This window comes from Schistocerca americana, chromosome 1 (genome assembly GCF_021461395.2).
Source record: "Schistocerca americana isolate TAMUIC-IGC-003095 chromosome 1, iqSchAmer2.1, whole genome shotgun sequence".
Lineage (NCBI taxonomy): Eukaryota > Metazoa > Arthropoda > Insecta > Orthoptera > Acrididae > Schistocerca > Schistocerca americana.
The window spans coordinates 999,600,560-999,672,648 of NC_060119.1; positions in this window are offsets into that span (position 1 = coordinate 999,600,560).

Genomic DNA, 72,089 nt, shown 5'->3' on the forward strand with positions numbered 1-72,089 from the left:
TCTACTGTCACCACCGTAAACATGTTAGTTGTATAGTAAGTGGATCACAGGATGCTGGGCTGTGATGTTGTCCGTGCGTCTGGGTAAGACTACGCATTAACACGGTCCATCAGGTGATAGATGGTGGACGAAACGCGAGTGAGGGTAGCTATTTGAAGAGCAGAGGGAAAAAAGTGCCATGGCTCGTGCCGTGGGAAAAAAACCTCTGCGACAGTGGGATGGATAGTAAGAGCAGTAGTGGCTTACTAGCTGCGATAGCTCATGCAAGGTTGGATTTGTTAGTATAGGTATCATGCATCATTACCGTGACAAGCGATGGCGATGTGTCCCAGTTGCTGCAGCTGCTACATTCCTGGAACAATCAAGATCGTTATACAGTAGTGGGAGATCGGCCATAGATCATCTCACTGTGTGGGGGATGTGTGGAGCTTGTTTGCATGCAGTATACGGTACGGCTTCCCTGTGTGGTGCCAGTTATTCGACAGTGTATTTCAGCTGGATATCCAGTAATGGCGTTTGATTAACAGGGGTTCGCCTGTGCCGTTATGTTTGCGTATGCTTGGCCATAGATGTTATGTCCTTACAAGTATGTCTTTGGTCTTTTATGTTTCTATCTACGGTTGTGGTCGTAGTTCCCCAGATTCAGAATAAACGGGTTCTGCGAATGTCTGGAGTTTCTGTATAGTCTTGTGGTGAGTTTGTGGATTACCTCCGTGAGAGTGTCAAGTCGCTATTCCCGGTGAAGGTCCACGATGCTTGTGTATCGTGGAGCATTGCTTATGATTTTGAGTACTTTGTTTTGTATGAGCTGCAGACGGCGCAGGCGTGTAGGCGCAGCGTATCCCCAGACAGGAGCTGCGTACGTCATCAGGGGTCGGATAAGTGTCATGTACATGGACCTCGACACCCTTCCGTTCAGTGTGCTACGCCTGTTGAGCATAGGATAGAGCTGTTTGAGCCTCGCGCTAGCTCGGTTGGTCATGTGTTGTATGTGGTCCCCCAGAGTAATTTCCGGTGCAGCCATACACCGAGGTATTTGACTTCCTCGCGGAAACGTATTGGGCGTGCATGTAGAGTTATTGGTCTGCAGTAGCGGTGTTTGCGCAGTTGCTTCGGTCTTCTAGTGAACAGAACGGCTTCGCACTTGTCGACATTTACTCTAACACACCATTTCTCCAACCAAGGCTCGGCCACTCTGAGTGCAGTCTGTAGGCGTGACGTAATGTTTGATGGTTTCCAATCTTGCGCAAGGATGGCTGTGTCATCCGCGTAGATTGCCATCATTGTGTTGTGTGTGGTTGGGAGATCGTTTATGTAGAGGTTAAACAGTAGGGGCCCTAGGATGCTTCCCTGGGGTACTCCCGCGTGTATACCATGTCGTGTTGATTGTTTTCCCTGCGCGTCAGTGTTGAAACTCCTGCCTGTGAGGTATGAGTGTATTAGACGCAGCAGCCCGTCGGGGAATCCCGCGTCGCTGAGTTTGCGGATGAGGCCGTTGTGCCATAGACGGTCGAAAGCCTTTTCGATGTCCAGGAACACCGCCCCTGTAGCTTTGTTTATGTTGAAGCCATGTGTTATATGCTCAACGACCCGTAGGAGTTGTTGTGTTGTGGAGTGGTGATTGCTGAAGCCGAATTGCTCCGGTCTCAGGATGTCATTTGTTATGCAGTGCCTAGTGATGCATTTGAGAATCACCTTCTCAACAATCTTACTGAGCGAGCTCAGAAGGCTGATGGGACGGTAATTTTGTGGGAGGCTGTGGTCTTTCCCCGGATTCCTGAACATCAGGACCTTGGCCGTCTTCCAAAAGGCGGGGAAGTGTTGATGTTTTAGTATGGCCTTCGTTATGTGTGTTAGGTGCTCAGTTGCTTTATCCGTGAACTCCTGGAGGACACGGTTTTGAATGCCATCATGACCAGGGGCTTTCCTAGCAGCGGAATGCATTATAGTCCAGGAGACTTCGGCTGTGCTAGCATGTCGAATGTCGTCGCGCGATGGTTGGGCTAGAATGCGTGTAACCTCTTGGTCAGTAGCAAGTGTGAACACTGGATCTGATGGTACCAGGTTCGGTGTGAATGACGCTGCGAGTGTTCGAGCCATTAGTTCTGCTTTCTCTTCTGCTGAGTATGCAGGTCCGTCAGGCCCTTGAAGCGTTGGGCTGTATATTTTCTCCCTGGTGAAGTGTCGGGCTAGTTGCCACACGCCAGGTCGTGTGGTGTCCAGCCCTTCGAGTTTTTGATTCCACTGTTGTGTTCTATGTGTTTGTATTTTATCGTGTATGATGCGCTGTAGTCTGTTAATGTGCCGCTTGAAGTACGGACGCCTGGTGCGCAGCCATTGTCTCCTGAGGCGATTCCTCATTGAGATTAGGCCCAGGATTTCCTGGGGCAGGGCCGCACTGCGTTGTTGTGAGGTGCGATCAGGTATGGTGCCTGCCATTGCGTCCCGGACGGCGTTAGTGAGGGTTTCTACTGCCTCGTCAATTTGTCCTGTTTCGTTGATTTCGTGTACAGGTGGGATGTGGCTATCAAGCGTTTGCTTGAACAATGTCCAATTCGCACGCCCGTAGTCCAACATCTTGCATTGTTCCGTGTGCTGCAGTGTTTCCTCAATGTATAGTATTACAGGTAGGTGGTTTGAGGGCAGATCGTTTTCAAAGGCAACGTTGAGTGTCGCTGTAATGCCCTTGATGAGGGCCATGTCTATCACGTCTGGCCTGTGTCCCCTCTGATAGGGAATGTGCGTCGGTTCAGTCGACGCTAGTATAATGTAGTTTCTGCCTAGCGAATGTTCCTACAGTTTTTTGCCGTTGGGATTTCGTATGCGTGAATTCCATTCTGGGTGTTTTGCGTTCAGATCTCCAGCGACTATTACTCGCGGTGAAATGTTGAGTAATGTGCTGATATCGCGTGTTGAGATGCCTACAGGGCTGTTGTATACCGATATCAGTGTGGTGTAGGCTCCGTTGCTCGCCGCCATGTTATTAAGAGACAGGGCAGGACCTTCGATGAACGCATCGGTCAATTAGACGTGCGTACGCAGTTAAGCTTTTCACAGATCTCAAAAGAGATAGATCAAAAGCCTGAAAGCCGGTTAAAAGAACACGATCGCCAGCTGCGACAGCAAATAGATGCCCAGTTGTCTGCTATGCAGAACAACATTTCAAGTATGCAACAAACATACCATGACTTACCACAGAATGTAAAGCAAGTAACCCAGCATGTGGACAAATTACAACGAACACACACTTCTTTGGAAGTAGAAATACGCAACATAAGTACACGTATAGAAAACCTTACGGTTGATAATCAAAACGTAATAGAACAAAAATGCAAAGAATAAGAGGAACGCGTTGTGACCACATTCAACACATGGCTAAATGACAAAGACAAACAAATTAGTACTGTTATACAGAAGGAATTACCTGTGATGTTACAACGAGCAGGAACACAACTGATACACGAAAACAACACAAAGATTCATGAACTCCAGACTGAACTACAAAACGTGCAGAAAGTGCTTAATGAAATACGTATGCAAACATCTCATAACAGTTCACCGGAGTGGGTTAGTATCACAGAAACACACCCTGATCATTATGAAACGCCTTTAACTGAAAGTAGGGGGGAGAAGGGCAATAATTTCAATCCAACCCGTGGAGTAACATCCGTTTATCAGGACCATACACAATCATTGGTGACTCAGGATGCTTTAGTGAAGAATTCACAGTTTCAGAAGGTTACCGATGATAAGAACGGACCCCATCCAATTGTGTTTATCTAAGGGATCCGCGTAATAATGCCAAAAAGTTGGAACGAAAGAGAGAAAATTGTCTTTACCAATACCCATATTCAAGGTGAGCCAGCATTGTTCGCGACACAGAAACCTGAACAATGCAGCTCCTTCGATGAATTTGAACAAGCTTTTCTAAACAAGTATTGGTCGCGTGGGGTATAAGATCGATTAAGAAAAGCAGTTTATAGTCTTGAGCCATTTAATAGAAAAGGCAGTTCTTTGCGGAAATATTTCGAAAAGTATCTGGACAAAGTTAAACATTTATCCACACCAATTCCTGAGTGTGATGTTTTAAAGATATTAAAGGAGAAGTTACCGCGTGAGCTACAGGAGAAACTGTTTCACATTCCTGAAGACAACGTGGAACATTTTCTATCTGTACTGCTCTCTTTGTTTAGCTGAGCAGTACGTTCTCACAAAGCGATTAAACTCGCGGAACACGCGTCTGTGAGATTACCTTGGGGATGGAACTTAGAAATGAAAATTGGTTTTATATTATGTTTCTCTAAGAATTTCTTCCAGGTAACACTCGTAAAATTTGAGGCATTGTCAGAGAGTAATGTTTCTGGAGTTCCGAAATGAGGTATGTAATCATTTTCCAATCGGTTTACTATCGTTCTCGTGGCTGTTGTTTTTGTAGCAAATAGCTTTACAAACTTAGTAAAGTTATCTAGCACTGCTACGAGGTATTTGACCCCTCCTCTGGCAGTGGGCTGAGGTCCAGCGATGTCTACATCTACATCTACATCTACATCTACATCCATACTCCGCAAGCCACCTGACGGTGTGTGACGGAGGGTACCTTGAGTACCTCTATCGGTTCTCCCTTCTATTCCAGTCTCGTATTGTTCGTGGAAAGAAGGATTGTCGGTATGCCTCTGTGTGGGCTCTAATCTCTCCGATTTTATCCTCATGGTCTCGTCGCGAGATATACGTAGGAGGGAGCAATATACTGCTTGACTCTTCGGTGAAGGTATGTTCTCGAAACTTTGACAAAAGCCCGTACCGAGCTACTGAGCGTCTCTCCTGCAGACTCTTCCACTGGAGTTTATCTATCATCTCCGTAACGCTTTCGCGATTACTAAATGATCCTGTAACGAAGCGCGCTGCTCTCCGTTGGATCTTCTCTATATCTTCTATTAACCCTATCTGGTACGGATCCCACACTGCTGAGCAGTATTCAAGCAGTGGGCGAACAAGCGTACTGTAACCTACTTCCTTTGTTTTCGGATTGCATTTCCTTAGGATTCTTCCAATGAATCTCAGTCTGACATCTGCTTTACCGACGATCAACATTATAAACGTGTCAATACTTAATAGTTCCCGCGAAGCAGTTGGAAAAATTGACTGCATTAATGTCTGCGATGATAAAGCACACGGCTTTACGCGCTGGCAAATGTCACATGCTCGCGTCATCCGTAGGATCTTTCTATACATGTTATTAAAATGTCAATACATTCTTAGTTTCGCCAGGCTCTTCCTTGAACCGAAATGACCCCAAACATTATGTGTATATATTATTAACTTTTGCTCACATTGCTGCGGAATACATACTAGCCACTTTCGTGAATCCTCATGTCTTCTAACGAATAACTCATCCTGATGTAACCTGTAATATTTATGCAATTTTGAAGTAGGATCCGTCCTCAGTTGATCCTTGATCTCGTGCCAAATATTATCTACGAGGTGTGGCTAGAAAAAAACCGGACTAGTACTGGTGAAACAATAAAACGAATGCAATAAGGCTGAAAGTCGCGTGGCCTGTCACGTGAGTCTCGCTTCGCCTACTGCTCGAGTTTCATCTGCCTCCTGCACTCAGTCTGCCCGTGGCGTCTGTTTTCAGTAGTTGACGTTTTGTCTGTGCGTCGGAAAATGTTGAGTGTACAGAAAGAACAGCGTGTTAACACCAAATTTTGTTTCAAACTAGGAAAATCTGCAAGTGAAACGTTTGTAATGTTACAACAAGTGTACGGCGATGATTGTTTATCGCGAACACAAGTGTTTGAGTGGTTTAAACGATTTAAAGATGGCCGTTAAGACACCAGTGATGACACTCGCACTGGCAGACCATTGTCAGCAAAAACAGAGGCATACATTGAAAAAATCGGTAAACTTGTTCGACAAGATCGCCGTTTAACAATCAGAGCAGCGTCTGAGTTAACAGGAGTTGACAAGGAAAGAGTTAGGCAGATTCTTCATGAAAGTTTCAACATGAGCAAAGTGTGTTCAAAAATGGTTCCAAAGTGTCTCACAATTGAACAGAAGGAACGCCGAAGAATAATTTGTTCTGACATCCTGGGAAACATTGAAAGTGATCCCACCTTCTTACAAAATCGATGCATTGGAAAACTCCTGGTTCTCCACGACAAAAAAAAGCACGAATGTCAAAATTTAAATTCAAGGCAATGATGATTGTTTTTTTTTTGACATCAAAGGGATTGTGCACATTAATTGGGTACCAGAGGGACAAACAGTGAATCAGCATTACTACATTAGCGTCCTGGCTACCCTACGTGAGCGAGTACGGAGAAAACGGAACGATTTGTGGAGAAAAAAGTCATGGATCCTTCACCAAGACAATGCCCCAGCTCACAGTGCGTTGTCAGTGAAGACGTTTTTGGCAAAACACAACATTCCCATCTTAGATCATCCACCCTACTCACCTGATTTGGCCCAATGTGACTTTTTTCTTTCCCTACAGTCAAGTCAGCTTTGAAAGGAACTAGATTTGAGACTGTTGAAGCAGTAAAAGAAAAAGCGACGGAAGTAATGTATGGACTTACCGAAAATGATCTGCAGCATTGCTATGAACAGTGGAAAATTCGTATGGAGCGGTGTAGAGACCGAGGAGGAGAGTACATTGAAGGAGATAACATGAAATTGTAAATAATTGTAAATAAATGTTTTTTCCAGCATCAGTCCGGTTTTTTTCTAGCCGCACCTCGTATATCCTGTTTTTGTGCCATATTTTTACACATGTCTAGAAAATATTTACGATTAACATTGTCCGCCATTAGTAACACTTTAAATTCCGATGCCTGCTCTGTGAGTTCACTAAATTGAGGTAAACATTGGGGTAGTCTAGACAAATCATCTGCCACAATATTATTACTTCCTTTGATGTAAATAATCTGGAAATCATACTCCTGCAACGCTAATGTCCATCTTGCCAAACGTGCATGGAGAAGTTTACAGATCAGCAGGAAACTCAAAGCCTGATGATCACAGTATACCCGAACGTGTCTACCATAAACATAATAATGAAATTTTCGATACGCCCATACCACTGCCAATGCTTCAAGCTCTGTAGTGGAATAGGCGCGTTCGCATTCCGAAAATACACCACTTGCCAAAGATATTATTATTATTTACTCGTGTCCGTCTACTGTTTCTGTTTGAAATAAACACGCACCTAACCCAGTACATGAAGCATCTGAGGTTATGCAAAAATCCTTACTCAGATCTGGACGGTGCAAGATTTCAGCATTTAACAAGCAATACTTGATCGTGTCGAAATCATGTGCACACTGGTCAGTCCACACCCACAGCGCATTCTTTTTCAGAAGCCCCAATAGGTGTTCGCTGTTAAGCCATTGATTAGGCACGAACTTTCGGAAAAGGATACAAGACCCATATATGCCTTTAATTGTCTTTCACACTCCGGTGAACTGTTATGAGTTGTTTGCATACGTGTTTCATTAAGCACTTTCTGCACGTTTTGTAATTCAGTCTGGAGTTCATGAATCTTTGTGTTGTTTTCATGTATCAGTTGTGTTCCTGTTCGTTGTAGCATCACAGGTAGTTCCTTCTGTATAATAGTACTAATTTGTTTGTCATTGTCATTTAGCCATGTGTTGAATGTGGTCACAACGCGTTCTTCTTGTTCTTTGCATTTTTGCTCTATTACGTTTTGATTATCAACCATAAGGTTTTCTATACGTGTACTTATGTTGCGAATTTCTGCTTCCAAAGAAGTGTGTTTTTGTTGTAATTTATCCACATGCTGGGTTACTTGCTTTACATTCTGTGGTAAGTCATGGTATGTTTGTTACATATTTGAAATGTTGTTCTGTATAACAGACAACTGGGCATCTATTTGCTGTCGCAGCTATCAATCGTGTTCTTTTAACCGGTTTTCATGCTTTTGATCTATCTCTTTTGAGAACTGTGAAAAGCTTAACTGAGTACGCTCGTCTAATTGACTGATGCGTTCATCCAAGATCTTAATCCGTTCATCTACTCTGCTAATACGTTTATCTAAATTATTATAAATCTCAGTTGCACGCTGTATCTGTGATTGTTCCTGTATTTTAAACATTGTTCCATTTTCAACATTAAGAGAGAAAATGGATCCATTACTGTTTGTGTTGGCTCTACCGGCGTTAAATCGACTGTAACTGGTGTTTCTTGTGGTTCTGCTTCAGTATGCACTTGAACTACCGTCTGTATTCTGATAGAGTGTTCTACAGCAGATGGATCACTGATTTTAACATTAGTGTCCTGTTCTATATCCTCAGTCCGATCTGAAAAAATATTATCAATTTCTACATCACTAGTTATTCCTTCCTCCTCTGAATGTTCTACAGTTACTTCCTGCTGTGTAGCTTTTCTTACACGTCGCAGTTTTCACCATGTTTGCAAATGTATGGGTGGAAGTCTAATCGGGAAAACGTCACACGCAACACATCAATTATTCCGTCACACAAAACATAAAATAATTACTACACTGCACCAGATTGGAATCAGTACTATAAATGTTCACTTTCGTTTGATTAAAATTCAGTTCCAACCTCGTTCAGTTAGCCTCTACTGCAAACACTAGATGCTGTATTTCTCTATCCTTTTCGCAGTTATTTAAATATAATTGAGTCTTATAGCTCCCTAAGAGGACACATTCAGTGAATGTAAATTTTACTTGTTTCGTTTACTTAGTAAAATGCAACACCATGTTGAAGAAGAGGATGTGCCTATTTTACGCAGTGCTTCGTTCTGCAGCTGCTGGGATGGAATGGTACAGTAAAATTATCGTGCTTAGGGTCGTTATAGATTTCTGCTCATCACAGCATGAAAGAAATAGAAAAAGCACACATTAGCACACACATATAAGCTGGTCCTGTCAATAGGTTGCCACTGAATTGCCCCCTCTGTTTATTGATTGGATAGCCACTGAATTGCTATTTATTTATTTGATGGGATAATAATAATTATTAAAAGGTGATAATTTTATTTAAGCCCCGTTTTTTTACTCTTTCGATTGTTGCGAGTCAGCGATAGTGCAATGCTGCTCGCTTTGGAGAATACACATTTTATAAGAATTATTTGGTTCAGGAAACACTTTCGCGACCATGGTTGCGATTTAGACGGTATTCGCGTAATTGTACTAATTAAAAGTTGTCGTTTCCGAAAGACGCAGGTTCGATTAAAGCTGTGTGCACTTTTGCGTGTATAATGAAAATATCCATAACACGTCGCGTAACAAAAAGAAACATGCCAATCACAACCGTGGTCAAAGGAAGAAAATATACGATAACATAAATGTTCTTCGCTGTTGTTCAGGACAGCCTCAGATTAGACCTTGCAATTTTTAGTTATAGGAAATGACAAGACGTTACACTTTGGGAGATATTTGTTTTGAATAACTTGTATTTGCCTTCTCTCTCTCTCCTTTTTACAGCCTTTATACCTTCACATCGATTAAGGAACTTTTCCTTCTCTACCGACCAGTAGGGGAACAAAATTCAGACTCAACAAAATGTCTTACATCGAATTATTACATGCTTAACCCTTAACAATCATATATATAGTTTCGTAGTACAAACAATGCTAATTTATTCCGTGCACTAGAAAGTCATTGATACACTGAGCACAAAAATGAAAATAATAAAATTATAATTACATTTTTAACATCATGAATACTTCTTTAAATCATGAAAATAAGGTTTGACATCGTCGTAGTATTAATTTTCATCGTTGTAGCACTGCATTGCCCCCTTTGGATGTACAGTTACACTTGTTTGACTGGACATCGAAACAGGCTCATTTTCCTTGTCTGTTCTGTTTAAAGTTCACTGTGTTCTTTCACTTGGAAGCATGTGCTTTGTTTACTTTTAAGTCTCAGGGATTTTGAGTTACGCTCCCTCATTCGGGCAAAGGGCCAATAGCAAAATCCCCAGGAAAAAACCATGGCGGAGCGAGCACATGTTCCACACCCCCTTTTTTAATTTTCAACATTTGAATATTCACTTCGTATGTCATTTAATAATGGTACAATGCAAGTCCGAGCGCTAACTTACGGGGCAAAAGTTGTTAAATCTATACGTAAGTCGCGAAAACTTTACATGTTGTAAGTGTATCCTGTACACAGTTTGAAAGGAAAAAAAAGGAACCTAACCTGCTCATCCTAGTGAGCTCAAAATAGTTAACAATCAACAAAATGAAACGTTTATTTTCTAAAGTCACTATATCCTATGTTGTGAGAAATATGCAGTTCTGTTCACTGTTCGTAGTTTCACACGCATAAGTTCCTGAAAGTTTACTAAATCTCAACAAGTTTATATTATGTTCGATTAAGTGTCTTAGGGTGGAATCATCTTGAAGCAATTCTTCCTCTCCTTGCTGCAGCTCGGCGTCCTCTTCTCCGTCGAACTGGAGCTGAAATTTTCTTACAACTAATTGGTATACTGAGAGTCTCTTCCTCCAAGCAGTACTGATGCTTTTTCTTTGATAATGACGACTTCGGATAATTGCTTACTAACACCATATCACCCACGTTAAATTGCTGAGTATTCTGTAGTCTCCGGTTGTGTGATTCTTGCCGTTTCTGTGCATTCTCCCACACGCCACATCGCAGTGTGTCCATGAAATACTTATACACTAGTCAATTAATTAATAATTGTCACTTAGCCTACTCGCACAGCACTTGTGTCTTTGGTGTTTGACTTCACCTCATTACGACACACGTAAAAGGTCATCTACTGTACTTAAGATACATATCTTTTCAAGTCTTTGTGATTGTATAGTCCTTTCTGTCTATTTGAGTTGGGATAGACCAAGAAATAACTTTTTTTATGTGGTGTACCTAAGATCACAAATGGTCCTGAATATAACGGAAACCACTTCATTATTTTTTTCTTTGATAATGACGACTTCGGATAATTGCTTACTAACACCATATCACCCACGTTAAATTGCTGAGTATTCTGTATTCTCCGGTTGTGTGATTCTTGCCGTTTCTGTGCATTCTCGTATAGTGTGGCCAATGCTTGTCTAACTTTGTCCTCCCAGTCTTTCGGTTCGGTATTTAGTTTTGGAAGTGGGTTGGCCCAACTATTATCCTATTTTGTTTTTAATGTGAGATCTGCTGCAGTAAAACCTGTCGATAAATGTGGTATGTAGTTTACAATACTTTCAAACGGCTCTATGTATTCTACCCACTTAGTTTGTTTAGCTGAGCAGTACGTTCTCACATAGCCATTAAACTCGCGGAACACACGTTCTGTGAGATTACTTTGTGGGTGGAACTTCGAAATGAAAATTGGTTTTATTTTATGTTTCTCTAAGAATTTCTTCCAGGTAACACTCGTAAAATTTGAGGCTTTGTCAGAGAGTAATGTTTCTGGCGTTCCGAAATGAGGTATGTGATCATTTTCCAATCGGTTTATTATCGTTCTCGTGGCTGTTGCTTTTGTAGCAAATAGTTTTAGAAACTTAGTAAAGTTATCTAGCACAGCTGCGAGGTATTTGACCCCTCCTCTGGCAGTGGGCAGAGGTCCGGCGGTGTCATACTTAAAAGTTGGCGCGAAACAGTTGGAACAATTGACTGCATTAATGTCTGCGATGATAAAGCACACGGCTTTACGCGCTGGCAAATGTCACATGCTCGCGTCATCCGTAGGATCTTTCTGTACATGTTATTAAAATGTCAATACATTCTTAGTTTCGCCAGGCTCTTCCTTGAACCGAAATGACCCCAACCATTATGTGTATATATTATTGACTTTTGCTCACATTGCTGCGGAATACATACTAGCCAGTTTCGTGAATCCTCATGCCTTCTAAAGAATAGTACATCCTGATGTAACCTGTCATATTTATGCAATTTTTAAGCAGGATCCATCCTCAGTTGATCCTTGATCTCGTGCCAAATATTATCTATATCCTGTTTTTGTGCCATATTTTTACACATGTCTAGAAAATATTTACGGTTAACATTGTCCGCCATTAGTAACACTTTAAATTCTGGTGCTTGCTTTGTGAGTTCACTAAATTGAGGTAAACCTTGGGGTAGTCTAGACAAAGCATCTGCCACAATATTATTACTTCCTTTGATGTAAATAATCTGGAAATCATACTCCTGCAACGCTAATGTCCATCTTGCCGAACGTGCATGGAGAAGTTTACAGGTCAGCAGGAAACTCAAAGCCTGATGATCACAGTATACCCGAACGTGTCTACCATAAACATAATAATGAAATTTGCGATACGCCCATACCACTGCCAATGCTTCAAGCTCTGTAGTGGAATATGCGCGTTCGCATTCCGATAATGCACGACTTGCGAAAGATATTATTTTTATTTACTCGTGTCCGTCTACTGTTTCTGTTTGAAACAAACACGCACCTAACCCAGTACATGAAGCATCTGAGGTTATGCAAAAATCCTTACTGAGATCTGGATGGTGCAAGATTTTCAGCATTTAACAAGCAATGCTTGATCGTGTCGAAATCATGTGCACACTGGTCAGTCCACACCCACAGCGCATTCTTTTTCAGAAGCTCCAATAGATGTTCGCTGTTAAGCCATTGATTAGGCACGAACTTTCGGAAAAAGGATACAAGACCCATATATGCCTTTAATTGTCTTTTGTTGGCCGGATATGGACAATTTCCGATAGCCTCGAGTTTCGTACTATCCGGTAAGATTCCTTAGGTTGATACTATATGTCCTATAAACTTTATCTGCGTCTTTCCAAACTTGGACTTCTTAAGGTTAACCATAACACCTTCAAGTTGAAATTTGTGTAACACCAACTTAATTAGTTTGATATGCTCGTCCCACATTGGTGAAGCAATCAATAAATCGGCCACATAGACAGTAACTTGCTCTAACAAATCCGGGCCTAGGACAGTGTCAAGGGCATTAATAAAGACTCTGGCACTGACATTCAATCCGAATGGCAATACTCTGAATTGATAGCTTCTTCCTCAATAAATAAATGCTGTATAATTCCTAGATCTTCGCGTTAAGACCACCTGCCAGTATGACGCGCGGAGGTCGAGGCTTGACAGATACTTTATCCCATGGAACTTCTGTAATAGTTCTTCTAGATTCTCAGGCCGTGTCCTGACAGGCATAATAATTTGATTAATCCGGCGAGCGTCGAGAACCAACCTTACGCTTCCATCGGATTTCATTACCGATAAAAGTGGGTTACTATATGGTGATAACGAGGTCTCAATAACTCCCCATTCCAGCATTCGTCTAATTTCTTTTGTTACTGCATCCCTTTGCGCGCTGGGTATTGAGTACGTTTGATGACAGGAAATTTCATGGGGGAACACTTGCATGTCGTACACGTAACCTTTAATTAGTCCAGGTTGTTTCAAAAATACTTTACGATAATTAGTAAGTGTGTCTAATAATTGCTTTTGTTGCAGGCTGTCAAGACCAGAGGATTGTTGTACTTTTTCTACTACTTCAGAGAAGTGGATATTCTCCTCGTCCTTCACATCTTCCATTACCGGGAATGTACTGCAATTGAAACTATCTTGAAGCCGCCATAAATGTGCGCGTATCGGTTCTACCTTTAAAATCTGACAATATTTGCCTTGCAATTCTTTGGTCTTTACCAAGTCTAACCTAACTCTCGTGTCATCGAAGCACATGCTGCATTCACCCTTTGCGAGATCGATTGTAGTTTCCGTCTCTCGCAAAATATCTAATCCGAGGAGACAGTTCACGGCTAAATTCTTTACAATAAGGAAGATGCACTCTTTGGCTCCCATTCCAAAATTAATACAAATCCGTGTCTGTTCCCGAACTAGTTGGGCTTTCTGACTAATGGCTCCTGCAACTCGACAATTAGTGACTGGAAAAACCGGAATCTTTCTAGTCTTCTTTAAGTGAAGAAAGAACGATTCATTCAGCACAGATGCTCCAGCATCTAAAATCACCGTAGTTTGAATACCATTAATGTCACAAACTATAGCTGCTTGTACAACTTCCCGTTCAAACAAATTACACTTCTTCCGAAAGTCTTGACACAAATCCTCTCGTATATCGACTCCGTTATTATATCTTAACATCTGAATAATTGAACTACGTTGCTGAGCAACATCAACAGAATTATTCCTACACACTGCATCTTTCGCGTCGTTCGACCCGATCGCTGCTGATTCTATGCGACACACATTCTCATTGTCACTACAGCTGGTTGTCTGAACGCTTGGTTGCTCGTTATTACTAACATCATTCATGCAAGTGCCCCCTAGACACCCTGCGACTGACACACGGGAGCAGAATGTCGTCGCATCTAGTTTGACTGACTGGTACTGGTTGATGGTTGCGGTTCACTTACCTCAATGATCTTGATATTTTGATTCGGTGGTTGCCATGGCTGCGCATTCATATGCTGCTGCATGTTATTTGAGATATTTGTATTGTACGGGGGTTGTACATGATTGTTTTTGAGATATTGCGGGGCCTAGGCTGCTGCCATTGCTGTTGTGCATATTTCTGTGTTGACCAGTTACGTGGTGATTGCATGTTTCGCTGATTATTTGAAAAATTACCGTTATTGTAATTGGCGCTAGCTCTAAAATCTCGTTTCCGTTTCTTTGAACAGTTTCCGTTATTGTTTTGTCCACTATTGTTCTGTGGATGATAATTGTGATTCGGTGCATTACCGTACTGTCCATTTGTGTTCATATTGTGGTTGTGCCATCCTGAATAATTCGGACTATTCCAATGATTTAGATTCCCATATTACGTGTTTTTATTACTATTGTTCTTGTGGTTTCGCCCATTGCCATTACCATTACTATTATTCGACGAATTATTCCCATAATGGTGTCTGTCACAGATAGAAAATGTTCCACGTTGTCTTCAGGAATTTGAAACAATTTCTCCTTTAGATCACGTGGTAACTTCTCCTTTAATATATTTAAAACATCACACTCAGGAATTGTTGTGGATAAATATTTCGCTTTGTCCAGATACTTTTCGAAATATTTCCGCAAAGTACCGCATTTTCTATTAATGACTCAAGATTATAAACTTCTTTTCTTAATCGTTCTTGTACCCCACGCGACCAATACTTGTTTAGAAAAGCTTGCTCAAATTCATCGAAGGAGTTGCATTGTTCAGGTTTCTGTGTCGCTAACCACGCTGGCTCACCTAGAATATGGGTAATGGTGAAGACAATTTTCTCCTTTTCGTTCCAACTTTTTGGCATTATTCCGCGGATCCCTTTGATAAACACAATTGGATGGGGTCCGTTCTTATCACTGGTACACTTCTGAAACTGTGAATTCTTCACTAAAGCATCCTGAGTCACCAATGATTGTGTATGGTCCAGATAAACGGATGTTACTCCACGTGTTGGATTGAAATTATTGCCCGTCTGCCCCCTACTTTCAGTTAAAGGCGTTTCATAACGATCAGGGTGTGTTTCTGTGATACTAACACGCTCCGGTGAACTGTTATGAGTTGTTTGTATACGTGTTTCATTAAGCACTTTCTGCACGTTTTGGAATTCAGTCTGGAGTTCATGAATCTTTGTGTTGTTTTTATGTATCAGTTGTGTTCCTGCTCGTTGGAACATCACAGGTACTTCCTTCTGTATAACAGTACTAATTTGTCTGTCTTGTTGTAACACCACAGGTAGTTCCTTCTGTATAAAAGTACTAATGTGTTTGTCTTTGTTTTTTAGCCATGTGTTGAATGTGTCAAACGCGTTCTTCTTATTCTTTGCATTTTTGTTCTATTACGTTTTCATTATCAACCGTAAGGTTTTCTATACGTGTATTTATGTTGCGTATTTCTACTTCCAAAGAAGTATGTGTTTGTTGTAATTTGTCCACATGCTGGGTTACTTGCTTTACATTCTGTGGTAATTCATGGTATGTTTGTTGCATACTTGAAATGTTGTTCTGTATTGCAGACAACTGGGCATCTATTTGCTGTCGCAGCTGGCGATCGTGTTCTTTTAACCGGTTTTCAAGCTTTTAATCTATCTCTTTTGAGAACTGTGAAAAGCTTAACTGCGTACGCTCGTCTAATTGACTGATGCGTTCATCCAAGGTCCTAATCCGTTCATCTACTCTGCTAATACGTTTATCTAAATTATTATTAATCTCAGTTGCAAGCTGTTTAGCAGTTTCTTGTTCTCGCTGTATCTGTGATTGTTCCTGTATTTTAGGCATTTGTTCCTGTGATTGTTCCTGTATTTTAAACATTTGTTCCATTTGCATCATTAATAGAGAAAATGGATCAATTACTGTTTGTGTTTGCTCTACCGGTGGTAAATCGACTGTAACTGGTTTCGTGTGGTTCTGCTTCAGTATGCACTTGAGCTACCGTCTGTATTCAGCCTGAGTGTTCTACGGCAGATAGATCACTGACTTTAATATTAGTGTCCTGTTCTATATCCTCTGTCTGATCTGAAAAAATATTATGAGTTTCTACATCACTAGTTATTCCTTCCTTCTCTTAATGTTCTACAGTTACTTCCTGCTGTGTAGCTTTTCTTACACGTCGCACTGTTTTCACCATGTTTGCAAGTGTTTGGGTGCAAGTCTAATCGGGAATACGTCACACGCAATACATCAATTATTCCGTCACACAAAACATAAAATAATTACTACACTGCACCAGATTGGAATCAGTACTATAAATGTTCACTTTTGTTTGATTAAAATTCAGTTCCAATCTCGTGCAGTTAACCTCTACTGCAAACACTTGATGCTGTGTTTTACTGATCCTTCTCGCAGTTATGTAAGTATAATTGAGTGTTATAGCTTCCTAAGAGGACACACTCTTAGAATGTAAATTGTTTTTGTTTCGTTTGTTTAGAAATATACAGCACCAGGTTGAAAATGATGTTGTTCCTACCTTACGCAGTGCATCGTTCTGTTGCCATTGGGATGGAATGGTACAGCAAAATTATCGTGCTTAGGGTCGTCGTAGATTTCCGCTCATTACAGCATGAAACAAATAGAAAAAACACACATTAGCACACACATATAAGCTAGTCCTGTCAATAGGTTGCCACTGAATTGCCCCCTCTGTTTATCGATTGGATGGCCACTGAATTGCTATTTATTTATTTAATGGGATAATAATAATTATCAAAAGGTGGCAATTTTATTTAAACCCCGTTTTTTTACTCTTTCGATTGTTGCGAGTCAGCGATAGTGCAATGCTGCTCGCTTTGGAGAATACACATTTTATAGGAATTATTTGGTCTAGGAAACACTTTCGCGACCATGGTTGCGATTTAGACGGTATTCGCGTAATTGTACTGATTAAACGTTATCGTTTCCGAAAGACGCAGGTTCGATTAAAGCTGTGTGCACTTTTGCGTGTATAATGAAAATATTCATAACACGTCGCGTAACAAAAAGAAACATGCCAATCACAACCGTGATCAAACGAAGAAAATATATGATAACATAAATGTTCTTCGCTGTTATTCAGGACAGGCGCAGATTAGACTGCAATTTTTAGTTATAGGAAATGACAAGGCGCTACACCTGAGAGATATTTGTTTTGAATAAATTGTATTTACCTTCTCTCTCTCTCTCCTTTTTACAGCATTTATACCTTCACATCGATTAAGGAACTTTTCCTTTTCTACCGAACAGTAAGAGAACAGAATTCACTCAACAAAATGTCTTACATCGAATTATTACATGCTTAACCCTTAACAATCATGTATAGTTTAGTAGTACAAATAATGCTAATTTATTCCGTGCACTAGAAAATCTTTGATACACTGAGCACAAAAATGAAAATAATAAAATTATAATTACATTTTTAATATCATGAATACTTCTTTAAATCATGAAAATAATTTTCATCGTTGTAGCACTACAACCAGATTTGTAAAAGAGTGACAAAAGGAGCTTGTGACCAACAGGCATGAATAACTGTTTAGAGATATTTAACAACAATCTGATGTCATTTATTGTGAGATAACTTGTGCCAGAATTCTACCCAATTGGATACAAGGGTTTTTCAGGTAAAGAGTTAGAGGGAGCGATTCTGTACACTCTTTGCTGAGTGCTCGAAGAAGGCAGACCTGTCTATGGCTATGTGTGTGATTTAGTTGTATAGGTGCTTGATTCTGGGTAGTGAATGACCACTACCATACCTTAGCTTCTGAAAGCGATTTATATTTTGAGAGGTCTGAATGTGCTCCATAGTGGAACTGTAACGTTTTCCACTTGTATTATGTAGCTGATGGCAGACAAATTATGTGTTACTATCCTTTGTATTGAATTTGTTGCATGCGATAATTTGTAAACTGAACTGTTTTTAGCTGGTGAATATTTGATGAATTCTGATTACGAAATGGACTTAGTTCTCACATGCCTCTTATTACGGTTGGGTTGGTAGCTTTGCTACAATTCTTGTAACACTCTCAATGTAACTTTACTGCATCTGATGCGTGTATTTTTGTCTGTATTTCAACTGAATATCATAGGACCATTTCCCATTTATTTGGTCCTTTCTTGAATAAACATTTCTCAGCAGAATTCTCTGTCATTTACATCAGTTACAGACTTTAGAATGGAATTCGTATTATTAAACTATTCATTCTACTTTTATTTTGTATTTCTATTTTATTAACTCGCAATTCTAGTGAATGCATAGAATATTTGACTGCAGAATCACAGCTACAGGTAATTATTTAAGGTGAATTTGCTGTGGGAATGAAAGTAAACAGGCACACCTTGGCCCTATGACCACATCAAGTTATTCTTTAACCAAGCAGAGCTGTGCATGGCCCAACCATCTAAGATATAAATAACCACAAGTAAAGAAGCAACTGGTTTCCTCATATGGGACGCTGTTTGGAAGATCAACTACACTATCAGTGACTTTTAGACACTATCACACCTAGAAGGGTTCCGTTTTTACCGATTGATTTACGGAGCCCTATGAATAAGCCACAGAAATCACAATTTTAGGCGAAAGTATGATAGCAGCACGCAGAACCTTTATATCGAGTGTCAAAATGTTATTACCATTTGTCACACTATGTCTAAAACATGACTGTGACCTTTCCAATTAAGTACCAAAACGCTATGTCCATGTATAAATTTTCTGTAATATTTATCACATTACATAATGTTGTTCGAATTTTAAATGTAGACTCATCAGAGGCTATGTAAATGGTGGTACAATGACCTACAGTTCGTCAACTGACGTTTTTTATAAATTTTTCAGCAATGCCTCAGCAACTCTTGAAAAACGTAATAGATGTTATTGCCTATCTAATATAGCTTTATATAAATTTTCATGTCAGAAATATCTGTGGTAGCATGTTTATCATCCAAAGTTATGTTGTCTGACAGCTTTGTACAGCTAATCAAACTAAGGAGGGTTTCCTTTGATAAGATCCTAATGAACTGTATTACTATAAGCATATTTTCCTAAGGACAAATGTAACTTATTAGTGAAGAAAATTTGAACAGGAAACACAACACGGCATGACAATCATCATGGAGATTCCACACAGAGAGGAAAGCTCAATAACTTGACATTAGAATTTCTGCAACAAAGTAAAATTATTTGTCAGATAATGTAAACATATTGGGTACAAAACATGCAGATTAGTTATCATAATACCAGAGTATAATTACAGATGTGTCAATAAAAACTAAAATTGAAGCTTAACATCATAATGAAATTTTTCTTATTGTTTGTGAGATTTCATAAGGATTTTGAGTACAAATCACACAAGGTTATAATACTGCAACTTAATAGTTCTACAACAGCGAAAAAAAGAACACACACAGGCACACACACACACACACACACACACACACACACACACACACACACACACACACACACACACACACACAGGGCTCTCATATTGGCACTACATATCTGACTTAAAGGGTAAATGTCACTTGCTAATGAGCTTAGCTAGATCCTTGTACTGTACTTTAAACTAAATTTATCTGTATTATTTATTAAACTACACAAAGGTTCATTCTATATCATTACAAAACAGACATGATACTACTGTTGATCTAAATAAAAGCTTAAAGTGTGCTTGTCTAAGAGATGAATTTGATCATTGTACTGAATTTTAAAGAAGCAAAAAATTATCCATTCTGTGTAACAAGACACACATGGCACTCCTGATCTAACACACAGCTTAAAATACACATGCTGACAAATGACTTGCAGTCTCACATAGTGCAAACTACATGACACATTAATGAAAAAAGCACTAACAGTATCAGTGCATATTGATATAAGTGAAAAATGTTGGACGCTGTGCTCTCAAGCATCCACTTCGACTATTTCCTAAGTCAACCAGACAATACAAAGATTCCCTGTTAGGTATTAACTCTGTCTTGCAGTACAAAATGTTTGTGTCTTTCTGCTAATATTCCTATCTAATGCTATCATACAGTGGAAACTATCCAACATTTCACTTCATTACGTCAACATGTTACAAATAAACTGTAACAAACAGGTGCATGTTACACCAAACTATAACAAATTTCACCATACATGCCTATGTTACAGCAAGATTATAACAAATTACCCCTTATATTATCATGTTACAGGAAAGTTCTAACAAATTACCCCACTACTTCAGAATTGTTATTCAAAATGATTACAAATTGCCATTGTCATATTAAAATTGTAACAAATTACAACATATATCTTCAAGCCACATCAAAATTATATCAAAGTACCCAATAGATCCCCAAGTTACAGATGATATTGTAACAAATTACCATATATGTATGGTTATCCTACAGGGAAAATTGTAACTAACTGCCTGCCAGTTATAGCAAATTTGCAATAAATTGTCCCAGGTCAGCATGTTAGAGAGAAAAATTAGCTTCCACTATTCTGTTTATGGTGAAAACCATTATCTCTAATAGGAATGGATGTCACAGTAATGGTCATTGATATGGTGACTGCCCTTATCTTGGATACTTTTGGGTGAAACGATGATCAGTTGAAATGGTGACTACCCTTATCAAGGTGACAGTAGATACAATCAAACCTGACAGTATGAGTCAGCAATTGAATCTTACTCAGTTTACACTCTGTCACAGATAATAATTGAATTAAATACAACGAATTGTTCCACACATTGTGTGAGACCCTGGGTATGACTAAGCATATGTTCAAATTTTAGAACACACTCTACTCTTATATTATCGAGAGATCAGTTGCAGTTATTCCTCTGAAGTTTAGAACAAATCTTGATATATAGCAGCTTTCGGACTATGCATACATCAACTTCAATTAATCTTTAATTGTATGTTATTGCATGAGTAGTCACTACAAAGTCTGTTCAGACGGTGCTTTCTGCTGCACACTTATTTTATTAAATAGTTCTGTCAGTTTCGTGAAGGTATTCTATTAGCATTGAAGCAGATTCGACAGGGTGAGAATATGTATGCTCATAATGCATGTATCAACGTTTATTTATAAAGTATTACATAGTAGTAAATTATATGTTTGCACTTAAGTATGGTATACAGTTCCACACCCACATGTGGTGTAATAGTTTCATATACTTTACCAAGTACAAACACATATAATTTGTCAATGTGTTTAGCTATATTTCATTTCTGTAGGTTGTGTACCTTAATGTGCCACTTCAATCAACATGGTAAATTGAGCTTTATAAAACTGGACACATATGGCTGCAAGTCTAGTCTTTCACCTATAGACTTTTGTGTAATGTACTTATATTAGATTTATGATCATTCATTTTAGGAAATGATTGGCCTCTATTTCATCGAAATTTTTCACTGTAGGAGCTTCCAACAAAAATTCTATATCAGTCTGCCTCAGCAGATGAGCTTGTGTACTTCTGCTGAACATAAGAGCAGTTTGCATTGAATTATCATATAAACAGATCCTTTCACTTTCTTCTGTGTACATCTAGGATTTTTGGTAATCACAGCTGGACAAGACTCACAATCAAAAGTAATACTTACAGATGTATGTTAGCTGTAATTGGCACTTGAATTACATGAAGTCTCGAGCACCAGTATTTCCTTGACTGAGTCTGGTAACAGCATTTAGTTAGATGATATTTCCTGACTTCACCTGCAATGGAGAGTGATTAATTAGTTACAGGCAGAAAGCACCTTGAAAATGAAAATAATGGTAATTATTTTTAATATGACTCTTTGAAGTAGTGTTATCTGAATATAAAAATAATTTTAACATAATGCTCCAAATGCCATTTGTAACCTCATTGAATAAGCAATATACACATTTTAGCACGTAATCCCCTATTAGACCCTGTCCTTATTTAAAGGACTTAAAGGCGTCTTAGCTAGAAACCTGCAGAATGAAATGAGCCTAGTTTTTGCTCTGCGATTTCTCTTGCTGTGATCTTTGAATTCAGTACGCTAGGGACATCTTTTTTGTTGCTTTGGGCTTCAGCTATTGGCTGCAGTGCTTGTGTCTTGTAGTTAGCTGTTTCCTACAGCAATAACATAACACATGTATCCTTTGTTTTTGAGTGAAGACATGTGGTGATCGAATTCAAAAGTTTAAAGGAAAAAGGTGTTGAGAGGAAAATAGTTTGGATAAATACTATAAATACACAAGAAACTGTTAATCAATTATCTAGTGACGTTTGTGTCAATTTTAGGTTACAAGATACTACTCCTTCTGTGATTTCTGTAATGGACCCTTTTTTTACCCACTACAGGTGGTTATTTTAAATTTACCCTTTGATAGAAAAACGTTATGAGACGGAAAGACCCACTAAAATCACAGCAACCACAAATTTAAAAAGAAGTTAGTGCTTTTTTTACTTTTTTCTTATTTCCTAAGAGATTTTTCTGTACTCGCACAAGTACGATAATTGTAATGTATGAATTAGATGCCGGCCAAGAAGTTGTTGGAATACAGAGAGCTTTGTGACTAGAAACTGTGTTGTTCTTAATTGCTAATGCTAAGAAATAGTTTGCTTAAGAATAATCGGACTTCACTTAAAAGCATCGATTGCAGGTTCGACTTACTATTGTTGTAATGGGAAGACATTAGAGCACTCACAGCGTTCGATGTTCGAGTCACCAAATTATTTCCAACTGCTTCATTAGTGCAGCGATGCACATTTATGCACTACACATAAAAAAACGAACTAATTCGAGTAGCATTATTACTTTAGAACATAATTCATGATACAGGGATAATAGGACCTTCTACCAGCGAGGTTCAATGGGCAAGAAGTCAGTTACTATAATCTATAATTTTAGCAAGGATGTATCAGAATTCCTTTGACAGACGGAATATGTACAAAGGAGATGTTTCCCACCAGGTTATTTAGTCTTACTTTCATTGTCAGATTGAGTGATATTTAGTCAGGGTAGCTGCCTGAAATGAAGTGGTTTGCTACACTTCACACACTCTATACCCAGGATCCTCACAGTCGACATATGAGAGTAGGAATCACATAGTCATGTTAAACAAATTTTTTGTGGAATGTTCATTGCTAAGATGACTTTATTAAATTACTTTAAATGTTTTTGAAGTCAGTTCAGAAAATTAACAGTGTTCTGAAATGTTTCTGTGTCATTGCATTTTATGCAAAAGACTTGAGAGTTGCAGCTTTGAGGAATTGTTACAGCAGAACTTGTGTGCCTTGAGTTATGGTTAAAGTCTGATTCTAGTTATATGCCTTCCCCCTCCCGCTTCCCCCAAACTGAAGTGTAATCAGCAGGAGAATTGAGAAAAACTGCGACAGGGTCTTCAGACTTATACACCTTACATGATTAAAGACATTACTGGCTATAACAAATAACTTATATCCATTCAAAATTCCTTCCAAAACACAGTACCGATGCTGAGTCTTTTATGTGTCCTTGAAGTAAGTTCATTTAACAGAAGATACTGCTTAATATAAGTGGCATACAGTACATTTATTAAATGTTTCCATGTGCACAATTACTCATACTCATTAGCACCTTTCTTGTTTTACGAATTCACTACATTTGTATAGTCTTTAGATGTTTTCTGTGTTTTTGAGTTCCTTTACCGAGATATATAGCATGGTATAAATGACGTATAACACGCAGCGTCAGTACAATGAGAAAATAATTTCCGTTCATACTTTAAGACAACGGATATCAGAAGTTAGAACATGCTGGAATTGGCTATCGGAAGGTTCTGTGGACAAGGGGAAGCAAGATCGACACTAGGATAGGATGGAGGTAATGGTGGTTGTTTGCACAAGGAGCCATCGCGAAGTACAGGATCCAGACATTGAGGATGATGTTCAGAACAGGAGGTAGGATGCCCAAGCGAAGTTTAGTTGCATCTGGAAGATGTATCAGGTACTCCATTTTAATATGGCTACATGCAGCAGATGTACAGTTGAAACATAAATACGTAATACACAACTTACGTTGGTTATGTTGAAAGGAAGAAATTTGTGAACACATGAGTAATCTATCATGTAAATATAGGTATTACGAATAATGACTGAAACGAAAGAAATGAATCCATGGTCAGCACGTGTGAGGAGAGGGACACGTTCTATGCTTCATCTTTACAGTATTGCTTGGGCTTCCAGTACTGTACGTTTTACATTCTCATTAATCGCTTTGAATCAGCAGATGAGGTCAAAAGTAGTCCTGTACAATTAATGCCCACAACATGCTTAATGCCCACAAAATGCACAGAGAAGGTCTAACCTACAATTTACAGCTCAGATTAGGTCAGTAGTGACTGTGCGTACAGCACTTAATGTCGATAATCAAGATTTGCTCGAATCAGACGGTTGCAAGTCTCGTATAGATTCATCATAAGCACACAAATGCTAAAAACGAAAATTACACTGAGTTCCCTGTATCATAGGCTTCCAACGCTTCTTTCTTACAAAAATTAGCATCAGTGTCACCCCTAAAGGTTGCCTGTATTCTGATGAGACATAATACATGCAAAGGAATTACAGAACTCGTATACAGGGTGGTCAGAGCTGTCTGTAAAGGGTGTAAGGCTGTTACAGCAGACATGAGCGGTGGCAGATGTGCTGAGAAACAATCGTTAATTGTTAAGAAAAAATTTCGATAGGCCGAGGTATTTTCCAGTTGTTTAGCACTGAATCTAGCTAAAATTCAGTAATGCTCATTACCAGTTAAAATGTTTTCGGAAGTGATAAATTTAACCTAGTTGGGCAAGACCAAAAGAGGAAACCAAATAAAGAAACCGAAGGAAGATCGCTTTTTGTGACGTCATCTTTGACTGGCCACTTGAATTTGCGCGCGCGGTGACCTGACTGGCTAACTTCAGTGCTATTTAACTCGGAAACGGCACATCGAAGTTTTTCTTTAACAACTATTTTTCAGCACAACCTTCCTTACAACACCCTTACAGGCTTTCTAGACTGTTTCTAACAAACCGGTACTCATACTTTGGAGAGAAAGATACCCATCATTCACAATGAGAAATAGATATTCACACAACAACACAGTTTTTCCAACTGTTGCCCAAGCTACAAAAATATCGATATCCGTTAGTACCTTACCATTCATATAGTCAGGAAAATATTATTTATTAACTGAAAGCCATCTTAGCCTCTGCGTGTATTGTATTAATATCAAATCAATACGAGAAATTTTATTCAGCTTGCAGGAAAGGTCATTGTATAAGTTCAGTTCAATCAATGCACGAAATTTTATTCAGTGCGCAGGGAAGGTCGTTGTGTAAGTTCAAATAAGATCACATTGTTTATTCGGTGTCTGTGAAGTACGAAGTCGGAGTTTAATCATTCAGAGCGCACATAAATTTAATAATACTACTATACACAGGACTTTGAGCACCATTGAAACAAAGTTAAAATTTCATATTTATGTCATAGTAACAAGTTATATTACTGAAGTAGGAATGGATGCGTCATCTAAGTCTTTCCTCGTGCACCGAGTTCTTTTATGACTTCAGTCACCATAGATGTGTCAGGCTTTTTGTGGTTAAATACTCAATACTATGAAAAGCGATAAATTACCTACACACTAGAATATATCGTTTTATGAACCTTTTATGAACCGCCTTTTTTATAATAATACAGGTATATCAATTTAAAATCAGGTGTCATAATCATAATTCTACTAAAATTTCAAAGGCAGTGGGAATTCTTTACCTAAATGATGACTCTCTATATTGACTATGCGAAATACTATAGCAAGTAGTCTTTAGTGGCATAATTTATGGTCCATTCAAGATACAAACTAATGTTGAAAATGTCTCCTTTGTTTCTGTCTTTACTAGCTGGTACTTAACAATACACTTTAGTCAGGCATTGTGAGTCCCAGCCACAGCAATGCCCAGTAATCAGTCTATCTGAAGTAAACGAATACTGTGGCAAGGGTTTCTCGTTCTGTACACTAAACATTAATGTTATCCACATGCAATAAATACTTAACTACAAATAGTACTGCTGACAGAAACTACTTCCAATTCATGCGCATTCTCTGCGTAAGTATTGCTCTAATATTTTCCTCTAATATCGTGAGTGAACTACTGATATAGAACAAACTTCTCATGTCTTAACAAAAATTAGTGAAACACAAACAAAGTTAATCATTCGTCTAAATATTTTTCTGAATCATGACGACGGTACATTTCCTTTTTTTTTTTTTTTTTTTTTTAATTCTAGGTTGGGCTAACAGGTAGCTTCGCTCATGAGGAATTCAGTTTATTTAATTTCCAGTGCACATTTACACCAGGTTTAGCTACCAATAATAATGGACAACAACAAGGTGACAGGGTCGGTTCTATAATTTTCCATTCCAACAGCTGTCACTTCTCTTTGGCAACCAACTCTCGTTTTGTTCATGTGGTGGAGTAAGAATTTTGGCAGTAATTTTCGTGTTGAATTATTTTAATATGATGTTGATAAGTATGTATAGTACTTGGCCTCTTATGAAAAATAAGCATAAATCTTTCATTTGAGCCCTCTGCTCTAAGCTAAAGTTGGCAGATTCTGAAAATATGTCATTTGCGTGTTCTTCATCACTCTTCACACTTTCACAGTGAATAGGTTGGCTGTTAATTTGTAAAACTTTCCCGTTAAGGAACTTGACTCTTCTTGTGTTCTCTGCTGATACCCAGGTAGCACTTGAGTGAGGGTAAGACTATTTTTGCGTCCCTCTCTGCCTGGAACTCCATGGCAAAGAAGAAATCTACTATTAAGCCATTTGCAATTAGGAAAGGGCAAACTGTAGCTACGTTTCCTGAATTACTTTAACCTGTGTCTGCATTTTGACATGTCGCAACCTGGTAGTAACCAATCCAGTGGAACTGTCAGACTGGCACAGTGGACTAATCCATGCCACCACTCTTAATGTTATTTTTCGTCTTCGTAGCTCTATGTTTTAAATCCACTGTGGACACGAAGTGTTCCTCGTTTGTCTCAGGAACAAGGAGAGAACTCTGTGTTTCAAATCGATTAATTAAAATATTTAGATTTATTTATATACTTTTAGAAAAATTTTATAAGGCTCTAGGTTGAACACTTCTTTGAAAAGTCTTTCCTGTTTGCAATGTGACTCATGCTTCGACAACAACGCTTTCTCGAATTTGTAATAGTTTCGGCAGTATTTGGCCATTTCAGTAAGATGATAAGACTACCGTGATCTATTTTACATCTATGCATTCTGTCATATGGTGTCCGAGTATTATGATGACCATCTGCCCCATTAACAGACGGTGGTGCTGTAGTAAAGCTAGCTGGAACCTATCCCAATTTTATTTTGTTATTTGCTTCCTCAAATGACACTGTTATTTTGCTTCCTAAGTTAGTATTAGTGTTAATGAGTGACATGCCTTATGGTAAATCTGTCGTATTGTAATTTCAAGTACTGGACCAGGCCCAACTGTGCTAAATTACATTAGTCACAATAATTTCCTAATTAATTTGGCATAATTTATGTAACTGGTTTTGCTAAAACTCATTTCAATTAACTAACTGTAACTGTTTCCTATTCTAGTCACACTGTTGACATGTAAACAGGTGTAACTACTATATTACTGATAAAGTTAGGAAAGATTCATGTTTCCCATTTCCAAAACGTGGTATCTAACGCCAGCACTTAAGTAGTTTCTGGGTAATGGATACTTTTATGTATGGTATTGTTTATATTGCTATTTTAACAGTTTCATCATGAAGAAGACTTACTTCAGTCATAACTTTTCATTTAGGATAAATTTCAAACCAAAACCATTTTTTCTCCACTATTCAATTAATTTGAGGTTAAAATTCCAACTGTAAATAATCAGAATTACATAATTAACCATGTGAAAGTTCAGTAGCCATTTTTGAAAAAGCTGTACAAACACTGGACCTGAAGCCATTTTTAAGTAAGTGTGTTCTGAGATTTCGAACTACGAAGCCCCGTCAGCCAAAACAGCAATAATGAAATAGTGCCATGATGTGTTGTTGTGAATAAGAAGATCGACAGTAAATCTGAACAATTAACAAAGATTACTGATTAACTTAAATATAAAAGTGCCATATTCATCAGTTAAGTTGGTTGATTAGGTTATGCTGCACAGTCTAATTAGATGGTGCAGTGTGTGCATGCCTACTAAATGAAACTTAATTACATAATTAAGATATGGGCTGGCTAAAACTAATCCAGTGAAGGGGTCTGACGTTTATGGAAATAAAAGCTGTGAAACGAAATATGTGTCGACCAAATTACTGGATGAAAATCGCGCTTTGCCCACCCATATTTACAGCCAATTTTTCGTCGTAATCGCTACCGTTGATGAACAAAAAGCTGATTTAGAACCTGGTATGTCACATGGTGTGTCCTTTTGGTGAAGATTATTGTATTGGGCACGACAGACAAGAAGTCGATAAAAACTATGAACAATGTGTGTCGATTGAACAGTGAACTGGAGAACAGTTTACAGTATGGTGGTTTTAGCGTAGTGACTGTGGGGTACTTGTGGCACCGGAATTTCGTCAAGGACATTGAACAGATAATTTTACAAGACTGTGGAATTCAATTATTTCGAAATATCAGGTTTGAGGTAGTCGCCGTTAAAAAGAGAGATGCAACAGGCAATCAGATCATGGATTTCATGGGCACAGTGACAGTGTACGGCAGCATCCAATCAGCGAGTGGGTTCTGTGGAAGCAGCTATCAAGTACAGCAACATCCAATAAGAGAACAGGAGGGCACAGCTGGCCAGTGCGAACAACGCGTGTCGACGAGAGAATTACTACTTGCAGACGACGAACCGTGACGACTTTCTGAATAATGTAAAGTTATGAGCGATCAAAAACCTGTGTATAAAAATTGAAAAAAAGGAATGATAAAGAGTCGAAAAAGAAAATCGGCAGCAGCGAGACAATGTTGTTAACGACAAGGTAAGAAAATTCGACGTTTTATTGTAAAACTACAAAATATAAATTGCATCCCATACTCCCACATAAAAAGCTTAGATTTCGCTCTCCCACTAAAAATTGGTAAAAAACAATCAAACATAAAATCACTGATACAAAAAGTCCCTCAAGGGTCGGCATTGTCGTCGACACCGTAATTTATGTTAACGACGTAGCTCTGTTACCTAACGGAGTATTGACTCAACTTACAGACGACATTGCCATACTCGCAAGTAACTGTAGAACGACCGCTGCGATAACAGGGATGCGAAAACAGCTAAACGTTATAGAAGAAAGGGCACGCGAAAACAATGTAAAATTAAACGCCGAAAATCACAAGCAATAATGTTTACGAGGAAGAGGCCAGAGCTAATAAAGAAACAAAGCTTCATAAAATAGCTACATTTTGATAAACTACACGATTCACGGATTATTTAGTAAAAGATTGTTTGTTATGAGTGAGTTATATATGGCGGGAAATTTGTTGCACTTTGCTGTAATATGGGCAATTTGCCACAGTTTTGTTGAAATGTGGATGGAAATTTGTTGCAGTTTTGATGTAACACGGAGCAATTTGTTGCAGTTTGTTGTAAGGTGGAGAGCCGTTTCTCACAGTTTCTCTGTAGTGTGGGCGATATGTTACAGTTTCACTGTCATGTGGAGGAAAAGTTATTCAGGTGAACTTTACAATTTTTTTCGGAAATAATGTGTGTCTTTCAACTTGGCGTTAGTTCAAACGAAACATGTGTAATTTCACAGCTACGTTCCAGTTGGCTTACTAAGTTTAACAGTAAACTGAGAGTGACTGGAGAAGGGTCGGGGACGGGTGAAGGGGTTAGGTGAGGGGGTGTTGCTTGTCATGTAACGTTCATGACCATTGATAACGGTTATGACCTCACTAATAAGAATGATGAAGTCACTGATATGGAAGGTTGGCCTTGTGAAACTATGGACCGCAGTCCAATCATTCCAAACGAGATCAAAGGTCCTCTACACATACCACTGTCCTTGGGACAATGGGTCCCCTGCCGTGAAACATGTTCCACAGTGCACACAAAACGGTGTGCTCCATTACGCTTATGCCTCTTCAAGCATTGTCCTCTGTCGTTAGACTTGACTATCCTTCTTTACAGAACAGGAAAACCGCCCAGCTGCTGTGTGATTACAGTCTGTACAGTATGTGCTTTGTCGAAGTAGCTTATGTTATGGATTTCGCCAGGTGCTGTATCATCTTTAGAATGATTTCCCGTTCGTCTCTTCTCCACTGGTATATATATTTCTCTTATACAGTCTAATATTCCCACAAAGCCAGCAGGGAACTCAGTCTTTCGGTCGTCAGTGGTCATAATGTGTTGGTTGATCGAAGAGAGAGAGAGAGAGAGAGAGAGAGAGAGAGAGAGAGAGAGAGAGAGAGAGAGAAAAGAGAGAGGCAGCTTTATTTGCTTTTTAGATACATACGTTTACATATATTTCCATTTGATTTAGTTTTCTTAAATTTTATGTATTGTGTGCAGCACTTTCGTATCATAAATGAACTAAAAGTTGAAAAACACTGTAAAAGACACCAAACATGTATTAAACTAAAGGCTACACTCCCTATTAGCTGCTTCAAGTTTTGGAAGACATTTCATCGATTACTTGTCAGTAAATCAATAAGACTTCAAAAGTTGTTCATTACATATACTGTACCGACCGGCCGCCGTGTCAGCCTCAGACCATAGGCGTCGCTGGATGCCGATATGGAGGGGCATGTGGTCAGTACATCGCTCTCCCGGCCGTATGTCAGTTTCCGACACCGGAGCCGCTACTTCTCAATCAAGTAGCTCCTCAGTTTGCCACACAAGGCTTGAGTGATCTGACGGCAACCGATGTTACCACTGCGGCAAGGCCGTTGCCGTATCCTGTCTCTCACATCTTCCAAATGCTCGATGACTCCCATTTCCACCGGAATGGTGGAAAAATGCAAACCATGAACATACAACTAACGTTGTCCCACTCTTTTCTCCCAGTTTCCACTACATACTACAGGCACGAATCGCAGCATGTAACGCAAAATCAATGCAGAAAAGAAAATCGACAAAATCCTACTTATCCTCAAACCAAACCTGCTCTTTAATGGTACCATCAATTTCCCAGTCATCCACACCTCTGTGTTTGCCAACAGCTTAAGGTGAGCCGGAGGTGCCTATGCTGTCCATGTTAAAATCACTAAGTTTGAGCAACATTTATGAATAAACTACCAAATAGAAAAATTTGAATTTGTTTTTACATATAGAGTGGTTTAGTATTGCAGTTATGACAGAGGGATTTTGGAGTATCTTTTCTAGTTTCCTTCCATTTTTTTTATTAATGACCAAACTTTTTCTACAAATAATTGCTTTATAATTAAACTGAAATCAAACTACTGAACATATTGCCAAATGGCTGTGTTACAATGTAAGTTTGACCACTAGGAGTGACGTATAAAAATTCCATCTCTCTAGCTTGAGTGGATTTTGAGAAAATGTTCCTTATATTCGAAAAATTCTAATTTACGGGAAACGGCTATCAAAGTTTCTCAATACATTCCTGCACTATAGAATGGATTATCAGGGTCTTCTTCTTCACCCTCCATAAGCTTCCTCTTCTGTCTCCTTTTCTGGCCTGTTGTTCCATCATACTTCATATGCCTTTCTCTTCTTTCTGCTCCCCTTATCCTTTCTCTGTCAATATTTCTTAGTGCTCGTACAGTGTTCACCCCAGCTGTAAATCCTAATACCTTCAGAACTTCACACTTCACACTGTTCCCTTGGTTGTAGGTTGCTATTGCATCGTAAATGCCAAAGTGCAGTGTTTTTATGCTTACAAATAGTCTTTTAGGAATCACTTTCGAAATCAAATTGTTTATGCTCTCATTAGGATTGTGCGTCTTTCCGTGTAGACATTTGTGTAACAATTCTGGCTGTGCTAAGTCATGAAAAATTAGTTTTATTGCATTTATCACAGCTGCTGGCAAACCATGGAAGGAATAATGCCCACACTGCTTTTCGCATGTCACTAACATTACTAGTATTTTGCCTTATAGCATACCCATAGTATCTCTGTAGACGTTCAATCACCTCATCAGTAAGCCTGCCTCTCCCTCCTATTGTCTTTCCATCACTGAGCTTACTTGAACCCAAAGTTTGTTTGAGCCTTCGAAGCCGTGCACCCATACGCTTTTGCACATGCCCAATGCATTCCAACTTTTCAACTACAAATTCATTTCCATATGGTTTCAGTTACTCTATAGTCTTTAAACTTTTGGAGTCACCATCCCCAAGGTAGTATTTGTACATAACGTTGTATCTGAACGTTCAAAAATTCGTTTCACTCCATCCACTTCCACTGCTCCACTTGATCGACTAAAATTTGCCTCATAGGTTCCACTGTGCTCCCCTTTGATTTTATTTTTGCACCTACAATGTTTTGATAATATTGCAACATCTATCACTTTTGCACTATCACCACAAGTAGCAGTTACAACCCCATTCAGGGATTTATGAGCCCTCATTTGCCAGGAACCATCTAATACCACTACCAAATTCCTAGAACCACCGTTCATTTCTACAGATTCATCCACTGCTTCCTTCATGGTTTTCAAAGCCACATCTTCAACAGAGGATCCTACCAGTTCACAGTAGTACCCAAATTTGCTTGGAGGCGATGGCAAGTTCATAACACCACAAAACAGTTTACCAGCAGCAGACCCTTTTCCAATGGATTGAAGACCATACACAAGTCGAACATTCACATCAAACACTCTAGATCGTCCTTTTTCACCAAAGAGACTGGCATGTGAATTGTAGAAAGTCACTTCATACTTGCAACATGCGCAGATTATCTTCATCTCACAAGTTAAACCAAAGTGCTTTGTTATCTCTAGTCCCACTCCTACACTTGAACACATTTTGCACAGAACACTTTCTTTCAGCACAGAAGATAATAATCCAATATTCAGTACTTCGTTAATATCATCACTGTCACTAACATATTCACGAAATCTGTCACTTCCACCAGTCAGCTTCTTGCTAGAAGATGTCACAGGGCTATGGCCAGCCATGTGTTGCTTAGCAGAAGAACGCACTGTTTCAGTAATTGTAGTATCGCAACTTGGTATTAGTGTTAATTTTCTTTTCCCTACGTTCTTTCTCTTCTTATATACACGGTTACTGAAAAGTGGCATCGTAACCAGCACAATACTTTACACAAGAAGTATAATACTACCTACAACAGGCGCAACACTGAACTGATTCGAAACAGTAAACAGCAAAGAGACGATGTTCCGCGCTCTTAGCGCTTCATTTGTCACAGAAAACAATGTAGCCAACCCTTGCTTACTCGCTGTATGCGTAACATAAGGCGCTGTATGCGTAACAGGCCGAGAAAATCCCAAGCAGTTAGCCAGGAAGTCACAGGAGGGTGTCAGATGCATTCAGCGGCCTCCCATTTCCTCTGCAGGTGTGGGGGAAAATGGTAATAACTCCACTTCTAGGGCGAGTAGAACAATAATTCAAAGTTTACATTAAAGAGGAATGTTCCAATCAATTTTCGGTAGCAAAAAAAAAAATCGTAATTTTTTTGATTTGACCACCTCCGGCTCCCCTTAAATTTGCTCCCTCCCTACTCCTCTGTAAATATCTGAAATAACGCCAACTTATTCTAGTGAACCCATGTAGCTTTTTTCCCTCCTCTCATGACCATCTTCATGTACTACACCATCTAAAACAGAAATCACGCCATTTTCTCACCTTCGAAAGTTCTGTAACTGCACATGGATTTTTTTAAATTCCGATAACAGATACTTTCACTGCCAATAAATGTCTCTTTTATGTTGCGTACTTTCCGTCTAATGACCCATTTTCTGTCACTACAAGTAATCTGAGGCATCTGAGGCATCAAGGGATCACCAATTTAGCATGGGAGGGCAGCGTGGAGGGTAAAAATCGTAGAGGGAGACGAAGAGATGAATACACTAAGCAGATTCAGAAGGATGTAGGTTGCAGTAGGTACTGGGAGATGAAGAAGCTTGCACAAGATAGAGTAGCATCGAGAGCTGCATCAAACCAGTCTCAGGACTGAAGACCACAACAACAACAAACAACAAGTAATAAATACTCCCGTATCTTTCATCCGACTATGAATATAACCATAGACATTGTTGTCCAAATTCTCCTTTTTATCCTCGGTACCGTGCCTCAATCGTCATCTCGTCTTCACTTCCTTCTACATCTACATCTACAACAATACTGCAAACCACTGTGAAGTGCGCTGTAGAGTGTATGTCTCAAGGTATCAGTTATTAGGGTTTCTTCCCGTTTCATTCACATATGGAGCACAGGAAGAATGATTCTTTAAATGCTCCTGTGCGTGCTATAATTATCTAATCTTTTCCTCACCATCCGTATGTGAGCGATACATAGGGGATTGTGCGTATTCCTAGAGTGACCACATAAAGCCAGTTCTTGAAACTCTGAAAAAAGTCTTTCTGTGTTATCTTACGTCTATCTTCAAGAGTCTGTCAGTTCAACTTTTTCAGCATCTCTGGGTCACACTCCCAATGGTCACACTAAGTTGTGACCATTCGTGTTGCCCTTCTCTATATATGTTCAATATCCCTTCTTAGCTCTATTTGGTACACATCCACAAACCTGAGAAATATTATAGAATGGTCCACACGAGTGATTTCTAAGCAACCGTCTTTGTGCACTGATTGCATTTTCCCTGTATTCTACCAATAAACCGAAGTCTACCACTTGCTTTACCCTCGACTCGGCTATATATCATCCCAATTCATACCGCTACGTAGTGTTACACGCAGATAGTTGTATGAGTTTGCCGATTCCATCTATGACTCACTGATATTCTAGTAATTGGATACTACGATTTTAAGTTTCTCGAAGGGCACAATTTTACATTTCTGAACATTTAAAGCAACTTGCCAATTTTTGCACCACTTAGAAATCTTACCGAGACCATACTGAATATTTATGTAATTTCTTTGAGAGAGTACTTCGTTACAGATAAATGCATCATTCTCACAAATTTTGAGGTCACTATTAATACAGTTCGGAAGCTCATTAAAGCACAGAATGAACAGCAAGGGACCCAACACACTTCTGTGGGCAAACCCAAAGTTACTTCTACATTTGAAGCTGACTCTCCATCCAAAACAAAATACTATGTCCTTCTTACCAAAAAATCCTCCGCTTCTCACATACTTCGCTTGATACCCCCATGAGATCGAACCGTTGACAATAGGCGTACATGTGATACCGAATCAAAAGCTTTCTGAAAATCAAGAAATAACTTTCCTACCTCACTGCCTCCATCCGAAGCTTTCAGTGTATCATGCGAGAAAAGGTTTCGCATGATCGATTTTTTCTGTATCCATGGTGTCTGACATGGACGAGCTCATTCAGTTCGAGGCACTTCATTATGTATGATATCAGAACGTTTTCTAGGATTCTGCAAGAAATCGATGTTAATGGTACTAGATGGTAGTTTTGTGGATTACTTCTATCGCCATTCTTGTAAATGCTTGTAACATGTATTTTCGTCCAGCTACTGCCACGGCTTTTTATTCGAGGGATCTACGAGGGGCTAACTTATTCGTTAAGACGGTGTTGAATCTGACAGGGATTCCATAGGACTCATCTTTTCAGTGGAACGTGGATTAAATTTCTCCAGCTCTGCTGGGTTTTCCTTCGTGAAGGTAGATTTGAAAACAATCTTAAGCATTTCCGTTTTTACTTTGCTAACCTCAATTTCAGTTCCTGTCTCTTTCGCGACATCGATGCCAGTAACAACCTTACATATGACCGGATTTTCTTTGGGTTTTGTGAAAGATAAATTGAGAAAATTCTGCTCATGTAGTCACTGAAGACTTTAGCATTGCTTTCTTGGCGTCCACGAGCATTTCACTCAACGTCTCTATATGGTCCTATGCTTTGTTTTGCACCTACTGTAAAGTCAGCTGAAGATATTGCTGCCTTACGACTCCGCCCTATACTTCAAAAATATCGACAACGCATCCATCTCCATGCAATATTAACCCTTTCAAGACTCAGGCAGTTATCGTACTATTCCACGCCTCATGTACAAAACGTTCATTTGGCCTGTCCTCCGGATGTCTATGGGGCCTGGAAATCCATTCCACCTAAATTCTAATTTTTTCTCCAAATCTGCGAATACCATGATCTCCGTCTTCCATTCTGCATCGTTTCATCTCCCCTGAGAAGCATCCTTTATCACCTAATCAAAAATCCCGCCCGTATTTAACATCTCAGTGCATTTTACTGATCAGTAAAATCAACTCCAAGAAACACGTTATTTTCCCCATAATTTGAGACACAGAAACATTGCTGTAGCTGTGCTGATGCATCCCAGTATTACACCTGAAACAGTTTCTACCTCTTTCATATTCTTTGGCACCTAAACGTGAACTGAGCATGTCTCCCAATATTTATGTATCCTATTAATTCTAACGCATCCATCCTTATCCCAACCATTTAAAGGCTCTACAATTCCCTTTATTTATCCATATTTATGCATCCATATTTATTTCCTGTCATCTGTCCCAACACTTATTTTCATCTCAAAAGACACATCGTGGTGGACTTCACTGTTAATACTACGACACGATACATTTCTATAGAACGGTAAGACCTTCTTCTCTAAATTGTACTGTCCGAGTGCAGATTGTTCAACTTTCATCTACAGGTATACGGATACTCTGAAAATCACATTCAAGCGCCTGTTATTCCATCTCGAATATCGCGCGGAAAGATTGAGCACCTATATCTTTCCGTACGAGCTCTGATTTCCCTTATTTTTCGTGATGATCGTTCCTCCTTATGTAGGTCGGTGTCAACAATATATTTTCGTATTCGGAGGAGAAAGTTGGTGGTTGGCATTTCGTGAGAAGATTACCTCGCAACGAAAAACGCCTTTCCTTTAATGATGTCCATCCCAAATCCTGTAATATTTCTGTGACACTTTCTCCCATATTTCGACATAATACAAAACGTGCTGCCTTTCTCTGAACTTTTTCGATGTAGACAGTCAATCTTATCTCAAGGATCCCACACCGTACAGCAGTACTCTAAAACAGGACGGACAAGCGTAGTGTAGGCAATCTCCTTAGTAGGTCTGTTACATTTTCTAAGTGTCCTTCCAATAAAACGCAGTCTTTGGTTACCCTTCCCCATAACATTTTCTATGTGTTCCTTCCAATTTACATTGTTCGTAATTGTAATACCTAGGTATTTAGTTGAATTTACAGCTTTTAGATTAGACTGATTTATCGTGCAACCGACGTTTAACGAATTCCTTTTAGCACTCATGTGGATGACCTCACACTTTTCATTATTTGGGATCAACTACCACTTCCCGAACCATTCAGATATCTTTTCTGAATCGTTTTGCAGTTTGTGTTGATCTTCTGATGTCTTTCTTAGCCGATAAAAGACAGCATCACCTGCAAACGACTGAAGACGGCTGCTCAGATTGTCTCCAAAATCGTTTGTATAGATAAGGATCAGGAAGGGCCTATAACACTACCTTGGGGAACTCCAGAAATCACTTTTGTTTTACTCGATGAATTTCCGTCAATTACTACGAACTGTGACATATTGTTTTATCTTAAGATCTTCCACTGTCACTACCATTTGTTTATTTTTATTGATCTTTTTTAATTAGTCACGTAGATTACTTTCATTGCCATCAACTAAAAACACCTCTTCAATAATTCTTATTCTATATGTAAATATTCCACCTTATTACCTATGTTATTTCCTTTCTGTGTAGCCGGCCGCGGTGGCCGAGCGGTTCTAGGCACTTCCGTCCGGAACCGCGTGACTGCACGGTCGCAGGTTCGAATTCTGACTCGGGAACGGAGGTGTGTGATGTCCTTAGGCTAGTTAGGTTTAAGTAGTTCTAAGTCTAGGGGACTGATGACCTCAGATGTAAGTCCCCTAGTGCTCAGAGCCATTTGAACCATTTGAACCTTTCTGTGTATTTTAAACTTATTCACTGAAGAACGGGATATTTTTACTGCCGAATTTTAGGAGAGTCAGGTGAAACAATATAAGGAAAAAATCATCTTAAAAATTGAAGAAACTGGTGACTGAGTCAAAAGATGCATTACTTTTTTGATGACTCACGTGGAGGCGCTGCAAAAATTTCAACCTTAGTTGAAAACACTGGGTACGTGCACAGTATGTCGTTGGGAATCAAACATGTACGAATACCTGACGCAGTTGTATTAAAAGGAGGATTATGCAACATGTTCCTTGCATCACTACTGATGAGGAGATATGTGAAAAATGATTGGCGGATTAGTTAAAAATTGAGCCAGTGGAAAAAAGGAAGAATCCCGAAATGAATTTCCTACAGATGTTTAGCATGATGAAACATATACAATTAATTATCGGCTGAAGTTGTAACTTTGTAAGAGACGTGGTTACATCATTACTCATCAGAGGCGAATCATAATTAAAATCAGTGTATGGAAACTGTGAAAGCACCAAAATGGAAAGGCCTGTTTAGCATCATGGAGTAATTTCAGTAGCTTTATTGTGGGAGTATCCAGCAATATGTAAATAAATTTCTGATCAATGACTAACAAGTTTTTTGCTCCCACAAGCACGGATTAACAAAAAAAAAAAAAAAAAAGAGAGAAAAACTCCTCAGTCGGTGCAGTACATCTTCTCACAGGTTATGCTGGTAATGAAGAAACTGAGACAGTTGATGAAGAATCTTTCGGAACATCCAGGCGATTCACCAGATACGAGACCCTCTGCTTTTCATCTATTTGGCCTTCTAAGGGTATTGATTTTAATTCTTTTTAATCCCAGTGTTTTATTGCAAGCGTAAATCGATCTGTTATCGATTTCTGTAATCACTATTTCCAAATCTCTGTACTAATGTTGCTACTGTAAAGGAGGATAATATGCATCCCAGGCTGATTATTTTGCAGATCTTAACGAAATATTGACTGTTGTATGGAATCTACTAAGCAGAGAGACATTGAAGAAAGTGTATTCATTTTAAAGGCTGCCAAGTTACAACTACGTGCCCTTTTCGTTGACAAATACTGTATTTCACCACCAGGATGTGAATGTTTCGCCATGCCTTTGCATAAAAATGTGAGACATTGGCATGGTATAAACATTAAGATACTGTATAAACATAAAAATACTGTAGTGGCGTACCTGCGTCGTTTCCCTGACGATTATGGCCCACATAAACTTTAAAAACGAAAATAACGTTAACTGCGACATGTCGCAGGTATCTCTTTACTTGTATTAAAATGTTTATTGTTTGTATAGGCTAAGTGTTTGTCAGCTGAAATGAAAGTTATTCTTGTAAATGCCAGCGTTAATAACAGCAAAATCATAATGCATCAATAGCTAGGAAAATATGAAGCAGCAGGTATATACAGAGAAAATTGTGCTATATGCAGTTTTGTTAGTAAAATTTTGTTTATCATTAACGCATAAATTCATCTATTAGTGGGCTACGTACAATGTTGACTGGAATACTCTCTTTCAAATTCTGAGGGTGGCAGGTGTAAAATATAGGGAGCGATAAGCTATTTACAATTTGTACAGAAACCAGATGACAGTTATGAGTCGAGAGACATGAAAGGGAAGCAGTGGTTGGGAAGGGAGTGAGACAGGGTTGTAGCCTCTCCCCAATGTTATTCAATCTCTATATCGAGCAAGCAGTGAAGGAAACAAAGGAAAAATTTGGAGTAGGTATTAAAATCCATGGAGAAGAAATAAAAAGTTTGAGGTTCGCCGATGACATTGTAATTATGTCAGAGACAGCAAAGGACTTGGAAGAGCAGTTGAACAGAATGGATAGTGTCTTGAAAGGAGGATATAAGATGAACATCAACAAAAGCAAAACAAGGATAATGGAATGTAGTCGAATTAAATCGCGTGATGCTGAGGGAATTAGATTAGGAAATGAGAGACTTAAAGTAGTAAATGAGTTTTGCTATTTGGGAAGCAAAATAACTGATGATGGTCAAAGTAGAGAGGATATAAAATGTAGACTGGCAATGGCAAGGAAAGCGTTTCTGAAGAAGAGAAACTTGTTAACATCGAATATAGATTTAAGTGTCAGGAAGTCATTTCTGAAAGTATTTGTATGGAGTGTAGCCATGTATGGAAGTGAAACACGGACAATAAATAGTTTGGACAAGAAGAGAATAAAAGCTTTCGAAACGTGGTGCTACAGAAGAACGCTGAAGATTAGATGGATAGATCACATAACTAATGAGGAGGTACTGAATAGGATTCGGGAGAAGAGAAGTCTGTGGCACAACTTGACTAGAAGAAGGGATCGGTTGGTAGGACATGTTCTGAGGCATCAAGGGATCACCAGTTTAGTATTGGAAGGCAGCGTGGAGGGTAAAAATCGTAGAGGGAGACCAAGAGATGAATACACTAAGCAGATTCAGAAGGATGTAGGTTGCAGTAGGTACTGGGAGTTGAAGAAGTTTGCACAGGATAGAGTAGCATGGAGAGCTGCATCAAACCATTCTCAGGACTGAAGACCACAACAACAACAACAATGGGCTACGTGTGGCTACACATAATGATTTATATGATCCCGAAAAGTGACTCCTTACAAATCGTTACAACGTATAGGCCCTTGAAATCCACCGTTTCATCCCCGTATGCGGATAACATTTTCAAGGAGGGTTGCAGCTTTATCTAAGGTCCGCTGGAAATCAAGGTTCGCAATAACTTAAGTAAAACACCGTATCCTCGATCTCTTGCACTGCGGCATGACACCACATGTTTTGAAAACTCGAGTGCAATTGTAGTCTTCATGTTGGCAATACTGATGATGTATATTAAATGACGCTTGATGTGTTATAATTGTGCCGACTTTTCTTCAATTCGCAGTTATCAAGATAAAAATTAATAATCGTCTATTTTGTTTAGTGAAGAAATTAAACTTTGCACGGTCACTGGCACTTGCGTAGCCAGAAAATACTTTTAACTACCGCAAGTCAACAAATATTTGTTATAAAGATTTAAATTGTGGGTGTACAGCTAACACATGGTTACTGATACACTATAACCAGAGGTCAGAAGCAGTCAGAAAAATTTGCGTTTCACCAAACGTGTCCTTCGTTTGGTTTCCTCGAACTGAACAATATAGCGACACAAGAATTGGTCATGGGATGATAGTAAGAATAGAACCCGAACCAAAGACTCAGCAGTCTCCTGCGTTATTATCTACGCTATGAGAAAAACTGACACTAATTATTATATCTGGCGCTCCGCTTGAATTTGCGCACGCTACTACCTTGTTAACTAACTTCAATGCCAGGTTACTCGGAAACGGCGCAATATACCGAATTTTTTTCTTAACAGTTGTTTCTCAGCACAGCCTTCTCTGCAACACCCTTACGAGCTTTTCACACTGTTTGTGAACACCCTGTTTAAACAGCATAGTTGTACAGCTAAATTCAAAAAATAAGTTAATAGTATAGTTCTACCTTTACTTCGCTTACACGAGCGACAACTTCAGAAATTAAATAAGTGGGCACTTGTATTAAAATTTAAGTTTTTAATGTAGAATGCCTTCCCATTGACACCGAAGAAGAAAAAGCCATGGACAGAGGTTCACTTCAGTCGAAATATCTGAAGAGATCAGGAAAAGTATTGATTCATTCTGATGAGTCATCTAGGGAGTCGCAATATAAAGTCATAACTTGTGATTTTTGACTCAGTTCTTGTTACACCTTTAACCACTAATTGAAAAATAATATGTCACATAACTCTATCTATACTGCCTACCAAGTCTAAGTTTCCTCACAGAAACCACTGCAAGTAAACTTGTAAGAATAATAAATGAAAGAATTAATAGAAATTGGTGGGTACAAAAGTCATCCCCTTTTTCTCTCATACCGCATATAAAATTAATTTATGCTTTATTCACAAAGTTCTAGAAAACTTTTAACTGATGCAGGTAAATGATTCACTGCTAGTATATTATATTTATATATTATATTTACAAGTCAGTAGAAATAGAGAAGCTGTTGGTTCACAATAATTATTCAGAATTTTGTTGTTGCTAATATCACCACGTATTCAGGCAATTATGCTAGTCATTTCGATTCATTTTGTCAGACACAGCTCTCTACATTAGTACCCCAGTTTTAGTTCTAGTCGCTGTATAGTTCGAGTACAAGAATCATCATACAGATTAGTAAAATATTCGTGTTATTTTATCGTGAGAGGAAACGTCGAGTAGCAAGTGTAAATTATCATTAATTATATCACAGTAGTTGAATGTCTTTACTAGAGTGTGAGCATATAAAGTCATGTAAAATCGCAGCTTCATAAGAGATCTACAATAAGTAAGTAAATTCATAGAGTTAATTAAATATAAATCTAAACCAATGTCAACAGTAACGATTGTAATTGTGATAACTTATGTTTGAAAACATAAATTGTTAAAAAATATTTCAAATAATAGAAATGTAGATTTTCTTCAATAAATATTGGGAACTAGCTGAGAAACGCTACATTCACCAGGCATTTATTTATAGCTGTGACCAAGACTTTGTATGCAAGGAATATATTTTTGACTTATACAGATTATATGTATACAACGTTTGAAATAAACTTGCCCGCGAAAGGCAAAAGTCCCGTGTTCGAGTCTCGGTCCGGCACGCAGTTTTAGTCTGCCAAGATGTTTCATATCAGCGCATACTCCTCTGCAGAGTGAAAATCTCATTCTGGAAACGTTTGAAATAGTCTGATTCGGGATATGAACGAAGAGCTGGCAATACGAAAAGCAGCTGACCCTGAAGTCTCCGCCCACAATGCCCAGTGTCTGACCTAGAGTTCGGTTTATGGTTATGGCGTAACGTAAGCTCACTGCGAATTGAAAACGTTTAAAGCGAAGTGGTAAATCGTGAAGAATAAGAGGGATTCAGCTAAATAAAATCTCGCTCACCTATTATGCCATTTGCCATCAAGATTTCTGCATCAATGTTGTTACGTTGGAGAGAAGTAGCTTTTAGCCTCTGTGAGCGATGGGTTCAGAGGAACAAGCCATTGCATGACACTATCTATCAGAGTTACGTCGCCTTTGGAGGGAATTTCCAAAGAGCGAGTTAAGGCCTGATGCTCTCGAGTTGCAGCAAGTCTCGCCTTACGAACTTGATTGAGTTCTTGAGACCAAACGGACCTCAGTATTTTAGCTGCTCTGGCGTATTCAAAACACTCGACCGTTTTCCACGCATTCTTATTCGTAAAAAAAAACGGAATAAAAATGTAATGAGTAGGCAACTGAATCATAAAAAATTTAACTTAATAAATTCGCTTTATCTAGCAAAGAATGTAAATAAAGCCTATCGAAGGAAGATATGGTTCTCTTGCATACTTCTAAATTAAAAGCGTCATCTGTTGGTTCTTTGGCGGTTTACATCGTGGTATTTAAATATTTGATTTACTAAGCTAAGCCGCTGATTTTAGATAAAACTTTAAACTACGTCACCTTTTTTCCCGTGTTCAGATTTTTATGAGATGAAGCATATCAGTTGTCCCAATTTACAATCCAGTCACCTATGAAAACCAGACGAAAATTTACTTAATGGTTTTAGAGATTGGCGTTTTCGAATAGCCAGACGTACAGAGACGATGGTTCTAGATAATATAATAAATTATGATATCTTTTATTTCCGTGATCCTATTTTGATGAAATAAAGCCTGTACGTTTCCCCAAGCTACGCTCAAGTTACTTGTCAAAACGCTATGGAAAGTCGTCTCCTGGCTTTGGAAATTATTGTATTTAAACAGAAAAACAGATACTCGACAGTTTTACAGTTTTATCATTAGTACAATCATGTGATGAGGAAGAAAGAATTCCGCTCTATACTACGATAGAAATGTGGATGCATCTGGAAAATGATTTCTGCTCGAATATTTTAATGCGATATTTAGACTGAGATCATGTTGAAAAGAAAGGGGATTAATAAAACATGAACGAATGTTTCACAAAAACAGAACTAATGTGTTAAGCTTCTATCACCGGAAATACAAATTTAGATGGATACATGCAGCAATCGTAGAATGTAAGCTCCGAAGTCTTAGACAATTAGAAAACTTAGACGAATAAATGTACGCCATATAAGTAAATGGTATAGTTGATAAGAACTACGATGAAGAAAATAAGGAGTAGAAAATTCCACCTTGGCCCGGGAGCCAGCTTTAAGCGATTTGCCGCAGACTAACGGCGAGCGTGGCTAAGGGGCTCCGTCTGGGTGGAAAAGTCCGGAGTTATTTCCCAAATCCCACCCCTAACATTGGATTTGCATTCTCCCGATATAATGAGTCCCCGAGGGCTTCGCTTCTAACGGGGCAAACGCCGCCCGCCGCCACCAAATAATTGCAGTAAATAGCAAAGTTTTGACATCGTCTTGGCTTAATTTGTCCCCGGGATGTAATTCATTATTATGCATGAGCTTACGGCGACGCCGTATCCCATATTGTTCCGCCAGTCACAATGAAAACAAATGGAAAATATACCACTTGGCTAAAGTGCTCAGTGAAATAAAAAACAGCCGAGTGGGGGTAGGATCGAGTTTGGAACGCGCGGTCGACGCGTAAACGGGTCTCCACAACAGAGGATGGGTTTAATTTGAGCTAATAGCGTTCTACTGCGGATTGAAGAACTCGTTTTATTCCACGCGAAACAATTTTGTGCCAAGCAGACGGCCGACGTTCAGTTTCGTGGTAAACTCCTACAAGTTTAACTAAAGCAGTTCCTTGTGCCTCTAAAGACACAGCGGCGACGCTAAAGCGGCTTACTCCCGCGTAAAAAGGTTGTAATACAAGTGATGTGATATATGTCGACGTTTAACTCATGAAAGACATGTGTAATGAACGTAATTTAATCTAAGGTTATTGTCACCAGTTATTCATCGCTTAGGGAATTATTTAAACAAACGGCATAGCACAAAACTGGCAGAAGAGAAACATCGAAAATTTGCAGAATGAGATTTTTCACTCTGCAGCGGAGTGTGCGCTGATATGAAACTTCCTGGCAGATTAAAACTGTGTGCCCGACCGAGACTCGAACTCGGGACCTTTGCCTTTCGCGGGCAAGTGCTCTACCAACTGAGCTACCGAAGCACGACTCACGCCCGGTACTCACAGCTTTACTTCTGCCAGTACCTCGTCTCCTACCTTCCAAACTTTACAGAAGTTCTCCTGCAAGTGCTCTACCAACTGAGCTACCGAAGCACGACTCACACCCGGTACTCACAGCTTTACTTCTGCCAGTACCTCGTCTCCTACCTTCCAAACTTTACAGAAGTTCTCCTGCGAGTTTCGCAGGAGAGCTTCTGTAAAGTTTGGAAGGTAAGAGACGAGGTACTGTCAGAAGTAAAGCTGTGAGTACCGGGCGTGAGTCGTGCTTCGGTAGCTCAGTTGGTAGAGCACTTGCCCGCGAAAGGCAAAGGTCCCGATTTCGAGTCTCGGTCGGGCACACAGTTTTAATCTGCCAGGAAGTTTCATCGAAAATTTGATTCTCCAATCAAGAGCCCCTCGAATGATTTGGTGACATGTCCGTATTTTCTTAACCTTTCTAGCAATTCACCAATATGAGACATTCATATACTAATTTTTTCGTAAAATTTCAGCTTCTCATCCCTTCCGTAACTTCCCGTGTGAAGTTATTACTATTGCTTAACGCACGTTCCATCACCATAATCCTTCTTTCCTCGATTCTCGGTCTATTACATTCTCTTTTAGTCATGTACAGCCCCATTTAATTTTCGAAATGTTCCATAGTGCCATGTTACAAATGTTTCTCGTTTCCGTTTGCCCACTGTTCTCACGAATCACGTTTTCTTCCTTAGATAGCTATCTCCAGGAATGCAGATACGGCATTTTCGTCGCTCTCGTGCAAGTACAGCACTGTCGTCAAAGAAGTATTAACTTTTCTTCCTTCAGTCTACTTCTTATATCTTTGTCAAGACGTGTAGCCTTGCTTTCTGCACATCAGAATTCTTCCGCTTTTTCTGCTGTCGCTTCCCATTGTACAGATCTTAAGTCTTTGTTACAGTTTTCTCGTACTTACTTTTTTCGCAAATAAATGTCCATTTCCTTCAACAGCTGTTTAGGTTTTCATAACGTATGAACAACACTCCTACGTCCTATTTCAACGTTATCATCACTTTCGGTTTTCTTTCCACACCTATTACGAAATATTAAACGTCAAATATTGGCAATCTTTCGCGGAAGGTTGAAATTTACCACGGTCTTCAATACTAGATGCTTATAATAGTTTCCACGGTTAAAGTTTGTCTCTAAAACTGGCAGAAAATGCAAAGATATTCTGGTTGTATGTGAAGCGTGTTAGCGGCAAGACCGAATTAATGCCTTCTCTGCGCGATAGCGATGGAAATGCTTTCGACGACAGTGCTGACAAAGCAGACTTACTACACACAGCTTTCCGAAATTACTTCACCAAAGAAGACGATGTAAATATTCCTGAATTCTAATCAATAACAGCTGCTAACACGAATAACGTAGAATTGTATATCCTCGGAGTAGTGAAGCAACACAAATCAGTTAACGAAAGCAAGTCTTCCGGTCCAGACTCTATACCAATTAGGATCGTTTCACAATATGCTAATACAGTAGCTCCCGACTTACCAGGGATACACAATCGTTCGCTCGACGAAAAATCCGTACCCAAAGACTGGAAAGTAGCACATATCACTCCAATATTCAAGAAAGATAGTAGGAGTTATCCGTTAAATTATAGGTCCATATAATTAACGTCGATATGCAGGATGATTTTGGAACATATATGCCCTATTGTATTCGAACGTTACGCATTAACTCGAAGAGAACGGTCTATTGACACACAGTCAAAATGGATTTAAGAAACATCGTTCTTGTGAAACACAACTAGCTCCTTACTCACACGAAGTGTTGAGTGCTATTGACATGGGATTTGAAATTGATTCCGTATTTCTAGATTTTCAGAAGACTTTTAACACTGTACCACACAATCGGCTTATAGTGAAATTGTGTGCTTAGGCACTGTAGTCTCAATTATGTGACTTCGTGATTTCTTGTCAGAAGTTCACAGTTCGCAGTAAATGACGGAAAGTCGTCGAGTAAAACACAAGTTACTTGTGGCATTTCCCAAGGTAGTGCTAAAGGCCCTTTGCTGTTCCTCATCTATATAAACGATTTAGGAGACAATCTGAGCAACTATCTTAGGTTGTTTGCAGATTATGCCTTCTTTTACCGACTAGTAAATTCGTCAGAAGATCAAAACAAATTGCAAAACTACTTAGAAAAGATATCTATGTGGTGCAGAAATTGGCAATTGCCCCTAGTAACGAAAATTGTGAGGTCATCCACATCAATGGTAAAAGGACTCTGTTAAACTACGCTTAGATGATAAATCGGTCAAATCCAAAGGCCGTAAATTCAACCATAATGCCTAGGAATTACAATTACCGACAACTTAAGTTGGAAGGAACTCATGAAAAATGTTGTGGGGAAGGCTAATCACAGACTGCGTATTATTGGCAGGATGCTTAGAAAATGTAACAAATCTATTAAAGAGACTGTCTACACTACGCTTGTCCGTCCACTTCTAGAATCCAGCTGCGCGGTGTGGTATCCTTACCAGATAGGACTGACAAAGTACACTGCGAAAGTTGAAAGAAGGGCAAAACGTTTTGTATTATCGCGAAATAGGGGAGAGAGTTTCACTGAAATGATACAAGATTTGGGATGGACATCATTAAAACAACGGCGCTTTATGTTGCAGCGGAATCTTCGTAATAAAATAAGGGAAATCAGAGCTCGCACGGAAAGATACAGGTTTTCGCTTTTACCGCGCTCTATAGTAGATAAGCATAATACAGAATTGTTGTGGAGGTGGTTAGGTGAAACCTCTGCCAGGCACTTAAGTGTGATTTTCAGAGTATCCATATACATTTAAATGTAGAAATAAAGAAACAAATTCTCTATGTGTCATGTTGAGTTTAGTTCGATCTTGTAGTTATTTCTTTCTCTCTGTACACAAACTGAACGCAGCGACCACAACGCTCTGTCTAACATATTTTGCGCTCTCTCCTAACAGATTTACTTTTACATGAAATTAAACGTGCTTTAAATATTCACGGCTTGTTTGCTCTGTCCATTCATTCTATTAAATACTCCTTTTGGAATGTGTCTAATTATTTAAATACCTTTCCTTTTTCTGTTTTAGGCATCATGAAGTTTAAGTCATGTAATTCTAATTAAAGATAACCAAATATCTCTAAGCAGTATACTTCAGTTGGTGACAAAGTGGTCAAGATATCATCAGCATCTTCTACATCAAAAATTGGACCTTTTGGTCTGTTTCGTCTCCTTCCAAATTGGTCAAGTCATCTCTTTGTGGTCTTCCTAAGGATCGTCTGCTTCTTTGTTTTATGGCTTTAGTGATTCTTGCTTGTTACATATGTTCCATATATTATTTGCCTCTTAATTGATATTGTTTTATTATGTCAATTATGTTTCGCATATTCAGTTCAGTTCGGATATCATCGTATCTCTTTGCATCCATCAAAGTATATCTAGCCACGTATTGAAAGAAATTTACTAAACATGCTTTTATTCTCTTTTTATCTGCCTTCTTAAGAGTCCAATTTTGGCATCCACAGAGCAGTGCTGGTAAAGCCGTAACCTTATAGACCTTTACTGGAGCATTTATGAGGAATTTCTCTCTCATAGCTCTGCGTAAAGCTCCTCAAAAGTAGTTAAATATGTCTAACTATTGTCTGTCTTGTGTGTAATACTGCACCCTTAATATGTAAGTGTATTAACTTGCTCTATGATCTTTCTGCCAATTTCAGTCTTAACCCGGATGGACTGATGTCCTAAAAATGCCATTGATTTTGTGTTTGTAATGGAGACATTCAGATCGTATTCTCCGGCTATTTTACTTAAATTAAAACAGATTCTACTACGTCATTTTAACTCTGACTAATAATTACTTGGTCATCAGAAAAACTGTTGTACAAACACCCACATTGTTAATTTTAACGTGTGTTATTGTCTGTAACCAAGTTCTGCTTACATCGCCGATATTCATATTAAAAGGAGTTGGTGAGAGAGGGCACCATTGTCTAACTCGTTGGTTTACTTCAGTCATATTATGTCTACTGCATGATATATTTATTTGTATTTTGTTCTTCATTTATAAACCTTATACAGCTCTTATAAGATGAGATGGAGTCCCTCTACTTTAAAATTTCCCACAGTTTGTTTCTATTTACTTTATCAAACGCCTTTTCGTAGTAAATTAAGCCAAAAAAAGTTGATACATTGAATTCAGGACGTTTTTAAATTTGTTGTGTCATGGTGAAGATACAGTCTAAAAATGGTCTGACTTTTCGGAAACCATGTTGGGCGTTAGACAGTGCAGTCTCGGGGATTGGTGAGCCATTTTGTTAAAATTCTAGTATGCAGTTCATAACATGAATTCAGACCTCTGTAATTCTGATATTTATGTCTGTTTCTTTTGTTATTGGGCCGGCCGAGGTGGCCGTGCGGTTAAAGGCGCTGCAGTCTGGAACCGCAAGACCGCTACGGTCGCAGGTTCGAATCCTGCCTCGGGCATGGATGTTTGTGATGTCCTTAGGTTAGTTAGGTTTAACTAGTTCTAAGTTCTAGGGGACTAATGACCTCAGCAGTTGAGTCCCATAGTGCTCAGAGCCATTTGAACCATTTTTTTCTTTTGTTATTGATGGGGCATATCTGGGCTATAGTCCATTATTCAGGTATATAACCACTTTGCCAGCACATATTCATAAAACCGAGTATTCTTATTTTTGCAACATTTGGTGCATATTTTGTCAGTTCTGTATTAATGTAGACACACCCTGGAGTCTTCTGTCCTTGGTAGACGTTACTACATCCTGTAGTTTCTCGAATGTTCTTTAGTCTACGTTCCTGTCTGGTACAGCAAAAACCACTAGTGTATTTTTCACATACTCCCAGAGTGTTTTATGGTGTAGAGACCAAACAGATTCAGATAATGTGTTTATTTTCTAATTGTTTTTATCAAATTTGGTTAAATAATTCATTATTTTGTATGCTTTTTTTGTTTCTCTTAAATCATATTCAGTATCTGTAATAGATTTTTCCTAACTAAGGTTTTAACTTATGTGTCTTTCCTTTTCAGTAGATCTCATTTCCTTTTTCAATCTAGTCTCAGATCTTGCTTGTCTAGGAAATTCCAAATTTTTACGGGAGTATGTTTCTTATCTTCAACTGGAGTAAATATTTAATCATGCCAGTATCAGAGGCTCTTTTTGAAAAAAAAACACATAAAAATCACACAAAAAATTCTTTCCTGTACCAAGTGCTTCTGTTACAGTTTTCATTAGAGCTTCTATCATATTATTCCATTCCTGGTCGACGTTATCCGCTTTTATCCTCAAACTCATGTACTCTTCAACTCTAATACACTCTTGAAGTAAGTGTACTTTAAATGCTGCATCAACATTATTTTGTTTCTGTTTGGAAGATGCCTTCCATCTTTTAAGTAGTTTTATTTTGGGACTAGCAAGAAATGATATGAAGAAACATCTGCCCCTCTGAAGACCCTAGTGTCCTCTTATTTTCTGTTATGTATCTATAGCTGTGGCAGAGCCTGTAGCATATATTTGTGGATGTGTTTAAGCATGAAGAATGTGTTAATCGTTATGTAATGAGAACACCTTTAATCTACACCCATTATTATTTATTACATTGTCCCTTTCAGAACCAATAACATTTCCCATCAGGGTATTATCCACCCTTGAATTAAGATCTCCTGCTATTACCAGATAAACACTTTTGTGTTTGGTAGATATCCTAGAAGTCTTCAGAATGAACATCCTGGTCCTCTTCTGGGACATATACTCCAACTACCGACAGATAATCTCTTGGTATATTTATTCTGACCAAAATTATCCGTTCATTCATGAAAGTGTTAAAGTCTTCTAACTTAAACAAGCAACTCCAACACAGGCCCTTTCCTTTTGAGAGACTCTTCTGTAGATCATGTCGTACGTGGTTATTGTTGTGGAACGTTTTTATTCTTTTTGGTTTCCGCTATGATGGGCAAGTCAATGTTTTGTGAATATAATTCATTTTTAGCTCTGATTCTTTGTCTTTTAGACTGCTGTCATTCCAAGCATCCAGTTCGTATATACTGACGATTCCAAGTCGTTTGAGTGGCCGAGCGGTTCTAGGCGCTATAGTCTGGAACCGCGTGAGCGCTACGGTCCCAGGTTCGAATCCTGTCTCGGCCATGGATGTCCTTAGGTTAGATAGGTTTAAGTAGTTCTAAGTTCTATGGGACTGATGACCTCAGAAGTTAAGTCCCAGAGTGCTCAGAGCCATTTGAACCAATTTGAACCAAGTCGTTTGTTCCTGTTTTACGCAAAAGACGTCCTGAATTGTTCCGTCCAGCTTTCTTTTTCCTGGAGATTAGGAGTAATATTTTAACTCTCCCGCTACAGGATACGAGCCTGCAGCCAGGGTAGCTGTGTGGTGGGGCTACCACCTTCAGGCATCCCAGCATACCCATTTTCCCTTAGGGCTGTCTGCCAAACGAAGAGTAACCGATGGGCAGGTTGGATATCAAACTGACCAGCCTTGAGATCTAGTTTTGCAGAAAAAGGAGCAACTGTTTGAACATAAGCAGCCTAAATAAGAGTCACTTAATCGACCATTCGAAGGCACATCCTTGTCCGAATTTTCGCAGACAAACCAAAGGATAGAAAGCGAGAAATAGAATATCAAAACAGCCAAAGTGTCGTCTAGTTTGAAAAAATAAATAAATAAATAAATAAATAAATTTGTCAGTGAAATCACAGGGACGGTCCTCTGCTGGAACTCTGAAGATGTTATTCTATTTGAGGTCCTTTCTCATGGTGCAACGTTGTACTAAGAAGTCCGCAGCTCGTGATCTAGTAGCTAGCGTTGCTGCCTCTGGATCAATGGGTCCCGGCTTCGATTCCCGGCCAGGTTGGCGCTTATCTCTGCCCGGGGACTAGCTGTTCATATAGTCCTCATCATTTCATGATCATGATCATCATCATCATCATTCGTGACAGTGGCTAGGCTGGACTGTGTAAAAAATCGGACTGCGTAAAAAACTGGGACTTCGTACGGAAGCTGACGACCCTGCAGTTGAGCACTCTACAAACTAAACGTTGTCATCATCACTCGACCTACTCTGAAGTGTACTGTGCTATCCTCAGGGAACTGAAGAAATAACTTCAGCGGCTTCGTAGTCACAACAGTACAAACAGTCTCCTTGACAACGGAAAGCATCACACAAATCTGTGCACCCTGGATGAACTTATTAGACTTCATTTGACTGTTCTTTCTCATCTACCCAACAGCCCGAATCTCTCTCCTTCCGATTTCCATTTGGCCCAGTGAAGGGAGCACTGCGCGGGAAGCAGTTTGAGGGTGTTACAGAGGTTATTGTTGCAGCCAGTCGTTGTCTCTGGTGTCGACCAGCACAGTGGTACCATACTGGCGTAGAGGCTCTTCCAGTAAGCTGACGTACAGACGTCGCTTTTTACAGAGAAAACTAGAGGTTTGTGGCCAAGAGAGTGGAGAATAACACTGTGTATTGGAATCCAGAACGAAACGAATCTGCTTTGAAGAAGAAGATCTATGCTGTCTTACTTAGTGAACGCACCTCCTATTAACTCACATCTGCCTTTTTCTCTTTAGAAAGAAAAGAACCTTATGAATATTCAGCACTTAGTCTTATTTACAATATAGTTTCTGATGTGAATGTAAAATGACTTGTTCCACACCATTACGATTTATCTTGGTAACCCATGGAACACGAGGACAACAAACCAATGTGGTTGAGAGGCATTAGCCCATGCTGTGATAATATTTTGTGGATGTATCTCCATTTTCGTCTGGCACTTCGCCAAAAAGCTGTTATTACATTCTGTGTGAGCTCAGATTTCGATACATAATGTTCATGTATACTCAGCAGACTCCTGATTGGAGCATACTGTCCGAAGCTTTACAGGGCGTGGTTGGGGCCTATGTCACTGTCAATGATTATCCGTCCGCAGGATCTGGATAAACTCTGCCGTCCCCATGATGCACATGATGCGTCATGTGTGTATCGAAACTAGGCGCCTACCAGCTGCTCTCCATGTCAAAAATAGAAATACATTACGAATCTTGCATTCATTACATTTAAGGTAAATCGATACATTTAAGAAACAAAACTCGCTTTTTCCAGAGGAAACCGCCATAGAGAAATTAGGTGAAGATATAGGTGAACTCTTGTTATTGTCTACAGCTAACATTGTTGTGTTAATGGTAAAGGAATGAAATGTAAATTCTTGCGTACTTCCTAAGGAAACACGTCTTCACGCAATTCAGTCTGTGCCAGATCAACCTTTTCGTTGGTCAAATAAACTGCTGTATATTAAAACTCTATCAGTAGTAAGGATAGAAAATCATTAAATTTTACTTATTGTTAGTACACAACATGAATGAATATCCAGCTATCAAAGGCGCTGCAGCCTACGCATTGCTTTCATTCCTTCCTGGTTTGTGCTAGATTCCTCCATGTATCTTCAACCACCAGGCCTGCCAGGTCCTTGATCATGACCCCCATCAAGTGCTGCTCGATCGTCCTATGGCATTGAGAGTCTGGTGTTTGGTTTCCACCCACCTGTTTTCTTAACCCGTCTCCACTCACGTTCCTTCTAAGCCTGTCTATTCTTGCATACGGACTACATGTCCAGTCCAATGGATTCTTTTGGTCTTCAGCTTCTATAGTATTGTTTGTTCTTCCATGAAGATGTAGATTTTTCAGTTTTTCCTCACTTATCATTCTCCTTTATCTAAGATTGGTCCCCATATCTTCCTTATCACTTCTCTTTCAGATATTAACAGTTTTTATTTTTCTAGTGTAGTCATGCTGCAGGTTTCCAAACCGTACTTGATATCTGGGCGTATCACACTGTAATAGACTCTCATCTCAGTTTTCATTAATATTGATTTTAAACTGAGTGTCTCACTGAGGAAAGAGATGCATATCATTTCCACTTCTATTGTTCCCTCTATGTCCATTTCTAAACTGTTGTCACTAGTAAACCAAGATCCCAAGTGAAACTTCCTGGCAGATTAAAACTGTGTGCCCGACTGAGACACGAACTCGGGACCTTCGCCTTTCGCGGGCAAGTGCTCTACCATCTGAGCTACAGAAGCACGACTCACGCCCGGTACTCACAGCTTTACTTCTGCTAGTATCTCGTCTCCTACCTTCCAAACTTTACAGAAGCTCTCCTGCGAACCTTGCAGAACTAGCACTCCTGAAAGAAAGGATATTGCGGAGACATGGCTTAGCCACAGCCTGGGGGATGTTTCCAGAATGAGGTTTTCACTCTGCAGCGGAGTGTGCGCTAATATGAAACTTCCTGGCAGATTGAAACTGTGTGCCGGACCGAGACTCGAACTCGGGACCTTTGCCTTTCACGGGCAAGTGGTCTACCATCTGAGCTACCGAAGCATGACTCACGCCCGGTACTCACAGCTTTACTTCTGCCAGTATCTCGTCTCCTACCTTCCAAACTTTACAGAAGCTCTCCTGCGAACCTTGCAGAACTAGCACTCCTGAAAGAAAGGATATTGCGGAGACATGGCTTAGCCACAGCCTGGGGGATGTTTCCAGAATGAGATTTTCACTCTGCAGCGGAGTGTGCGCTGATATGAAACTTCCTGGCAGATTAAAACTGTGTGCCGGACCGAGACTCGAACTCGGGACTTCTGCCTTTCGTGGGCAAGTGCTCTACCAACCGAGCACCCAAGCACGACTCGCGCCCCGTCCTCACAGCTCTACTTCTACCAGTACCTCGCCTCCTACCTTCCAAACTTTACAGAAGCTCTCCTGCATACCTCGCAGTTCGTGTTCGAGTCCCGGTCCGGCACACACTTTCAATCTGCCAGGAAGTTTCATATCAGTGCACACTCCGCTGCAGAGTGAAAATCTCATTCTGGAAACATCCCCCGGGCTGTGGCTAAGCCATGTCTCCGCAGTAACCTTTCTTTCAGGAGTGCTAGTTCTGCAAGGTTCGCAGAAGAGCTTTTGTAAAGTTTGGAAGGTCGGAGACGAGATACTGGCAGAAGTAAAGCTGTGAGTACCGGACGTGAGTTATGTTTCGGTAGCTCAGATGGTAGAGCACTTGCCCGCGAAAGGCAAAGGTCCCGAGTTCGAGCCTCGGTCGGGCACACAGTTTTACTCTGCCAGGAAGTCTCATATCAGCGCACACTCCGCTGCAGAGTGAAAATCTTATTCTGGAAACATCCCCCAGGCTGTGGCTAAGCCATGTCTCCGCAATATCCTTTCTTTCAGGAGTGCTAGTTCTGCAAGGTTCGCAGGAGAGCTTCTGTAAAGTTTGGAAGGTAGGAGACGAGATACTGGCGGAAGTAAAGCTGTGAGTACCGGCAGTGTGTCGTGCTTCGGTAGCTCAGATGGTAGAGCACTTGCCCGCGAAAGGCAAAGGTCCTGAGTTCGACTCTCGGTCGGGCACACAGTTTTAATCTGCCAGGAAGTTTCATATCAGCGCACACTCCGCTGCAGAGTGAAAATCTCGTTCAAGATTCCAAGTATTTGAACTGGTGCATTCTCTTGAACCTCACGTCATCTATCTCAAGAAACTAGCCTTTCTCTAGTCTTCTTATTGATGGTCTGAACTGTTGTTTTGCCTCGATTCACCTTTACCCCAACCTCCTGTTGGTATCTGTCCATACTCTGGCACATTTCTTTCAACTCATGATTTGATTCACTTAGTAGCGAAACAATTGAAATTACAATACACCTGTACGCCAGCCCACTCCTGTTGCCTACATTCCCTTATCATTTCCTCTATGATGTCACAGAACAAAATACATAGAGAGACAGAGAGAGAGAGCATTCCCTTGTCTGAGATCCGTTTCAGTCTCCATATTTTCTGATGTGGTTCGTCGGAAACGCACTACTGCGTTTGACCCATCCGTATACGTACAGTGACTAGAATACCTGAGAATCTAGTACACACTACAGTAAGAAGAATACTTGGTACATTTTTAGATTATTTAGGGAGTGCAAAAGGGAAAAATTTAGTACTACTAGCAGCAAAGGTAGCTCTAACACGGTTGGGCATTGACTCAGTGAGCTGGAATGACAGACATGAGTACGCAATTCCATACAGCTGTAGTCCTACGCCAACTGGAGTGACTGGCGACTATTGCTGACAAGCGCAAGGGTCAAACACATTATATTTATCGAAAATGGAGATAAGGGATCACGGACAAATCCAAGGTATAGCAAAATCACGTGTGTTAAAAACATCGTAAATGAACAAGTGCTGTCAAAACTGGCTGTTATGTAAGCCAAATGTGACGTAGTTGTGTACATTATCGTACACCACATCGTCACGCCGGGTGACGGCGCAACATGACATCGTAGAATGAAATTCAGCAACCTTCGGCTACGTCAGAGCGACGATACATTTACGCGTCATTCATGATACTGTACGCATAACCCGGACTTTTTTAATGATCACCTGCTGTCACCCCTGAGTCCAGTTCAAATGGCTCTGAGCACTATGGGACTTAACTTCTGAGGTCATCAGTCCCCTAGAACTTAGAACTACTTGAGCCTAAGTAACCTAAGGACATCACACACAACCGTGCCCGAGGCAGGATTCGAACCTGCGACCGTAGCGGTCGCGCGGTTCCGGGCTGTAGCGCCTAGAACAACTAGACCACCCCGGCCTGCCCTGAGTCCAGTATTGGCGATGGGTGCACCACCGTTGATGTGCCTCTATGCTGCAACAATGGTCGTCATACTGACATCCAGGCCAGCCAGGTGTAGTGTCATTGTCCCTACTGTCGTTTTCCTGACTTAGGTTAAGGGAGGTAGCTCTGCGATTCTGGACGTCCGAATGAACATTACATCTGTCGTCCCATGCGTTAGTCGCGTGGCACCATAAATATCCTGCATGTCATTGAGTACGATCCTCCTGAAACCATCAATTCCATATTCGAGTGACAGTCGTGGTACTGTGAATGACACGAACTTTAATTTGGCAGAAGGATGAAACGTAGTCTCAGTTGGCCACTATCCTATCGCTGCTCAGTTATGACACTGTCTTCTCGCAAACAAAATATAAAAACACTGCTCCACACTTTTTCTAAACCCCATATTTATCTCTCATAGGAACGCATGTTTGAAATCTTCAAACAGCGAGGTGTCGACACACGCGAAAAGGAGACTACAGCTCAAAACTTCATGTGAGCTGTAAAGTGTCTTAATGATGTCACTCTGGCAATAAACTTCACCATAGTTCTTCCCAACGCCTCCGTAAACGTGCCACATGATGAACTAGTTCGTCACAACTCTTTTTACAGACATTCACTCCTTCTTTCGACGCCTCTGCGATGGAAGTCAGAACCGCGTCATCCAGCGTTAAAATCATACGATTTTCTTATGAGTGGGAGTGGAAAACGTTTCAGACATACCGACGCCCAGAAGCGACACGAGAAGGCTTCAGCGGGTAACATAAACTACGTAACGAGACCACCCTTTCGCTTAAGGCGTTTATTTCTACACATTTCACGGTCAAAAACGACCATTCACAGTGCGATGAAGAACAGCACGTCATTCTTGACAACGTTCGACACTGCTGCCATCATGTGCGCCTTTCAGCCCTTCTCTAAGGACATGACTGGATGTGATGTGATCCCTCTGGATTTTGATGCGATCGCATTTTTTGCTCTGTTGTACAATGTGGAACCACTAGGGATCGTCAAAAACCATTTGACGAGATTTGAAAGTGATCTGCATCCTCGAGTGACACACTAGAAGGATCATTTGTCGTTTTATTTTCACAAATGTTAGTATTCAAACCAGTCCTCCCCCTGCCACCCCCTCCCCCCCTTTCCCGTAATCACGCAGCAGGAAGGCTTGGATATAACGTTAAAATTTCGTCGAATGGTTATCAACGATGACTAGCGGCTCCACTTTGTATATCAGAGCAAAAGTTGAGGTCACAATAGGCTCCAAATAGGTCGGATAACGATCAATTCTGTTGCAGCCGCACGATGTCCTCAGGGTGGAGATGAAAACTGCATGGGTGGCAGCAGCGTCGAACGTTGTCGAGAACGTCGTCCTGCATTTTAGACCGCGTGTGTATGGGAAACAACGCCCCAAGAGAGGCAGTTGTTTGACTGACGCCGTTTATGCCGTTAACTGAAGGCTTTTCGTGCCAATTCTTGGCGACGGTGTATCTGATATGTTTTACTCGGAAGTTCGTAAGAAAACTGTATGATATCAACGCTGGGTGTCGGAATCCTAACCTATATCATTGAGGAGAATAGAAGCTTTCGAAATGTAGTGCTACAGAAGAATGCTGAAGATTAGATGGGTAGATCACATAACTAATGAGGAGGTGCTGAACAGAATTGGGGAGAAGAGAAATTTGTGGCACAACTTGACTAGAAGAAGGGATCGGTTGGTAGGACACATTGTGAGGCATCAAGGGATCACCAATTTAGTATTTGAGGGCAGCGTGGAGGGTAAAAATCGTAGAGAGAGACCAAGAGATGAATACACTAAACAGATTCAGAAGGATGTAGGTTGCAGTAGGTACTGGGAGATGAAGAAGGTTGCACAGGATAGAGTAGCATGGAGAGCTGCATTAAACCGGTCTCTGGATTGAAGACCACAACAACAACAACATCACTGAGGCGTGAAAAGGAGGGGTGAAACGTGGGTAACAGGAGCTGTGGCGACTTTCCCATCGTGTGAAACTCCTACGGAGGCGTTCATAGAATTGTGGTGTAATTTGACCCAATGTAATATCATGAACTCCTGAAGTGTGATCTTTTTTTTTTCACATGTACTGTTTGAAGCTTTGTTGAGCCCGAAGGGACGTCGCAGGGCGCTATACTCTCAGAGGCAGGTTGTAGGCACCTTTGAGTCAAATTTTAAACTTATGCGTCGCAACGGGAGACAATTTAGGCGTTACGAAAAAGTGAGGAGGAGGAGGCGATTAGCGTTTAACGCCCCGTCGACAACGAGGTCATTAGAGACGGCGCACGAAGTCGGATTAAGGGAGGATGGGGAGGAAATCGGTCGTTCCCTTTCAAAGGAAGCATCCCAGAATTTGCCTGAAGCGATTTAGGAAAAACACGAAAAACCTAAATCTGGATGGCCGGACGCGGGTTTGAACCGTCGTCCTCCTTATGAGTGTCCAGTCCACACTCCACCACCTCGCTCGGTGAAAAAAAAAGAAAAAAAAAAGGCGAGTGATCCTTTAACTCTGTTGTGCAGTGTGCTTGAAGTACATTTCATCCAAATTTCACCTGGGTACAATTCTAAGTGCGCTAATAATCTCATTGCTTGATATTCTTCACAGTAGCAGTGTCTTTGGTTGGTGATGGACGATTATTGTTTATTAGGGGTGGGACATTACTCACTTTTCCTAGGACATACTGGGTTTTTCTTTGCTGTTTGTACTTCCTCGAAGGCGATAACTGCAAAACAACGTTTCCTGTGAAACAATGTGTCATTGCAGTAGGGTCTGACTGATTCCTCGATATACGACGTGTATCATTCAGTCTTTGTGGGGTGTCCAATTTTCCAACTTTCCATCAATTTATTATTTGCACTAGATAACAGTGTAAGAACATCAGGTAGAGGTGTTGCAAAGGAAGAAAATGCCAAATATACTTGCATTCGGAGACAGCATCCGTCATGACATTTATGTCATTTGACGCTGCGTAGCTCGGTGCACAGTGAGACAATGACTGCAGTATATAGGCAAGAGCTGCTCCAGCTGTGCGGTCTGGCATTAATCACGCGATATTAACGACAATTAAGCGCCGCAGCAGTGACGAACGATGCTGGGGGCCGCCGTACTCGTGGGCACCTTGAGGTTGAGCAGCCTCCGTTGATTAATTGAGGGCGAGGATGAATGAGGACAGCCGGCACGTCTGTAGCGACGGCCGTACACTTGTTCGTGTGGCTAATGAAATATTTCTGCCGGTATATATGTTATAAATCAAAGATGTAATAAGCAGCAGCGGCGTGAACTAATGGACACGTTACCACTGAGCTGTTTCCCACACCTGGGCGAAACAGATCTCCGGAATTACGACTGTTTTCACTTCTGTTCCAACTTATCAATGAGAGATGATCAACTCCGAGAACATTTATTCTGTATTTGTTTTTCAGATAGTTGATGCTGCACAGAATCTTAATTTTCTTTGAGTTACGTGGCCAACACATACTTGATTTTCTTATAATTATTTTCTTGGTGATAAGTCAGTTGAGTAACGGGATCCAGTCGTATGCCGAAGAAAATATTACTTTTCTTTCTTTCTTTGGCCGCCAAGGGTCTACTGACTGCTTCTATGCGGCGCGTGGCGAATTCGTACCTTGTCCCACCCTCTTCATCTCACATCACCATTTGCACCCTACGTGCTCTATTCTTCCTCTACAGCTTTTACTCTATAAAGCTCCCTTTAGTACCACGGAAGTTGTGCCTTGAGGTCTAAACGCATATCCTATAATCCTATACAATCCTCAGCTCATTATTTTCCTTACGTTCTTTCTTCGACTATTTTGTGGACAAACGCCTTATTGCAAGTCAGTTCACTCAATTTTCAACAACATCCTGTAGCATCACTTCTCAGACGCTTTTCCGGTGTTCCTACAGTCCATGGTTCACTACCATAGAAGCTGTGATGCTGACGAACTTTGTTAGAAGTTTATTTCTCAAATAATCTATGTGTAATACTAATACTTCTTTTGTCCAGAAATACGAGTAATATGAGTATACCATCAACTCAATCAAAGTATGACCTTCGCGATACAGTTATTTCTTTGTTTAAAAAAAAAATGGTTCAAATGGCTCTGAGCACTATGGGATTCAACTTCTTAGGTCATAAGTCCCCTAGAACTTAGAACTACTTAAACCTAACTAACCTAAGGACATCACGCACACCCATGCCCGAGGCAGGATTCGAACCTGCGACCGTAGCAGTCCCGCGGTTCCGGACCGCGGCGCTAGAACCGCACGGCCACCACGGCCGGCTTTTCTTTGTTTATTCCGTTAATTATTCTTCCGTTTAGTACATCACCTTCGCAACAGTGACAAAGATGCATTTTTCCAACAGTACATCATATCAGGAAATCTTTTTCTTCTTCACTGCTTGTCCACTTTATACCTTTCGTTATCACATGTAAAGCCCATAGATTTTAACACATCCGTCGTGACATTTATGTCATTTGACGCTGCGTAGCTCGGTGCACAGTGAGACAATGATTCGTTGTATTAGATACCAGGTGAAGTCACGTGCACTGTAGATTTATTTACTGCCGCATCTCGATAATGCAGAGTGTTAAGATTCGTGTTATGGCATATCAAATGTAGTTAAATGTTGTCAACGACAACGAAGATGATATATAATGATGGTGTAAGTGTCCAGGTCGAAAATTGTATTCAGATAATGTAATTACGATTTATTCAGAATCGTTTTACATTGAAACAAACCAGTAATTTACTGCGCACTTTTGGATTCACTGCCAATAGGCACGGCGTGAAACAGGATAGTGCATAAGTGACAGCCTCTGTCTAGCAGTTACCTCTAAGATTGTTACTGGAGGTATTGCTGACTAGCTATGAGAAATTCTGGTCAACAGAAATATACGATTCATTATATTCGCTCATGGTTTGGGCCGTAGAGAAAGACTCATAGAGAAAATAAGCTAGGATATTACGGTAGATCTCTTTGACACGTTTGGTAAATCATTACTGCAAATGATAGGCACAGAAAATAAACTTTACTGTTACCAATTCGGTCCACTCGAAGCGATAACCAGTAGATACGGGATCATCGGATTCCTGACTGACGTCCCACAAAATTCTACCTCCAAAAGTGCAGGATCGAGGCAATGTTGACAACGTTTCGTGAAAGCAGCATGTGATCGACAAGTTGTTCTTTGGTAAACGTCCAAGTGTCAACCTGAGATCCTACATGGAAACATTTAAGGGCTTCCTAACAAACATATAAGGTGTTAGACTGGAGCAGTACAAGACAATGTTCACGGAAGTCGATTGAAGTTTACGATCCTATGGTATCAGCTTCCATTTTTCGTTTTTTAGTTTTCATAGAAAGCAGTATGAAACCCATCCTTACATTGATTAAAGAAACAACGACTTACTTACACACCTACACCCAGCAAATCACGACAAAGCGTATGGCAGAGGGTACTTTGTGGGTTATTGACACTACCTCCTTGTATTGTTCCGTCTCCCGATGGTGGACGGGTGCAACGATCGTTGTAGACCGCCGATTCTCCTTCCGCGAGATGTACTTAGGAGGAAGCAGGATATTGGTTGATTATTCTAGTAACGTACGCTCAAGGAATTTTATCAATAAACCACACTGTGATGCACAACACCAGTCTTATAGCGTTTGCCACAGGAGTTGATGGGTCATCTACGCGCGCGTTCGCGCTTGCTTGACAAACCAGTGACAAAACGGGCTGATTTTCTTTGGATCTCCTATAATTACTGTATCGATCCTATCTGGAAAGCGTCATCGACACATGAGAAATACTGAAGTAACTCTCGAATGAGAGTTTTATAAAGCTGTTTTTATCATGAGTTGACTACAGTTTCTAAGGATTGTTCCAGGGACTGAGTTTGGCATTTGACTTTTCCACGATTAGTTTACTTTATGTGTTTCTTTACGCGCATTCCCAGACATTTAATAGATGTGACAGTTTCCAGTCACTACTCGACAAAAGTGTAATCACACAATAATGGAGATTTCTGTTCATTTAAACATAATGTAATATACCTGTTTATGTTGACGGACAAATGTGAATCCGTGCATCAAATGTCGATCCTCTGCATGTAGCCCAAAATTTCGCTACAGTTTCCTAAGGTTATGATTTCTCTATGTAAGACAGCATCATCCGTGGCTAGCCTCGCAGAGCTTCAGACGTTACTCCACTACGTCATTTAAACACACTGTGAACAGTAACGATCCTGTAACAATCCATTTGGCTACACACGGAGAACTTGACTTTACGCTTGAAAGCTTGAAAATTTCTCTCCGTTAGGATTGGCACGCAGTGTTATATTTCTTTGGAACTCCTAAATCCACTCACACAGCTGGTCTGACTTCCATACGTTATAATTGTGATCATTAGGAGAATTTTGTTCGCTAGGCGAACGTGTGGAACTACGTAGAATGCCTTCCGGAAGTCAAGCGAAACAATGTCTAGCTGGGTGCCATTGTCGAGCACATTCTGTGTCTCATGGACGTTGCGAGCAGAGTGAAGTGAAATATATACTACTGGCCATTAAAATTGCTACACCACGAAGATGAGGTGCTACAGACGCGAAATTTAACCGACAGGAAGAAGATCCTGTGATATGCCAATGATTACGTTTTCAGAGCATTCACACAAGTTTGGCGCCGGTGGCGACACCTACTACGTGCTGACACGAGGAGAGTTTCCAACCGATTTCTCATACACAAACAGAAGTTGACCGGTGTTGCCTGGTGAAACGTTGTTGTGGTACCTCGTGTAAGGACGAGAAATGCGTACCATCACGTTTCCGACTTTGATAAAGGTCGGATTGTAGCCTATCGCGATTGTGGTTTATCGTATCGCGACATTGCTGCTCGCGTTGGTCGACATCCAATGACTGTTAGCAGAATATGGAATCGGTGGGTTCATGAGGGTAATACGGAACGCCGTGCTGGATCACAACGGCCTCTTATCACTAGCAGTCGAGATGTCAGGCATCTTATCCGCATGGCTGTAACGGATCGTGCACCCACGTATCGATCCCTGAGTCAAGGCCGTTTTTACGCCCAGAGGTGGTTGTTCTGGGTACTGATTTCTCAGGATCTATGCACCCAAATCGCTGAAAATGCAATCACATGTCAGTTCTAGTATAATATATTTGTCCAATGAATACCCGTTTATCATCTGCATTTCTTCTTCACGTGGTGGTCCAAATGGTTTAAATGGCTCTGAGCACTATGTGACTTAACATCTATGGTCATCAGTCCCCTAGAACTTAGAACTACTTAAACCTAACTAACCTGAGGACATCACACACATCCATGCCCGAGGCAGGATTCGAACCTGCGACCGTAGCAGTCGCGCGGCCCCGAACTGAGCGCCTAGAACCGCTAGACCATCGCGGCCGGCTCTTCTTCACGTGGCAATTTCAATGGGCAGTCGTGTATTTTGATTGCTACAGTAGTATTTCGGGTCAGTATAGATAATTTTGAAGCCCAATTAATGTACTTTGTTTGATTATTCTGTTTCTTATGTTTTGGGGTACGAGTTACACAACATTATTTAAACGTGATCCGTTCATTTCCCAACGTTTGAGTACTCGTTGTCCTATAACGTAATCAACGTTAAGTCCCAGACACGTTTTACTCTTTCACAGGACGTGTGATTTCCGCCACAGACTGAGACACGTTTTACGGCATAGAGCGCAGTGCTTCACACAGCGTGAATTTGCGATTTTGTGGAGAGCAGTTCGAGAGAGTGAGGACGAAGGAAGACGGGGAGAGAGAGAGAGAGAGGTGCAGAGAGGTGTGGAGAGGAATGAGAGAGAGTGAGAGATTAAATTTTCACACGGCGCTCTTAATTAATGATTCTCCTTGGCACGGCGCAGGCAGCAGACGCGGGTTCCGGGCGCGGGCCGCATTGTTCTGCGAGCGCTGCAGGCGGAGCAGGCTCGCATGACGAAAGCCGCCCACACAACACGTGCCTCGCCTAGCAGCGATCGCGCCCCGCCGCAACCCGTCGCAAACACGTGGAGCGGCGCTGCAAGGCGTGTTCGCTACGCCCACCCCCGCTCTGACAGGTGCAGATTCATGGCAGCAAATGTTAGTGAACTGTAAGGTCCCCGCTAGGTTAAATTTCAATGCGCTCCGCGTACCTCCGTTTGATGTTTCGCTGTCGCTGTGGCAGCTTTAATCTTGGTAACAAAAGCTGAGCATAACAACAAGTATTCACCAACTGTGGAACCCTAGTTTTTGTACACTGCAAATATTGTAAATGCATTGTACATCCACAATAAGTCATAATAGTTTAAGGGGGGTAGGACGTCAAACGGGCCGACTTCGAGAAGGAGAGGCACCACAGGACATTTTAATTTGCACTGTCTATAATGTTACAAATAAATTGATAAAACTTTGTCAGCATGACCAGGAAGGATTCAGGATTCACACTAATAGCAGTGGAAGTTCAAAAACATGAAAAAATAATTTTTTTTATAGTGAAATTTCATGATTTTTTTCACTTACTGTTGGCTGCATTTGTTGTTATAGGTACACTTTTCTTCATAAGAAAAATAAAGATTCCTCGATGAATTTTGCACAGCTCACAAACCATATTTACAGGTGTATGAAACTCTATAATTTATTTAATCTATGAAAAAAATTAAGGGGCCGCTACATTTTAAACTTCGTGTTTTTAGAAAACTCGAATTTTATAGCGGCCGGCCAGTGTGGTCGACCGGTTCTAGACGCTTCAGTCTGGAACCGGGCGGCCGCTACGGTCGCAGGTTCGAATCCTGCCGCGGGCAAGGATGTGTGTGATGTCTTTAGGTTAGTTAGGTTTAAGTAGTTCTAAGTTCTAGGGGACTGATAACCCCAGACGTTAAGTCCCATAGTGCTCAGAGCCATTTTTTTGTACCTACAGCAACAAATGCAACCAATACTAAGTGAAAAAAATGATGAAATTTCACATGTAAAAAATTTGTTTTGTTATTTTTTGAACTTCCACTGCTATGAGTGTGAATCCTTAATCCTTCCTGGTCATGCTGAGAAAGTTTTATGAATTTATTTGTAAAAGTATAGACAGTGCAAATTAAAATGTCCTGTGGTGCCTCTCCTGCTCGAAGGCCACCCGTTTCACGTCCTACCCTCCTTAACGATATTAGAAATCCGTCATTGAACCACCGTTTTTATCCAGCCTCCAGTCTCCCTTCTAGAGTCTTTTCGCCTGCGGTTGGTTCTGCTGCAATAGAATGTCTTCGGTTTTGTAATGCAGTGTAATGGTTGCGTTGTATGATGATTATGATGATGATCATATGATGAGAGGGAAAGGTGGAATCCGGTGCTGACACATAGCCTGTCTTGGCTCACGGATAGTACCAAGATGGCCGTCAACCTTAACGTCCCGATCCGATGGACGGATCACCATCAACAGTGTTACACACTCTCAGTTCATGAGGCGCTGCGGAGGGGTTTAGTGTTTAAACCAGGATATTTTCGCAAAGTCTGGTGATCAGAAACTTTACGTAACCACCTCCCCTTACCCCCGGATCTAGCGCTACCGCACGAGCGTGTCTCAGCGACTTCGTTCACGGACGCGGGTTGCATCGCGATATTCTGTCAAACTTTGTTTCTTGTTTTTAGGATGTGAGGCCCGCCAGTTATGCAAAACACCGTTTTTCTCAGTACCCAAACATACTTCGGCACCACTGTGCCATCATCAGTGCGTTTTCGTTTTTATTTATTCTGCCACGTGTACTTTTCTGTTGAATGATTATAATATTATGTGCATTTTTAGTTGAAACAACAGATCGTTTCTTTTTTGTAAATACCTTTACATTTGGTGAGCATGAATTTTCTGGATCACTTTTGTGTTAATTATTACAGACAGCTTCTCATCTTCAACCAAACGATGTTGATGAGAAAGTAGTTTGCTGGGAGTTAACCTATCTTCCAGAATGTAATTTAGTTTTTCGCGCCTATCTATCTTCCAGAATGTAATTTAGTTTTTCACGATGTTTTCGCGCCTATTTTCATACTTACTTACGTTTTCGTTTGGCAAGCACTTCCATTCTCCGCATCATGCTGAGATGTTGTGTTGCATACGTAACTATAACAAGTATTTTCCACAAATAACGTAGTAATACGCTTTTCACTGCACCAGAACACAGTGTGATTGTGGTTTGTTGTGTGTCCCAGCCCAGTCAGTGTTCATTTGTTCACCAATGACTTCGGCGCCAAATTTGAATTTCATTTGCATTTTATCTTTGTGTGTGTGTGTGTGTGTGTGTGTGTGTGTGTGTGTGTGTGTGTGTGTTTGTGTGTGAGTGCGTCTGTGTGTGTATTTTCTGTGGGCTTCTTAGCTGTGTGTGTTGTCTTTTATATGGTATTCCTATTTGTGTGTAAATGGTGCGTCTTTGCAGATTTTAGTATATCTATTTTTCGTGTGTGTGTGTGTGTGTGTGTGTGTGTGTGTGTGTGTGTGTGTGTGTGTGTGTGCGCGTGTGCAGACTTTATCTGTTTGTACTATTTTTATTTGTAAAGTTCCTTTAGTAGGCAACGGCCTTGCCGCAGTGGATACACCGGTTCCCGTGAGATCACCGAAGTTAAGCACTGTCGGGCGTGGCCGGCGCTTGGATGGGTGACCATCCCGCCGCCAGGCGCTGTTGCCATTTTTCGGGGTGCACTCAGCCTCGTGATGCCAATTGAGGAGCTACTCGACCGAATAGTAGCGGCTCCGGTCAGAGAAAACCATCATAACGACCGGGAGAGCGGTGTGCTGACCACACGCCCCTCCTATCCGCATCCTCACCTGAGGATGACACGGCGGTCGGATGGTCCCGATGGGCCACTTGTGGCCTGACGACGGAGTGCTTAAAGTTCCTTTAGTGTGTTAAATAGTGTGCCCTTGCAGAGTGTAGTGTATTCGTTTAAGACCTGTTTTCCTTCCTCTATTGCCTTCTGTTTATGTAAGTTTTCTCAATGGTCAGTTTGCTGTATAGGCTGTGGCTGGGTTTTATTATTTCTAAGTCTGTTTATATTGTGGTTGGGTGGTGATTGTTGGGTATAAGGTGGTCAGCAAATGTGCTATGCGAGCTGTTGCTCGCTCTGAGATGTTCCGAATATCTTGTTTCGAAGTTTCTGTAGGTTTGTCCTAAGTATACTGACTGGAAAGTGTTGCAAGTGAATTCATATATTCCTGAGCTGTTAAATTTTTCCATGGGTGTTTCTTGTGTTCTGATCTGTTTCTGTGTCGTGTTCTCCGTCCTGTATCCGATTTTGAGTCACTGTTTCTTTAACATGTTGCCTATTCTGTGAACAATCTTGTAATTGTAGGTGAGTAACTCACCAATACAAGGAGCTGCAATTCAAAAAGATGGATGTTTGTTTCTTGTATTAGGTTCAAAACCAGCGTGTTTTAGATGCGTATATTCCGGTTCCTGACTGAGTTGCTAGGAGGAAAATGAATGCATGATTATATTGGTATTTCGATGCCACACAATTTTTCAGACACATTGTAAGATTTTCATTTGCTTTCTGCCGTTGTAAATTATTCACCTTTACTGTACTGTGACAAAGATGAGTGGGCGGGCTGCACTTGTAGAGAATAAGTTCCTTGACTCCGTGTTTAAGTTTATCAGTGGTTCGCTTCCTCGCTTGTCTTTTGAGCAGCGCCGGGGATTATTACTCTAGACATATTAGCAATCAGTTGAATTTTTAGACAAGAAGTGAATCTGAGAGAAATTATCTGGAATACTTTGTTATGGAGATGAATACTTGTTTGCAAGCAGATGTTATTGATTCTACTGATGCAGATGTCATTTGGAGGAATTTTTCAAGGTAACCAGTGCATGTGCAGGAATGAAATGTTTGTTTGTCAGAACTATTAATTGAACGAATTCTTCGTCCCTCAGATAATAAATAACATTTACGATTAGTGTTGATTTTACCTATTCGTTTTTATTATGTCACCAATAATGCAATTAGTGTACATGTCTGTAATTTGCGTATTAAGTGAATTTCGTAGTTGTTTGGGTATACATGTGTTGTATAGTCTTTTTTGCCAATAAACAGAGGTTAGTTTTGCTTTAAAGTAAAACCCATCTCTATCGTTCATAGTAATGTTTTGAATATTTATGTCGTTTGTTACGCCATACGAAGCCACAGATTATTTCTGACAAGCGCAACTAAATTTTACAGTGAGCAGTTTATTTTTCTTTATCAGTTGTAGCTTCTGATTTCTATTTTCTTTCAAGAGCATCAGCACCCAGTCATAAAACAGCATGCCGAGCATGAGGTAAGTTACTTTATTTCACGGCAAATCTCACTTTGCATTATTACGGGAAAATAGTACACAGTTAAAATTTTCAGATGTTGTGCTAAATAAGCAGATAAATTGACTGTGAACAGTGTAGGTTATCTCAAACACTTTTTTCGGTTTGGGTAGAGCAATATGTTGCTTTTATGGATATTTGAAGTCAGACATTGCACTTCATGTTACACAACTTTGATAATGTACTTCAGTATTGAGTTTTAGCTAAACAGTTTTTCACTGAGCTCATAGTTAGTTTCTTTAGACATTTAATTAGACTCATTTTCATTATTTCAAATGCGGTATTTCATTAAGATTTTTGTTTCACGACACTGTTCAAGTGCGCAACACAGGGCCAACCAACATTTAATACAGCCTAGCAGTTGAACACGATATCTCAAGTAAGCGTTGCACGAAGATAAACCTTTTGAAAAATAAATATTCGGTATTTTCATTTATAGATACATTTTTATAGAAAACCTGAAATATTCGTGTCCTTATTCAATACACAGAACTTATGCAATAGATGGTCATAAAGTTTCAATTATCACTTCCTAAATGTGCTGTTACTAATTATATTATTTTTATTTTTAAGTAGGTACATGGCCGAGCACATTGAAAGTGTCATGGTATCGTAGTACGCCGCCAAAGGATTCGGAAAAAATGGCACAGCCAACTGAATAGGTCGAGTACCGTGCTATAAATTGTTTTCGGCAGCAGCGGAAATGTTGCACTTGTGTCATGGGTATTCAGACGGCTTTTCCAGCTATCTGCTCGTGGATTGGCCTGACACAGGTGCAACTTTTCCACTGCAGCAGAAAACAAATTATCTCACGATACTTTGCCCTACCAACGGACTGAACGATCTTCCCCGAATCCTCTGGTGTCGTGCTACGGCATCATGGCTCGGAGATTTCCGTGTTTGCCAGGCCCGCAGACGTGTAACTCCGAGCAAACAAAAAAATAATTACGTAAATCGTGGCGATAATTTTTACAGCTACGTATCCTAGATATGAATTACTGAAAGCAGCACCAGAAATCTTAATAGAAGTCGTTTCAGTTATTACCATTATTAAATGCTCAAATGGTGACAATACGCTTTTCGATTGCTACTCGAAGAAGGCATTTATATTTCCTGTGTTGGAGAAAAGAAGCAGGAAGGACCGTAGAAAACAGAGGTTTAACTACAATGTGTTCGGTGGCTAGCACGACAGACGAATGTTAAGAAACCTAAATGAGAAATATTTTAAAGAATCAGAAGATGAAAACGGGTTCAGGGTCAGTCGGTCATGTGTAGGTGGTATTTTCGTACTTAGACAACTACCAGAAAATTATTTTAAGCTACGTCATTTTCGCCGTTGACTATAGCAATTGTTTATTTCAAAATTGCAGTTTCGGTCTTAGGGCCATTATCAAGTGGTACTGCAAAAGGTACTGCTGCAGCACATACCAGACTCAAGAAATGCTTCGATATGTAAGAGGTTGTGCTGAAAAATAACGCCAAATATGTTTAGTGAAAATTCTTAGAGCTTTCGAAATACAACAATGTACACTTAAGTCTACATATAGGGTGTTTTTTTAAGAGCGCGCAAAAATTTAACAGGACATAGAGGGTGCTCCACTGAACAATTTGAAGTAGGGAACCGGGGTTCGGAGAAGTCATCTTAAGGAGATAATAGGAATAAAATCATTACTGTGCACTTCTTTATTTACATTCGTTACAATAACTGCAAATACTGTCAATATTACAATGAACGTAGCATCTTATAAAATATGCAGAATCTGTCGGCCATCAATCTCAATGCAAGCTGGACAGCAGCGAACAAGATTCTGACGCAACCTGACAGATATCCTTGGTGTGTTTCGAATCACATCTTAGTCATCTGAAATTCTGGCAACTAGTTCCAGCTCACACTCAAATGACTTTAAATATCCCCAAATGAAATAATCAAGGGGATTCAGGACACATAACCTCGCAGGCCATGGAATAGGACCTCCCATTCCAGTACAGCGATCAGGAAATACAGCATTGAGATGGTTGCAGACATCCACACTGGAGTGAGGCACCATCATGTTGTATCCAAATGCTCTCACGGACATCCAAGGGTACGTTCTCCAACAGCTCAGGTAGAACTCTTTACACGAACCTGAAGTACGGGTGGCCATTCAGACGGCCAAATATAAAATATGGCCCAATGATGTTGTCGCCTAAAATGCTGGCCCAGGTATTCACAGCAAAACGTACTTTATCATGTAAGTCTACTACAGCATGAGGATTTCCCTCGTCCCACACATGACTCTTCCTGCTGTTCGAAATACCCCAACGAGCAAATGTGGTCGCGTCAGTAAACAGCACGATTTGGAGGAAATCTGGTCGATCAATCCATTGTTGGAGCGATCACTGACACAATGCGAGCCTTGGAGCAAAGTCAATCACAGGCACTGCATGGAATAAATGTGGGTT